General features: G+C 49.2%; 5 protein-coding genes across 5 annotated transcripts; 1 reads left to right on the top strand and 4 right to left on the bottom strand.

Moving 5' to 3' along the window:
• Positions 1-12,314: 12,314 nt before the first annotated feature.
• Positions 12,315-14,186, bottom strand: LOC126519043 (solute carrier family 22 member 7-like). The gene has a single exon (XM_050168654.3). The coding sequence runs from the start codon at positions 14,184-14,186 to the stop codon at positions 12,315-12,317; it is 1,872 nt and encodes a 623-aa protein (XP_050024611.3).
• Positions 14,187-31,973: 17,787 nt separating this feature from the next.
• LOC126519041 (solute carrier family 22 member 7-like) lies at positions 31,974-33,803 on the top strand. The gene has a single exon (XM_050168653.1). It carries the CDS (start codon positions 31,974-31,976, stop codon positions 33,801-33,803), a length of 1,830 nt encoding a protein of 609 aa, XP_050024610.1.
• A 3,994-nt stretch (positions 33,804-37,797) lies between these two features.
• Positions 37,798-39,669, bottom strand: LOC126519040 (solute carrier family 22 member 7-like). The gene has a single exon (XM_050168652.1). The coding sequence runs from the start codon at positions 39,667-39,669 to the stop codon at positions 37,798-37,800; it is 1,872 nt and encodes a 623-aa protein (XP_050024609.1).
• A 12,281-nt stretch (positions 39,670-51,950) lies between these two features.
• LOC126519039 (solute carrier family 22 member 7-like) lies at positions 51,951-53,822 on the bottom strand. The gene has a single exon (XM_050168651.1). The coding sequence runs from the start codon at positions 53,820-53,822 to the stop codon at positions 51,951-51,953; it is 1,872 nt and encodes a 623-aa protein (XP_050024608.1).
• Positions 53,823-66,754: 12,932 nt separating this feature from the next.
• LOC126519038 (solute carrier family 22 member 7-like) lies at positions 66,755-68,626 on the bottom strand. Its single transcript, XM_050168650.1, has one exon. The coding sequence runs from the start codon at positions 68,624-68,626 to the stop codon at positions 66,755-66,757; it is 1,872 nt and encodes a 623-aa protein (XP_050024607.1).
• Positions 68,627-71,631: the final 3,005 nt, after the last annotated feature.

The following is a 71,631-nucleotide window of genomic DNA, read 5'->3' on the forward strand; positions in this document are numbered from 1 at the left end:
TGCCCTGTGTCCCAGTTTCAACTCCAGTCTCTCCTGTGTAACGTTGGCGATGCTACATTTGTTCGTAGACTATTTTTCATAAGAGCAGAAACTGTGGGAAACGGGGTACACATAAAATGTAGTGCGAACTGCATTGCGATCGAATTGAGCCTTGCGGGTTGCATTTGTATATTTAGATTTTTCTAGTTTTTCTTATGCGCCGTAAGTAGCCCTCCTCATTATAAAGCAAAGTAAAAACTGCATTGGAAGATTCCATAGATGTAATTATTATTTACTTGCACGTTGGGAACGTGATCGGCATTGTAGTCCAATCTTATCAGCAGACTATGTTTCTCTCCAATTGCAGCCAAAACTTCCACACAACCGTTTTATCTAAACGACTTTCAAACCTTCAGGAAGACGGATGCAGACGTCAGAAAATTCTGATGTAGACACAGATTTTTAGGTAATTTTCATGATTGCAATAATAACAGGCATCCTTAAGCCCTTGTTGCGTATCATAGTCTGGGTTAGCAGCGAGAAGCACACCCGTTGATCGTGTCCAACTCTAGTCGCCGCAGTGATTTAATGTGGCAACAGTGAAGTTCTAAAAGCTTGGTTTGCCGTGCCCATCCGTTATGTTGTTCCGCCGACAACCGTTGTCGTCAGGCCGCTGCCTCATTCTGAGCTTCACCATCAGCGGAGTGCATAGCAAGCTTTCTTCACAAACAGTTCCACTGGGATTCGAACCCGTGCACTGATACAATGTGTAATTGCGAGCTGGGTAGGCTGACAACTAAGCTACCACCTCCCCACGCCACCTTCGATATACCTGCCTTCCTTGTTCACATTCTCGTTTTAGACGCAGACAAGTAAGAAGTAACGATTTCTGAAGGTGGCGTGAGTGGCTGACTGACACCTGACATTCACATGGTCAGGCTACTCTCATCGGAGCGCATGCAGGCTTGCGGCTGGTCCAAATAGAGAAATACTGTTTCATCTTTTTCTTGTTTTCTCACTTTAAAGCGAGGACAGTCATCCATAACATTAAAGTAACAACAGCCTCAACACCAGCGACCTAAATACTCATTTACACAAATAGTGAAAAAAAAAAAAAAAACGGCATAAGGGTAGTATATTTCGAGGTAACGTCACTGCCAATACGGACCGACACCACACGTATCGGCGAAAAGATACAACACTGGCGATACACGTGGCAGTTTACTGAATGATGGTAACAGAAAATATGGCGGTTCTACACTTCTGGCAACTATTTACACTAAACACAAGACAGCTGCTCCATGACACACAATGAAATTAACGGAAACAGAGCATGGTGCCGCCAATATTACATGATATTTAAATAAGAAGTAGGACTACACCAAACGAAAAGAAGTTGTGATATGCCTTCGGCCAACCGGCTGGAAACAAAGTTATATTAATCTGTATATGCATTTGAAGTAACTAAAATTATTCTACCCTGATGTGGGTAGTGTGAGAGGTTTAAAGTCTTCGAGCATTTCGCATTTCTTGACATGCATTACTATGAAAGAGAAAGGAACATTCGTACGGTTTCCTTTGCCTAATTCCCCTCTCCCTACCGGCATCTGCCGCGGTTGCTGGGTAGATCGATGTCCTGCCGGACACTGCAGAGTTCTTATAAATATGCAGTGCCTGTGCGTCACTCATGTTCCAAGCAAACCATTTATCACGGCATAACATATGTGACTAAAATGTACTCCTAGGTATCTTAAGACACACGACTTTCTCAATGAAATGGAGTGTAGTATTCCATAGTTGCTATGAATTTCTGTAACTTCTTTTATTCGGGCTACGCCACTCTTGGGACACTGGATATGCGTCGCTGCATGGTTGTGTGGCCGCCCAATCCTCCGGAATGTCTATGTGCCACAGTGACATAAGGGGTTTAAAAGCGCAAATGTGCTTAAATAATGTGTCTTAATTCTCTGCGCTTGCACCTATCGTCGCCATTATTCTCTTGACAAACATCACGAATCGCTGCTTCCCCGCTTCACAGTGCTAATTCACCTTCGTTTGTGTTAGCATTTCCGCATAGCCTGTGACCAGTGTAATGCCTATCGGGAAGCAATGCACGAAGTTAAGGATGTGAACAGTGTGGCGCTTAAGCGTAGGCATTTCTTGGGCTTACACGGTGCATACGACAAAATCATGCACAAACGTAGGCACTGCATTAAAAAAAGCCTTTCGTGCGCAGAACAAAGAGGGACGAAGAAAAGGAGCTCCTTTTCTTCGTCCCTGTTTGTATTGCCTAAGAAGTCATTCAAGAACTTTATTGAGGTCCTGAGTGGGTTTAAGCCGTTGGAGATCGCACGCGGGGATCTCCTTGGGCCGAAACTGTAGGCGACGCCCAAGTCGGGACGGGAACGTGGTGACGCTCCGCCAGTTCTGGGGCCCTCTGGACGGCCTTAAGTTGGAGTTTGAGGTCCGGGCTTTTGAGGGCTTCTTCCCATTCGGGCTCACTGGAAAGAGGGCCCTCTGGTCACGCGGTACATTGCCAAAGCATGTGCGAGAGTGAGCAATGGAGTTCTGGGCAGTCTGGGCAATTTGCCCGGATTTCTGAATTCATCATCATCATCAGCCTGGTTATGCCCACTGCAGGGTAAAGGCCTCTGCCATACTTCTCCAGCTACCCCGGTCGTGTACTAATTGTGGCCATGTTGTCCCTGCAAACTTCTTAATCTCATCCGCCCACCTAACTTTCTGCCGCCCCCTGCTACGCTTTCCTTCCCTTGGAATCCATTCCGTTACTCTTAATGACCAGCGGTTATGTTCCCTCCTCATTACGTGTCCTGCCCATGCCCATCTCTTTTTCTTGATTTCAACTGAGATATCATTAACTCGCGTTTGTTCCCTTACCCAATCTGCTCTTTTCTTATCCCTTAACGTTACACCTATCATTCTTCTTTCCATAGTTCGTTGCGTCGTCCTCAATTTAAGTAGAACCCTTTTCGTAAGCCTCCAGGTTTCTGCCCCGTACGTGAGTACCGGTAAGACACAGCTGTTATAAACTTTTCTCTTGAGGGATAATGGCAACCTGCTGTTCATGATCTGAGAATGCCTGCCAAACGCACCCCAGCCCATTCTTATTCTTCTGATTATTGCAGTCTCATGATCCGGATACGCAGTCACTACCTGTCCTAAGTAGATGTATTGCCTTACCACTTCCAGTGCCTCACTGCCTATTGTAAACTGCTGTTCCCTTCCGAGACTGTTAAACATTACTTTAATTTTCTGCAGATTAATTTTTAGACCCACCCTTCGGCTTTGCATCTCCAGGTCAGTGAGTATGCATTGCAGTTGGTCCCCTGAGTTACTAAGCAAGGCAATATCATCAGCGAATCGCAAGTTAGTAAGGTATTCTCCATTAACTCTTATCCCCAATTCTTCCCAATCCAGGTCTCTGAATACCTGTTGTAAACACGCTGTGAGTAGCATCGGAGATATCGTATCTCCCTGCCTGACTCCTTTCTTTATTGGGATTTTGTTGCTTTCTTTATGGAGGAATACGGTGGCTGTGGAGCCGCTATAGATATCTTTCAGTATTATTACATACGGCTTGTCTACACCCTGATTCCGCAATGCCTCCATGACTGCTGAGGTTTCGACTGAATCAAACGCTTTCTCGTAATCAATGAAAGCTATATATAAAGGTTGGTTATATTCCGCACATTTTTCTATCACCTGATTGATAGTGTGAATATGGTCTATTGTTGAGTAGCCTTTACGGAATCCTGCCTGCTCCTTTGGTTGACGGAAGTCTAAGGTGTTCCTGATTCTATTTGCAATTACCTTAGTAAATAATTTGTAGGCAACGGACAGTAAGCTGATCGGTCTATAATTTTTCAAGTCTTTGGCGTCCCCTTTCTTATGGATTAGGATTAAGTTAGCGTTCTTCCAAGATTCCGGTACGTTCGAGGTCATGAGGCATTGTGTATATAGGGCGGCCAATCTTTCTAGGACAGTGTTCCCACCATCCTTCAACAAATCTGCTGTTACCTGATCCTCCCCAGCTGCCTTCCCCCTTTGCATAGCTCCCAAGGCTTTCTTTACTTCTTCCGGTGTTACCTGTGGGATTTCGAATTCCTCTAGACTATTCTCTCTTCCATTATCGTCGTGGGTGCCACTGGTACTGTATAAATCTCTATAGAACTCCTCAGCCACTTGAACTATCTCATCCATATTAGTAATGATATTGCCGGCTTTGTCTCCTAAAGCATACATCTGATTCTTGCCAATTCCTAGTTTCTTCTTCACTGCTTTTAAGTTTCCTCCGTTCCTGAGAGCGTGTTCAATTCTATCCATATTATACTTCCTTATGTCAGCTGTCTTATGCTTGTTGATTAACTTCGAAAGTTCTGCCAGTTCTATTCTAGCTGTAGGGTTAGAGGCTTTCATACATTGGCGTTTCTTGATCAGATCTTTCGTCTCCAGCGATCGCTTACTGCTATCCTGTCTAACGGAGTTACCACCGACTTCTATTGCACACTCCTTAATGATGCCCACAAGATTGTCGTTCATTGCTTCAACACTAAGGTCCTCTTCCTGAGTTACAGCCGAATGCCTGTTCTGTAGCTTGATCTGGAATTCCTCTATTTTCCCTCTTACCGCTAACTCATTCATCGACTTCTTATGTACCAGTTGCTTCCGTTCCCTCCTCAGGTCTAGGCTAATTCGAGTTCTTACCATCCTATGGTCACTGCAGCGCACCTTGCTGAGCACGTCCACATCTTGTATGATGCCAGGGTTAGCGCAGAGTATGAGGTCTATTTCATTTCTAGTTTCGCCGTTCGGGCTTCTTCACGTCCACTTTCGGCTATCTCGCTTGCGGAAGAAGGTATTCATTATCCGCATATTATGTTCCGCAAACTCTACTAATAACTCTCCCCTGCTGTTCCTAGTGCCTATGCCATATTCCCCCACTGCCTTGTCTCCAGCCTGCTTCTCGCCTACCTTGGCATTGAAGTCGCCCATCAGTATACTGTATTTTGTTTTGACTTTACCCATTGCCGATTCCACGTCTTCATAGAAGCTTTCGACTTCCTGGTCATCATGACTGGATGTAGGGGCGTAGACCTGTACAACCTTCATTTTGTACGTCTTATTAAGTTTCACAACAAGACCTGCCACTCTCGTTAATGCCATAGAATTCCTGTATGTTACCAGCTATGTTCTTGTTAATGCTATAGAATTCCTGTTTGTTACCAGCTAGTTCTCGTCTCTCCGCTAAGCCCCGGTAGCAAGGACGTGCCCGCTTTTTACCTCTGTATATGCTTCTTTTGCCCTCCTAACTTCAGTGAGCCCATTTACTGCCCTCTAATTCCTCCAATAGCATTGCTAGACTCGCCTCACTAGATAACGTTCTAGCGTTAAACGTTGCCAGGTTTATTTTCCAATGGCGGCCTGTCCGGAGCCAGGGATTCTTAGCACCCTCTGCAGCGTCGCAGGTCTGACCGCCGCCGTGGTCAGTTGCTTCGCAGCTGCTGGGGACTGAGGGGCCGGGGTTTGATTGTTGTTTTCATATATAGGAGGTTGTGGCCAAGTACTGCACCAGGGTGGCCAGTCCTGCTCTGGTGAGGAAGTGCGTTACCGGTTCTGGTCACCGGGATCAGGCCACACTCCAGGCCTGTTTATGCAATTTTATCAACACGCGGATTTTTTTTTAATCCGGTGGAAAATTGCGCGGCACCGGTATTCGAACCAGGGACCTCTTGCACGCTAGGCGGGTGTTCTACCTCTACGCCGCCGCTGCACCTGCACCATTTCTGAATTGTAGTGGCTTAATAGGCCTCGTGACGGATACGAGTCCGTTTGCAGCATTCGAAACGCGGCCGCCTGTGCGCACTCGAGTTTGGCGTGCGGGAGCGGGTATTTCATTCTGTCTTTTCGATAGTGCGAGGTGATTTCTTGGTAAGTGAGTAGCGGGTCATTAAGCTGAATGTCCAGCCCCTCGGAGGCCGTGGGACCGTCGCGGCGGGCGAGTTCTCGCGCACGGTCGTGGGCCGTTTCATTGAGGTTGGGTTTTTGCGGGTGAATGTCTTTCCCCATGTGAGGGGGGAACCAGGAGAGGCATCGTTTGCACTCTTTTGAGGTTGCTAGTAGTATATGCGCTACCTCTTTCGATACGTTGCCGCTTTTGTAAGCCCGAATTGCAGCACGCGAATCCGTGAGGACATGGGTAAATGTGGGGTCTGCCATGGCGATGGCTACGGCTATCTGTTCTGCTTTAGCGCTGGTGGTCGATTTAACCGATGCCGATGATCGTAACGTTCCGTTGCCGTCCACAACTACTATCGCGAAAGTTGATGTATTGCCGTACTGGGCCGCGTCCACAAGTGCGGTGGCTTCACGATCCGCGTCGGTGGGGTCGAGAATCGCGCGGGCGCGGGCCCGGCGCCTACCCACCTTGTATAGTGGGTGGACGTTTCTGGGAAACGGTGAGACTCTGTAGTTGTCTCTAATTTCACTCGGTAGGGTAACAGCGTGCTCGAGATAGGGAGACATTAGCTTCGCTTAGAATTAGTCTACCGGCTTTGGACGAGGATAGGCGGAGTATTTGCGCCATAGTCTGAGCCTCGACCACTTCGTAGATGTTGTTGTGCATGCCTAGCTGATCAACATTTGCTGTACTTGCTCTTTGCGGAATGCCCAAGACCTGTTTGATGCTCTTGCGCATGAGTGTGTTTAGTTTCGTCTTTTCTGTTTTCGTCCAATTGTGGGCGGAGGCGACGTAATTAATATGGCCCATAAGGAACGCGTGGTATACGCGCAGAAGGTTATCTTCGCAGAGACCCTTCCTGCGCCCTGAGACTCTGTGGATGAGTCTGATCATGTTTTCGGTTTTGGCGGTTAAGGGTTTGATCGTGTGTCCGTGGCATCCGGTGGCTTCGATTAGGAGTCCAAGAATGCGTATGTGGTCGACTAGCGGAATCTGTTGTCCGTCTCTTGTGTGTAGTGCGATCGGCAGTTCGTCTAGAGGAGTTATGTATCTGACTCCTTGGCAAGACTTGCGATATAGTAAGAGTTCCGATTTCTTGGAGGATAGTTTCATTCCTGTGTCTAGTAGGTATACTCCTCCGTTGCATCTAGGGCAGACTATAATGCCTGCTCCATGTCTGCCAGGGAGCCTCCCGGGCTCCAGACGGGGATGTCATCTGCATATAGAGCGCAATTTACGTTCGGGATGTCTCGTAGTTTGTCTGCGAGTCCCTTCATCACTATGTTAAATAGTAATGGAGAGATGACTGGAGCCTTGCGGTGTTCCGACGGAGCCCAGCGTGTAGCAGTCCGACTTAAGTTGTGAGACTCGCAGTCGGGCTTCTCTGTCTTTTAAGAAGAAGCGCACGTACTCCTGAAATCTCTGGCCGAGGCCGAGGCCTGCCACAGACTCCAATATGAAGCGGTGCGAGACGGTGTCGAATGCTTTCGTGAGATCGAGGGCCAGAATGCCTGGAACGTCTCTTGTTTTAACGTCAAATACCTGTCTCTTTAGGAGCAACAGGACATATTTCGTGGAAAGGTGGGGTCGAAACCCTACCATGTTGTGTGGGAGGAGTTCGTGTTCCTCAATGTAGCGTGAACCTCAGTTTTGAATGACGTGCTCGGCTACTTTACCCACGCATGAAGTAAGAGAGATAGGGCGTAAATTGTCGAGATTAAGTGGTTTGCCGGGTTTTGGGATAAGGACCACCGTGGCCGTGCGCCATTGCGTTGGTACCTCTCCTGTTTCCCGCACGTGATTGATGTCTTTAGTGAGTAATGTAATGGCCTGGTCGTCTAAGTTACGTAACATTCGGTTGGTTACCCCGTCGGGTCCTGAGGCCGACCTGCTGTTTAGGTTGTGTAGCGCCTCTCGGACTTCTGCTTCCGTGAAGGCAGCGTCTAGTTCGGGAGTGGTTTCGCACTTTATGCTCGGGTAATCGTTGGGGTGAGCGTCGCCTAGCGGAAGGTAACGTTTGGCGATTTCTTCCAGGAAGGACTCTTCCGTTCCCCCTTTCTCTTTATGTGAGTGTAAAAGTCGGTCTAGCGCGTGGCTTTGATTATCCTTTGTTTGGCTGTCGTCTAACATGCGTTTCAGGAGGTTCCACTTACCTCCGGTCCGCATGCGGCCGTCGACCACCGAACATATTTCGTGCCATTGGAGTCTTGTGAGCTCCGTACAGTATTGTTCGATGTCTCGGTTGAGTATCGCGATGCGTTTGCGCAGGCGTCTGTTGAGACGTTGCTTTCTCCATCGCGCAAGTATCGAGGCCTTGGCCTCGAGTAAGTGTGCGAGGTGAGGGTCAACCCTTGGGGCCTCCAATTCCGTTTGTATGATTTTCGTGGCTCTAGTTACGTCGCCCTTTATCGCAGAGAGGAGCTCTTCGAAGGAATCGTACGTGTTCGTGTTTTCCTTCCGTAACTGGCGGAAGCTTTGCCAGTCTGTGAGGGTGAAAGACCGGGGTGGGGCCGTCGTGTTTGGTATTTCTGTGCGTATGACGAAGTGATCGCTGCCCAGGTTCTCTTGCGTATTCGTCCATGTGTAGTTTGCTACATTTCGGAGTAACGTGAGGTCCGGCGTAGTGTCGCGTCGGGTCGACGTACCCAATCTGGTGGGGAACCTGTGGTCCGTAACCAGGGTGAGGGACAGGTCGTCGATCGCGCGCGAGAGGTTGTTGCCGCTAGGCTTGATTGTGGGGTAACCCCACGACGGGTGGGGGGCGTTGAAGTCCCCTGCGATAATGAGCGGTGAGTTTCGTGCCAATGATGTGGCTTTAGTAAGGATTGCGTGGAAAGATTGTTTGTAGTGCGCAGGGGAGCTGTAGACGTTTAGTACAAAAACGCTTTGTTTTAAGAGTCGGTTAGGTACGAGCTCGATTAGGATCGCCTCGATGCGACTGTTTTTCGGTAGGACGTTATGAACGATATGCGCGAATTTTCTACTAAGTACGAGCTCCCCACAGCCCTCAGTTAGCTCTCAAGGGCCGAGCGAGCTCCCATACGCTGCATGAGACAGAGTAAAGGGAGCAGTAGTCATGGTCATAGTCATAGTGCCTGAGTGGCACAGAGAGCCTGTGGGATGTCCATCTGATAATAATGTGTCAGGTAATGCATACTCGCAGCACATTTTCGGTGTCATCTGAATGGCTATCGAAACGTATACTGGCACAGGATGAGGGATCCAAACAGCGCTGCGAGGACAAGCCCTGTCAGACAGGGAGTGCTGTGTGCTCTGCAAAAGTTGTGCGCGAGCTTTCCACGATCCTCACCTTCTTGAGGAATATATGTGGCGAGCTCTTGAAGGCTGTATGAGGCAGTTCAATCAGATGTACATATACCTGCACATGACCCCTACACAGCACAGGGAAGAACTGGTATTGCATCCTGCTGATAACGTGCAGGTAATGCATGGGTCGTGGTGGGTCAACTCCACTCCCTGACTCGACCCGCTCGCATCGGTTTCACGTGAACGAGGCTAATGAAAGTTTGCGCATATGCACCTTCTGAGACAGTCACGTGCGGTCGGGGAAGGCAAATCGAATAGGCCCACTGACACTATGCATGCCAGAGGAACAGTTTCAGCGCCATCGTGCACGGCCGTTCATTCGGGCCAGTTCTCGCTGTCTCCGGCAAAAGATGGCTGCCGGCTACCTATGCAAGCGCTGAATATTCTGGTCTTTTACTTACAGAATCGCGCAAATTTCACCAGAGGAATAATGGCGCACCTTCTTCTGAGAAAGCTACACATCGTCGGCCATGTTCAGTTGTCCGTTTATCCAGTACGTCGCATCCTGCGTTTTCTAGGCAGACCCCCCCCCCCCCCTCCCCCCTATAGCTCCACGCGACGCGTGAAATTGAGCGTGACCGTGCTGCCTGCACGGTTCAATCGCGCCGCTGACTGCTGTGTCGTAATCGCCAGCTTGCCAGCATTTAACTCTTTTTTTTTTCTTGCGAGCTTTCCCGTCGGGTGTGTTTTCGGTTGGCGAACGCGTTCGGTTTGCACTGTAGCGTTTTGACGTCGCTATGTCTCGTGCTCGCAAGCTCATAGCGGGGGAACGAAATGTACCAACGACTTCGTTGCCGTTTTTTTTTTTCTTCTTTCGGCGTCACTCGTGGAGAAAAGGCAAAGCAAATGCCAGCAGCGGCTTCCAAGTCCTGCGTGCCGGGATCATCATTTCCGAACGGACTACGTTCTTTCGCTTCGGCTAACGAGACTGGGTGTTCAGTAAATAGGTAACAGCGCGCAGTATGTCTGCCTTAAGTTTTGAAGTACCGCAAACGGAGCAGGCGCGTTTATGGCGTGCGTTTACTGACTGCCGTAAATGGAAGAGTTTCGGCCTCGCGGAGATATGTAAGTGTAGACGTATTATACGGTAATACCTGTAGACGTACCTAAAAACGACAGCGCTCGTAATGTCCCCTTGTGACACCGGCACGAACCATAACACGCTAGCAAAATGTTTACTCCTCTACATATGAAAAAGAGCAGGTACAAAACATTTTGCGGGGATTACTTGGCACCAATCGCGTTTATGGAGATCGTACAGGACATTTATCAGCGTTTTTTACAATGTGACATCACACGATCACTCCAATAGCACCGCTATTTACTGCTATGCCTTTCGATACTCCGGTGCGCCTTTAACCTCGAAAGGCTGGCCCGAGAGGAGCTCCAAGCACCCAGTGTTCGGGTCCTCAGATGAACCTTACAACACTACCGCCGCGTCACCGAGAACGATTACCGCTCTGACAGCGCGAAATTCAGGTTGACGAGAGAGGACGTCACTCTGTTGGTGAGGGCGGCGTCTGATGCACTCGTTAGTTAAGTCTGTGCTGCATTCGTGGACAACCTTGGCCTGAGTGCCCCTCGCGCAATTAAGGGCGTCCCAGACCAGCACCATATCCTAAGGGTACACCATCCCCCTTCTCTCCCACCTGCCTATATAGCCTTCACTTTCCCCCCAAAGAGGAACGATAATTTTTCTACAATATGTTTAGAAGTGTCTGAAAAACATCACAAGGTGAACACTGGACTGAGGGTGGCGACGTTAGTGCGACTAGCAGTCTACCTTATGATGGGTGTGTAATTGTTTTATAAGCTATGATGAATATTGATTGATTGATTTTATTCACGATAAATATGTTTCGATAATATATTTTATTCACGCATCTGAATCGCTATATCTTCATCCGTTATGACGGATTATCTTGATTATGACGATGGAAGTAATGCGATAGCGAAAGTTGTGATTAGCAAAAATGCATAGTGTTTGTTGAGTAGATTGACGAGCTGTCTTTAATTGTTCTATATCTATTTCTTCGCATACGTTTTCTGTATAGATACATATCTACACACAGATACATTTTAAGAAGTGACTCGGTCCGCCACCAGCACTGGTGGAAGGCACGGCATCGCCACATGCGACATGGCCATTGAATGAATCGCCTGAATGAATAATCATTACAACTTCGTTGGAATGGCCAATCATTAAGCGGACGCGCTCGACTTTGATGGGATGCTATCTCTTTACTGTAAGGATATAATGCTACACGTTCCTTGTGTCGTCTTGACGCACTAATTCTGGAAGATTGGCCAAGCATGAGCGCATGCCACTATTGTATCCCCAGTGACCCAAGTTGTCTACTAAGCGAGGCAGCAGCCATCAGCAAGTTTTATATTCTGGCATATACCCAGTGGTTCAAGCTAGTAGTGAAGTTTTTGGTTCACAGGTATGTGAAAGAAGTCAGATACGAACAGTATGCTAATCGCACTCAGCAAGGACTGTAGAACAGGGGGGCAGGGGGAGTCTGGAGTATGGAGTACGAAGCAGTCTACACTACGACAGTTGAGGCGTAGGGAAAAAGGCGGTCTATGCTGCAGACACGTGTTAGAAATTGGTAGATCCTGCTCTAAGCGTGCGGCCTCGCACCTTTCCCACTGCGTCTGTAATTCAGTGACAAACTGTAGTGCTGGTCTCACGGATAGAGAGAAAGAAAGAGACGGTTTCTTTAAAAAGACTACATGGCTTTATATTATGGAGAAGTCTACACGGCATCTTTGAGAGCGTGGGCGCATTGGCTATGAATACAAAACAATATATTGCAGGCCATTAAATGAGTAAGATACGTATTAAACATACCGGTCCATCAAAAATACAAAAATAGAGAATATCTGCTAGTTTCTAAAAGCTTAGTTTCAGAGCAAGGCTAGCTTAATACAGTTGATTTGAACCTGATACGAGCGTATTAGAAGCAGCTTCGTAAAGTTCGAGAACTCGACACCACCAAAGGAGTGCGCTCAATCTTCGTGCTGCTTGTCACTTTTCCACGTGGTCGGTGCAAACGCCACGGGATGTCTTAGAACTGCCCGGAATGCTCCTGGCACGTCTTTTCCGGCTCTTCCTGGCGGATGACTTGGAGCTGTCCGCGCTTGTAGTCTTGAGCGCATTATCTTGAGTTTGCCGCACCAGGGTCCGCTTCATGTGGTCCACGGTAATCCTGGTGGAGTCCGAAGCTAGCCTAGTCACGATCTTCGCTTCCTCCACCACCGTTGTGCGTGGCAGGGCACGGATGACACGCAGACAGACGAAGAGGAGCAGTCCTGTCACGGCAAAGAGCACGTCTTCGTGTGCGTTCGGCTTCAGTATGAAAGCCAAGGACGCGCACGTGGCCGCGACGCGTCCACTGGCGAACGCCCAGCAGATTGCGCCTCCCCGCACGGCCGACGGGAACAGCTCGAGCACGTATGTGTGACAGTGGACGAAAATCACAGTTGAGGTGCCCTTGGATAGCGCGAGCAAGACCTTGGTGACGGTACCGAGTCCGGCGGCGGCGGCGATACTCAGCGCGCATTGGATGATGCCCGCCAGCACGAAGCAAGTGGTAAGTACAGTAATAAGGGCGACGCCGGTCACCAGGAAGTGCATGGCGGCATATGACAGCAGCGTGATGACCACCGTGAGGCCCGAGATCCAGAACTCCCCCGAACGTGCCGTCGTGAAAGCGCTGACGTGATAGACGAACGATATGCAGAAGCAGACAAAGAACATGGCCAACGCTCGACGTCGGAGGGAGTGACAGTCGATCAAGTCGTCTTTGTCTGTGCCTTCCTGACCCGTGCGTTTCTCGACCTGTTCCCTGAGTTTTCGCACGAGGCAGGCGGTGGTAGCAAGCGGGAAGTTGTTCGTCTTGGCAGCCTGCATCATGACTGCTTCCGCCGCGTTCAGCTTTCCTTTTGCGACAAGCCAGCGGGGTGACTCTCGTGCTACAGACAAAGCAGGGAGCAGGAAAGCCGTCGGAGCGAGGAAGATGACCTGCTTCAGACGCCAGTCGACGACCACAGATTTGACGATGGCTTTCCAAATCTCGCCTATCGCCGCACTGACAACCGCCAGGAACAGGACCTGTTGTGGCCTGTGCGTGTGTGTCATCACCTCGAATGGGATTAGGAAGCTTAAAATCGTGTATGCGGCGGCGCTGCCCCCGTTAAGGAAACGTGCGACAGCGTAACTCGCGTAACTTGTCGCCACCAGTGTGCACAGCGTGCAGGTCACCGTCGCCACAGCGGAGCCCACGAGTAGGGTTCTCCTGCCGACGTAGTCCACGAACGCTCCGAGCAGGGTAAGCGAAACGACAGAACCGGTATTCTGCAGGGTGACAAGGGCTGCCTGCAGGAAACGTTGGTGGCACACCATGTTCCAATAACTCACCGCACTGGTCTCGGCCGTCCGAACATCGTAGTCCCACTGTTCACAGGGCGCATCGAGTGTGTCGTTGGTGTCGTCGAGCTCACGCTCGCCGAGGAAGCATCTGCTGTACCACCAGCCGGCCTCGGCAGGTCCAGCGCCAATCTTCCTATATTCAATGGGGCTGCTGGGGTCAATGGGGGGCTTGCAGCGTTCGTAGACGCGGCAGCGGCTGAAGCGTCCGTCGGCCTCTGTCGGTATCGCAATATTCTTCCAATCGGCAGCAGAGATGTTGAAGCCGGCTGGCGGCTTGCACCAATGGTCGACGTCACCGGTGAGGAGGGGCACCAAGGCGGTTTGGCTAGCAAGCGAAAAGGTTCCCAGAATAATTAGAAGGAGCGACCTGTTCTGGAAAGGCCCGTGGCCGAAGCCTTCTTCGCAGTCAAACGATTCACTTGTTCGGAGATCAGCGCCGGCCAGTCGTTTCGGGAACAAGAGGTCCATGGCCTGGTTGTAAGGTGTGGCACTTGGGGTTCAGAAGGCTTGAACGAACTATACCTGAAGACTTCAGATGAGAGCTGTCTGTACGGACCGAAGAAAGGAAGGCGTCTTTTTCTTCTTCTTGAGCGCGCGCTTTTGACTATGCCTCGTTGTTGCGTGCCCTTAGAAGGGGTCCTCTTCTTTCGTTACTACTTATTGAACAAAAAGTCGTTAGCGTGCTTTAAACTTTAGTCCCCTGCGTTTTCGAATATATATATATATATATATATATTGATACCTCCAGCTCCCAGGAATATATAAGTAATCTCATTAATGTCAATGTTTTTGTCTTTCCCAGTGCTTTGCAATCATGACAGGGCTAGTCGAAATCCCGTCATTGGTAATCACCATGTAGGAAGGAAAGAGATAGAAGAGAGAGATAGAAGAGAGCATACCGCAATGTGATTGAATCCAAACTTGATGGCCCAACACGTGAGTGAGTGAGTGAGTGAAGAAACCTTATCGCAGGTCCGGCGAGGATGTGAACTCGTCGCGCACCCGGCTAGTCCCACGTCGGGACCGGCAGGTCTAGTCCACCGGCGCGGTCGCGGGCACGCCGGACAGCCAGGATTTGCTTTTCTAGTGCGAATGGAGGCGCTATTGGAAATCTGGCCGCAGGAGTCGACGACAACGATGGCAAAGGTCTTCCCATCGCTGTACTCTGCGGCGTTGACGAAGCTTGCTCTCATCTCTCCTTGCTTGATCTGTTTGAGAATGGCTGCTGCTCTGGCCTTGCGTTTGCCCTTGTTATGGACGGGATGGACGTTTCGGGGCCCAGAGGCCACTGCGAACGTGTCTCGAATGCACCTAGGGATCGAGGTACTGACCATTGCGAATTCCGCAGAGTGGTAACCCAGCTCTTCTAGGAAGTGTTTACCTGCCGCTGTGGTGCTCAGGCGAGTGGGAGCCATTTGTGCATAGAAATTGTGTACGTAAAGTGACATAGCACTAAGGCTTTGATAAGCCTGAGGAGATTGTTTCGCTCATTCCTCGGTGCCGGTTTGCTATTCTGCGAACGAGGCGGAAAGCGTTGTCCGCCTTTGCGATGATGTTGCGGAGAGCCGTTCCGTTCCCGCCGTTGAATTCGACAAACATGCCCAGGGCCCGAATAACGTTGACCCTGAGTATCACCCCCCCCCCCCGTCACAAGTGCGAAAACATGCTGCTTTCGGAGACTGGCTTCCAATCTTTGGGTCTGCCTCCTTTCTCTTTTCTGGAAAGCAGAAGCTCCGACTTGGCGGGGGAGCATCGACGTCCGGTGGGATGGAGATACTCCTCGATCACGTCGATCGACTCCTGCAGGGATTCTTCGACTCCGCGCCCTCGCAGCCGCCGGAGCACCATAGGGCGATGTCGTCGGCGTATATGGTGTGCTTTATGCCCTCTACGCGTGTCAACCTCTCGGAAAGACTGATCATACAGATGTTAAACAGTGTGGTTGAAATGACGGCTCCCTGAGGAGTGTCCCGCCCTCTGAGGGGCACTTCGTCGGAGCAGATGTCCCCAATGCGAAGCTTGGCCTTCCTGCCCGTTAGAAAAGAGCTGATGTATCTATGGAATCTGGAACCGAGACCCAGGTCTGAAATGGTCTTTACGATGAAGCTGTGGAGCACGTTGTCGAAAGCTTTCTCGAGAGCTTTCTTGAGGTCCAGACCGAGCAAAGCCTTCACGTCTCTGGAACGGCCATCCACAATCTGATGCCTTATTAGCTTCATTGCATCCTGCGTCGAGAGTACGGCGCAGAAGCCGATCATGTTCTACGTGTAAACCTCGTTATCTTCGAGGTACCCGTTGACCCTGTTGAGGACGACGCGCTCCATGACCTTGCCGACGCAGAAGGTTAGAGAAATCGGCCTGAGGTTCTCGATGTTCGGAGCCTTGCCGGGCCTGGGAATGAGCACCGTGCAGGCCATCTTCCATTCTGCAGGAACAACGCCAGTATTCCAGGACTCGTTGATTTTGTAAGTCAGAAAGACGATCGACGTGTCCTCGAGGTTTCTCAACATTCTGTTGCTGACTCCGTCTGGACCCGGCATAGACTTGCGGTTGAGCGCGAAGATGGCCTGTCTGACCTAGGCAACGGAGAAGTCTTCGTCGAGCTCGGGGCGTGGAGGACCCCGGTAGTCCGGGAGTTGGGTCGCCGGATCTCCGTCGCGACGGACGGCCAAGTATTTCTGTACGAGTTTTGAGACGAGGTCATCGACCGTGCGAAACCTGGTGGCTTCGTGATGGGCCCTGGCCAACGTTTGCCTCTGATTTGACTTCGAGCCGCTTTCGTCGAGAAGGTGCATGAGCATACCCCAGGATTTGCCGTTGCGCATCTGTCCGTCGATGGATTCGCAAAGCTCGTCCTACTGCTGCTGGCATAGCGCCTTGCAGTGGTCATCGATCACATTGTTGAGCCCCCGCTGGGGCGTCTGCGTCAGCAGGCGTTTGGTGTGTTGCGACACCACGTACCCGAGCACACGAGGGTTGGACCCTCCCGCGTGTAGCCGTGCGCGGCTTAGCCGTGTCCGGGGAAAGGGGGATCCTGGGGGTTGAGCCGATGCCGGGTGTTCCGACCTTTAAGGCCCCCCGGCGGAGGCAACACACCTCTTTGGCCTCTGCTTCACGTAGACGGCACCCCCGGACTGACCCACCCGGGGGAAATCGGCAATCGCCTTTTCCTGTCCTCCTATCTAGTCTTCGTCTTTCTCTCTCGCCTTTTTCATCTTTCCTGTCTTCTCATCACTTCTGCTCACTTCCTAGTTTCCCTACGGCAAGGGTTAACCTTGTGTAGCTAGCCAGCCTTGGTTATGCTGTATTTGGTTATAGCAGCGATGTACGGCTGGCGTTGGCAGGGTTCCTCTTGCAGGAACTCCTGTCACGTCCCCCTGTTGGGCTACATGGTGGGTGGTCGGCATCGCGGCCGAAAACCCTACTGTACTTATGGAAAACGCTTTTCCTAAACTCCCTGATCGCCCTCACAAACGAGGGCGCACCGAAGACCTCTTTCAGTTTTTCGGACGACAAGTCCAGAACTTTCCTGGATACCATGTGATTCACTCGGAAAACCCAGACAAACTAGTGCGCAACATTTCACCGTTCCTTGTTTCGAAGTCTTTAACTGAAGTTTTTGGAACAGGATATAAGCCGTCGAAAACGACAAGTGGTGATCTTCTCTTGGAGCTCCACGATCAGAAGCAGTACGAGAAACTGCCGAAACTTGTGTAATTTTGGGATACCCAAGTAACAGTAACCCTGCACCGTACCATGAACACTACCCGCGGCGTTGTCTCGGACGATGACATGCTAGAGCTCACTGAAGCTGAACTCTTGGAGGGCTTCAGCGAACAGAATGTCATAAATGTTAAGCGAATTAAGATGAGGCGAGATGGTTAAGAGATCAAGACGAAACACCTGATACTCACTTTCGGTTCTGGTGTCCTCCCCGAGTCCATCGAGGCCGGTTATATCAAACTCCGTGTTAGGCCATACGTGCCCAATCCTCTTAGATTCTTTAAGTGCCAAAGGTTCGGCCACAGTTCACAGAACTGTCGAGGCCGGCTGACATGTGCCAAGTGCAGTGACAAAGAACATTCTTCCGAAACGTGCCAGAACACTCCACATTGTGTGAACTGTGAGGGCGAGCATGCCGCATACTCGTCCTGGAAAAGAGAAAAAGAGATTGTGACAATCAAAGTCAAAGAAAAGGTATCTTTCAAAGAGGCACGTAGGCGGGTGTCATACCTGTCTAAGAGCAGCTTTGCCGATGTGGCGCGTAAGGGGGCAGCGTCACGACGGCCTCCGGCGGCTGTCCGACCCACAGGCAGTGAGTCGGCAGTTACGCCATCTGCCCCCGCGGCGGTTGCAGCTAGCGCTGCTCCGTCAACGCAGCAGAGGGGACCATCGACCCCGAAGGTGGGCGCAGCCGAGGCTGCCCCAACATCCCCGGCCCCTTCCAGCGCTGGCAACAGCCGGCGCAGCCAAATCCCGCAGGGTGCCCCATCGACCTCCGGGCTGGTGGGCGCAGGGGTCTTGCCCTCCAAGGTGGGACCTTCCCTGGTAACTTCTCGCTTGCAAGAGCATGTGTCCGGCGCCTCACAAGAGGCAATGGACACTACACATGTCCTCAAGGCGCAACAAACGCCTAAGGAGCGGCGAGGCTCCCTCGAACGCTCCAGAAAGGGCAGAACTCCCGTTACAGGGCCTCGAAAGAGCTCTGTAACCTAAGGCATCACCTCCATTTCCGTAAACACAGCACAAATTTTTCTTTAAATATGGATACACAAATCATCCAATGGAATGTCAGAGGTCTTCTCAGGAATCTCGATGATGTGCAAGAACTCATCCATAAACACAATCCAAAAGTGCTGTGTTTACAGGAAACACACTTAAAACCAAAACACACAAACTTTCTCCGACCGTATGTCAAGTTCCGCAAAGATCGCGATGATGCTGTCGTATCATCAGGCGGTGTTGCCATTTTTATTCATAAAAGTATCTCCTGTCAGCGTTTACAGCTACAAACGCCCCTTGAAGCAGTGGCGGTTCGAGCTGTTCTCCTAAACAAACTCGTCACCATTAGCTCTCTTTACATACCCCCACATTACAAATTAACGAAACATGAATTTCAATCCTATGTAGATCAATCGCCAGAACCTTATGTTGTTCTTGGCGATTTCAATGCGCATAGCACCTTGTGGGGAGACTCTCGCATCGATGCGCGAGGTCGTCTCGTTGAACAGTTCCTTTTTTCTTCTGGAGCGTGCCTTCTAAATAAGAAAGAACCCACATATTATTCTCTTGCAAACAGATCCTTTTCGTCAATAGATCTTAGTATAGTTTCCGCGTCTATACTGCCCGAACTCAAATGGGAAGTTACGAGCAATCCTTACGGGAGCGATCACTTCCCCGTACTGCTAAGAACATCTAAAGAAAATAAATTTCCCCCACAAGCTCCTAGGTGGAAGATAGATACAGCCGACTGGGAGAAATTTCGAAATCTATCTAGCATCTCATGGGCTGATATGTCTTCTCTAGAAATTGATGCCGCTGTGGAGTATTGTACAGCGTTCATAATAGATGCCGCATCTAAATGCATATCTGAAGGAAGTGGTTTGGCATGCAGACGGCGTGTCCCGTGGTGGAACGACGAATGTAGGATTGCTCGTAAGAAACAGAACAAAGCGTGGGGGTTGCTACGCGCTTCCCCCACTGCAGAGAATCTTATCAACTTTAAGAAAGTAAAATCTCGAGGCAGGAGAACCCGCAGGCAGGCCAGAAGAGAAAGTTGGCAGAACTTTTTATCAAGTATTAACTCGTTTACAGATGAGGCGAAAGTCTGGAACCGCGAAAATAGAATTAGAGGGCGACAAACATATTCACTCCCTCTGGTAAACACACAGGGTGATACGCTGCAAGACCATCCAGACTCACTTGGGCAGCACTTTGAGAGCGTGTCAAGTTCAACAAATAATTCAGAATCCTTTCTCAAATACAAACAAATAGAAGAATGTAAGCCACTCATAGGAAAATGTCGAAAGAATGAACCATACAACTGTCCATTTAGTATTGCCGAGTTCAGAGCTGCCTTGAGATCATGCAAGAGCTCCGCACCGGATTCTGACAGAATCATGTATGAAATGATCAAAAACCTACACAATGACACCCAAGTTACACTACTCACAATCTTCAACACTATTTGGGCTGCAGGATACTTTCCAACTGCATGGAAAGAAGCAATTGTGGTCCCTGTTTTGAAGCAGGGGAAAGACCCATCCATGGCGGCAAGCTATCGTCCGATAGCTCTTACAAGCTGCCTGTGTAAGGTTTTTGAAAAAATGGTAAATCGGCGACTCATCCATTTCCTTGTACAAAACAAAATGCTTGATCCCTATGAGTGTGGCTTCCGAGAAGGGCGCTGCACAACCGACCATCTTGTACGTATTGAAGGACATATTCGTGACGCGTTTGTACACAAACAGTTTTTCTTATAGATATTCCTCGATATGGAGAAGGCGTACGATACGACTTGGCGCTACGGAACGTTGAGAGATTTGTCAGAAATGGGCATTCATGGTAATATGCTAAACGTAATAAAAAGCTACTTGTCCAATCGTACCTTCCGGGTGAAAGTCGGCAATGCGCTGTCACGTCCTTTTATACAAGAAACCGGTGTACCCCAGGGTGCCGTGCTCAGTTGCACACTCTTTATTGTTAAGATGACAACACTTCGTGCTTCGTTACCACCGGCCATGTTATATTCCGTCTATGTGGACGACATTCAAATAGGTTTCAAATCCTGTAACCTCGCAGTGTGCGAGAGACAGGTACAGCATAGTTTGAACAAGGTGTCAGGGTGGGCAGAGAAAAATGGATTCAAAATCAATCCTCATAAGAGTTCTTGTCTTTTGTTTACAAGGAAGAGAGGCCTGGTTCCGGATCCCTGCTTAGAAATGTGTGGACAACAGGTACCTGTAAACAAAGAGCACAAATTTCTAGGTGTTATACTCGACAATAGACTCACTTTCGTCCCACACATTAAACATCTTAAAGAAAAGTGTCTAAAAACAATGAACATAATGAAACTTCTATCCCAGACTACGTGGGGTAGTGACAGGAAGTGCCTAATGAATCTCTATAAGAGCCTCATCCGGTCACGATTAGATTATGGTGCCGTGGTTTATAACTCTGCAGCCCCGAGCGCGCTAAAGATGCTAGACCCTGTTCACCATCTGGGTATCCGTTTAGCCACAGGAGCTTTCAGAATGAGTCCCGTACAAAGTTTATATGCAGAATCGAATGAGTGGTCACTTCATATCCAGAGAACATACATCAGCCAAACATATTTTTTGAAAGTCCACTCTAATCCTGAACATCCCTGTTTTAACACCATTAATGATATGGCATATGCTACACTGTTTCGTAATCGTCCTTCCGTAAGACAGCCTTTCTCGCTGCGTGTGAGGGAGCTTAGTCATGAAATGCATGTTCCACTTCTCGAACTTCGCCTAATGCATCCAGCCAAGCTGCTACCTCCTTGGGAGTGGCAGTTGATACAATCGATACATCTTTCATGGAAGTTACAAAAAACGCTCCAGAGATTGCAATCCAAATGCATTTCCGGGAACTCCAGCACAAACACTCCTGCACGGAGTTCTACACAGACGCATCGAAGTCACACGACGGGGTGTCCTACGCAGCCGTCGGGCCATCCTTCTCGAAAACCGATGTACTGCATGCGGAAACTAGTATCTTTACGGCTGAGGCCTACGCACTATTGTCGGCTGTGAAGCATATCAGGAAATCAAAACTCCGGAAAGCAGTCATATATACGGATTCCCTTAGTGTTGTGAAGGCCTTGATGGCATTCTCTAACCACAAAAATCCGGTAATTAACGAACTCTATTCTGCTCTGTGTAAAGCGTATATAGGTAATCAGCATGTCATCATATGCTGGGTGCCAGGTCATAGGGGCATCGAAGGTAACGTTCTGGCGGACCAGATGGCCACGTCAGTTGCGTCATATTCTGCTAATCCCACCGCTGCAGTTCCTGTCACAGACCTGAAGCCCTTCTTACGGAGGAAACTACGGAACCAGTGGCAACGCCTATGGGACGCGGAAACAAATAATAAGCTCCACGTGATAAAGCCACAGTTAGGATTCTGGCCTTCCGTAACAAAATCACGCCGGACAGATGTCCTATTCTGTCGTCTAAGAATAGGACACACATTTGGCACACATAACTTTTTACTCACCGGAAACGAGCCTCCAACCTGTGGTAGATGCGGGGAGAGGCTGACCGTCCTCCACGTCCTTCTGGAGTGTCGGAAAGCCGAATCTGAAAGAAAGAAACATTTTCCCTTAGCATACCGCCAGCACATCCCCCTTCATCCAGTAATGTTACTCGGCCCAGAACCGCTGTTTGACTCCAGCGCAGTCCTGGGCTTCCTGAAAGATGTTGTATTACATGTTATTAGCCCCACACACTCGTAGCGTCTCCTCTGTTTAGAGGATGCCGCTGTGATAGCTGTTTCATATAGCACATGCCTCTAGGCCCTTGTGTTTCAAGGGCTCTGGCGAGGCAGTGGTGCTCCAGGTAATTTCACCATCTAATATAGTTTCTGTATTGCATCACTCTTTCACGATGGATTTTATTACACATAGAACACGTCATTTGTCATCGACATAATCTTATTACAGATAGATTTTACGCACTCTAGAGCGACTATTTTTGAGGCCCCTATACAGCCACTTTACATTAATCCCATAGAACTCATAAATACATTGCGAACTTATCAACACTGCCTTGGCGCTCTTTGGTCACACTTGGCCCTTGCGCCAATAAACACTATATATCATCATCATCACATTGTTGAGCTCCGAGATATTTTTTCGGAGTCTGCGATTGAGCCTTTGACCCTTCCATCGGCGGAGCAGGGCGTTTTTGGCCTCGATCAGGTGGGCAAGTCTGCTGTCCATCCGCTCGACGTCGAGATCGGTTTACACTTTCTTGGTAGCCGCGGAAGCGTCGTCCCGGACGCCTTCGCACCATTCTTCGAGAGTGGCGGGTGCCCTGGCTCTGCCGGGTTCTTCGCGATCTTGCGAAAGTGGTCCCAATCGATGAACGTAAATTCTATGATCCTACTCCGAGACACCTTGAATTTGGTCTCGAGAATGTAGTGGTCGCTGCCGAACTCCATCGCGGTGATCTTCCAGCCCACGTCTTCAACGTTCCTGATGAACGCGAGGTCGGGTGTTGAGTCCCGCGTGACGGAGTTGCGGATGCGCGTAGGAAAATCCTTTGTCAGTGACCAGAGTGAGGTCCATCTCGTTGGCGTCTTGCCACAGGTTGCGCCCCTTGGTAGTGTCGTAGACGTAACCCCAGATGCCGTACGGTGCGTTGAAGTCACCGACGACGACCAAGGGTCGAAGGCCGGCCAAGTCGGTCGCTTTCTTGAGGATGGTCTTGAACTGCTGGCGCGAGTCCCTGGGGTTGCTGTAGATATTGAGGACGAACACGCTGTTTCTGCGCTGATTCCGCTACGGTACGTCGAGCAGGATCTCAGCCATGACATTCAATTCTTCCACTCGCCAGCTTGAGGTCGTGGGTGAGATGAGTCAGCCTTTTATCAATCAACGTGTAAATCCCTCGCCCCCCGGGCCGGCCCGACACGGCCCTGTAGCCCTGGAGCGAGGCGGCGGAGACTAATGTTTCCTAGAGAGCAATCACTTGAGGTTTGACAGCGAAAGACCTCAAAAACTGCTGCAGAGTGGCTTAGAATACCCCCTGCAGTTCCATTGCCAAATGCGAAAACATTTTGGAAGTATCCATTATGGCGGACCGGACGGACTACCAACTAACGGGGCAGTTAGGGCTGCGCAAAGACTGGGAACTCCTGTCGCCGCCTTGGTGGGATACTGAAGTCTAGCTTCCTTTAGTATGGCGGGCCTGGTTAGTGGTTGTACGACGGAGGCGGATGAAGCCATTCGCGCCTTAATGGCGTCGATGCAATCAGCGAGAGCTCTGAGGCCCCTGTTGGGGTCTCCGAGTGGAACCTGAATTTGTGGAACGTTATCGGTGAGACGACTGACGCTAGCGGTGACCTGTTTGAGGCCATCTGCACGCCCAATGAGAGTTTGCTTAATCTCGCTGACTTCTGCGGACAACGCTCCCGATTCACCTGTTTGTTTTACTACTGCTCTGCGTTTAGAGGACGTCGCAGTACCGTCTACCGGAGCTGGGATTGGAGTCTCTGTGACCTTCCTGGCGCACCGTTATCCGACACATTTGAAACGAGTTTCCTGATCTCTGCGATTTTGTTAACTAGCCTCTTGATCGTGCTCCTGGGGTCGTCGTTCTCTTTGCCTAAGCGAATGACTTCCGCGTCCCTAGCTTGCTCTGGGTGCGGGTCGTTACGAGGTGCCTGAGCAGCTTCTATAATGGCACCGGGCTTGGGACGTGCCAGATCGGCCCAAACGAGGGTCGGCTGCTTCCCGCAACGTGTAGAGACGGGCTGAGGTCCAGATGCTGGCTGGGTTATGGAACCCGGGTGGCCCGTGGAACCGGATCTGGATCTGGATCGGTCTCTCGATCTTGACATTGACCTGGCCCTGGAGACGGAGCGGCTCCTGGTGCGACCCCTGGAGCGGCCACGAGTCCTGGATCTCCCCCTGGACCGGGAGCGGCTGCGACCGTATTGGTGTTCCGTCGACGCTTGCCGGGCTTGATTCGCGCCCTCCATGGGCGGGAAATGTTCGGCGTTGTGGGCGCGGGAGCGTTCCCCCCGTCTGCGCCTGACGGGATACGGCGTCGAAAATTGTCGCTTGCGCTCCTTGGCGGCGGTAAGGTGGTCGGTGGTAAGGTGGTACGCTTGCATTTGGGACCACACCTATGCTGAGCGTCGGGGTTTGATTCTCCGCATCCTCTGCAGATGGCGTCGTTGGGCGAAGGGCAGACGTCGGAGCGTTGCCCGAGTTTGCCGCAGCTGTAACACACGTCCATTTGCTTGCGAAATAAAGTGCACTTGACGATAGTGCCGCCGTACGAGACAAAATTTGGCACCTGGTATCCCTCGAACAGGACCACCACGGTGCCGGTGTTCTTGATTCTTTCGGCGCAATAGTACGTGACATTTACTGGCGAGCGGGTCAGTTACACCTTTGGGTATGATACATTACATGCAGTTAGCTCTCACACTACTGGAACGTCATTTTTATCCAGGTACCTTGAAGAAGACGGTTACTTAAGACGATTGGGCTCTAATTCGTGGGATCTGTCTGTTCTCCATATTGTCTGCCATGCTTCCGTTCGACCTTTACAATGTAGCCACAGTGTAGATTTGCATATATAGAAAACCACAAAGCTTGCCCACATACCCAAAGGCAACGTGCACAACTCGCCACGTTTACTTGCAGTCGCGAGTTGAGCGACTGTCAAGAATAAAACTAAGGAATGTTGGCAGTTGGAGGAAGGTGAGAGTCGGCACATGACAAAATTTGTTCCCATCCTTATCGCGCGAAGATCTGTACGAGCCGACGAAAAATGCATCATGGAGTTCACCGTCTCTCATGTGATAGAGTGCATGTCTCTGATTTCAGCACCGATTCACCATGTCACGGAGGACCAGGCATCTCGCTCATATGGGCAGTTTGCCCGTTACTCTACAGTTGAGAGGCACTAGCGTCGGCTACAAGACCTACGGAGCCTCTGCTCAACGCCTGCCGACATTCTCACCTTATTTCGCACACATGGCTTCAGCTGAACTCCTTCCGCAGTCAACTTATTTGTCCCGAAATTCGGCCACCCTATCAACGTTGAGTTTTTATCTTTAACCCGACAAATTCAGTTGTCCAGAGATGTGCAGTGGTTTCAACTTTGCCATTATGCCCGCATTGTTTGTTGGCCTCCGTTCATAATTTTTGAGATTTTAAAGGCGTAAGCATTCATATGCCTCTTTACCTAACGAGGAAACCTGTGCGTCAGTCCGTCGCTCCGTCCATCCGTCACATAAGACGTTCGCTTTCAAAATAGGGCCTGCAGCCGTGAACGAATTGACCTTCGTGCTGCCTCTCGCTTCAACGCGAACGAAGCGGCGAGAACACAAGGCGCACGAAGCTATCAACACTCGGTGTACCGTGTCCCCATCACAGACCGCTTACAAGATATGGCCCACGCGTCGCGCCATATGCGGCCGTCACTGAAGTACGGCTGAAGTACGGTCGATAATGGTCCATGTCGCAGCAGCGCTGTCGTTTATGCTGTTCGGATCAATTTTCACAACATTCATAATGACACCAGGCTTCGTGGAGATGAGCAAGTGCCACAATGCTAACGCACACTTAGAGAACTCCCAGAGGCGGTTCTGCGTAAATTTTTCATAGGCGTTGTAACCATAGCACCCCCCGGACCACGCTACTCAAAAATTCATTTTCCTGAGGCCTTCAGCAGCATTCTGCCTTCTTTCTCTTCACCACCTGACTAAATTAATCATCGAATCTAGCCTATTTTGATGGCCACACTCCCACGTAAGCCCTCAATGATCGGATGGCTATGGGGCAGAAGTAGTTTAAAGTCAAGTTTACCATGGACACGACAGCCATTTTTTCCACTTTGAATTAAACTACTCCATTAAAGAGTGAGATTCCGAACCGTATCATTTTCTCAAAAATCGTCGTGATTTGCTGGCAAAGAGTCGCGCGTCGTCATGCGTCATTGCATCCTTTCGGGATTTCATCATTGCGAGGCTCAAATGGCCGACTGAGCCAGTATGTTTTGTAACTTCAGGAGTAATTTTAACCGGTTTCGAAAACGCTAATGGCCTATCCAGTTTGCCACATACCTACAAGACTCTTTTTTTCCAGCCTATTCATTCAATGCGCCCTCAACAACTATAATGTGTAAGTGCTTCTTTTTTACTACACTGTAGTAAGAGGTGAACTCGTTTTCGGCTTCTGTTTATTTCGTAATGCCATATTCTTGCAATCGTATGCAATGTACACAGGGTACTAGGTCACCCTCAAATGTGATGTGTTGGCTTTTCGCCTGAGCACCGCCTGATTCTGATGCAAATAATCAATATAATTTGAACTCATTTCTTCAGCACTAAACATTGAATAAAAACGCTGTCGTCTTTTTCAACAACATCAACAAGGGCCGTAGTACTCAACCTTCTGACTCCTTCATTCGCAAGCCTGCTTTTTTGCAGTGTGTGATCTTGTACCGTGGAAAGGTCCTCCTGATGGCTCTGATATGAAGTTGTTATCCCCGAGCACCCAACATAAGCCGTCATCACACCACTCCATGATGGTTTGGCGACAGGCGATACCACGGCGTGTAATGCACACATACGACCAAAGCTGATTCTTTTGGCTCGGTACGTGCTATTGTGTGCGTCATTATGTCGCCTCATACGAACTCCGCCAGAGCTTGAAAAAGTCGTGCATCTAAGCTGATTGTGTTCTTCAGTCTGCTGACATACCATAGGAGCGCTTTCATTATGACAGCTTTTAACTCATTCGGCCCTTTCCCTCTGTTCGTTTTCTCAACGTGTGGGTCTGTCTTTGTGGTTACCATATACGACCAATGGTAAGCTACCACTCAAGCCTTCACGGCTACACACGCTGCTGATGTCGCAGGCTTTCTTCAGCACGGCGCGTTGTTAGGAATGGCCGTACGGGGTGACAACGTGCCAGCTTTCAGCCCGCTGCACGTGTTCCAATCCGGCCGGACGGGGCGCAATTCGGAGAACTGCGAATGGCCGGCAGCCACGTGGCGCGCGGTCAGCTCAGGAATGTGATACTCGGCCGCGCTACCCGGGACAAAGCAGAGTTCTACGAAGCCCTCTGACGTCGGCTCTGGCCCTTTTCACGTGTGTATGTGCGGCACGTGTATGTGAGTCATCATCCTCCTCTAGCAGCCCTAGCCCTCCTCCAAAAGGGCGGGTCATCTACGGTGACGTCGAACGGTGACGTCGAACGATGACTGGACGAACGTTTCCGTCCACTGGAACTCAAGGGGGGACCAAGGGCTTATAAGCAGCGATTGCCGGCTGCTAGAGTGTGCTCGTCGTCGGGAGCTGAGTGCTCGTTGTCATGCTACTGTACTAGTGAGCTGTGTGCTCGTAAGCTGTTTGCTGTAGGTGAGTCTTGCGGGCTCCATATGGGAGTCACGCTAGACTGTCGATGTATGTCTTGCCTAAAATGTTAATATGCAAATAAATCCTGTTCACCGAGTTCCTCTCTACGACCTTCAGCTCCTTCAAATGGTGGCAGCGGCGACATAGTCCGACAACTCTTACAGATTATGTTCAATAGGGCGGTGCTCGAGCCACCCTATCGCGCACTTAGCTAGCTGCTATCCCTCCAATGCCATCGCAGAGACTACTCTCTCGTGCTAGACACAACACAAGCAGGCAGCGCTCCTAATGAAGTCTCAGTCACGCGTTGGTCCACATGCTGTTGATGTACATTACCGCTGATCCCTGGAATTGGATCGTGGCGATGTCTTTGGTGACATTCTCGTGTAGCTCCTTGCAATGCGACACCGCTTGTTAGTCATCCATTTTTTTTTGTCGACAGGAACATACAACATTTCCTCGGAATATACTTTTGGCTCTAGATGCGACCTCTGATTATACTTTAGGTGCTCGAGGCGTGGTTTGTCTGACTAATCACGCAAAGGAACTCACTTGTGCCCACTTATGCGCTTTACAGCAAAACCAAAAATCTTTATGCGATAGTCACACTTGGATCGCCCGCGAATCGCCAGAACCGTTTCTGCTTGCCAGTTGCCCTTGTTGCGCCCTGCATCCGTGTTGTGTGCCTGGGACGGTTCCATACGTAAGAGGCCTTATTGAGGTCTTACTTTATGTGGAGCCTTACACAAAACCAATACAGTACACGACTTCCTTGTGGTTTCGTCGCTTAGCACCTCTCAATCGCTGACAACTAAATATATTTCAACAAATAGATAGGAATTCAAATGTCAAGCGCGTAGATGGATGGGCACTCTAACACCCAGTTACGTGTCTGTTATTGCTTTTTCGAACGGTTTTTTACCAATGTAAATCGCTCGAGTGTAACTTAGAGATTGTCTGATGTCTTACTTAGCGTAGTTCTTCCAGAAGCCTCTCGTTCGAGTAGAAACGGTACTTTTGCAGTGTACTGAAGCAAGACAATAGACAGCTCATACGGAGAAAGCTAGTAAGGGTTTTTAAAAATCCTCTTAAATAATATATAATATCATGATTTAAAGCCGTAAAGTTGGCACGCGAGCAAAGGACTGATTTGAGGACGCCGACAAGAACACTATACTAATGACTTATTTATAAGACCCATAACTTTGCTCAAATGACTCCCTCAGTTCCAACATGCATCAAATGCTCAGAAAATACAGTGCCCTGTGTCCCAGTTTCAACTCCAGTCTCTCCTGTGTAACGTTAGCGATGCTACATTTGTTCGTAGACTTTTTTTCATAAGTGCAGAAACTGTGGGAAGCGGGGTACACATAAAATGTAGTGCGAAGTGCATTGCGAATTGAACTTTGCGGGTTGCATTTGTATATTTAGATTTTTCTAGTTTTTCTTATGCGCCGTAAGGAGCCCTCCTCATTATAAAGCAAAGTAAAAACTGCATTGGAAGATTCCATAGATGTAATTATTATTTACTTGCACGTTGAGAACGTGATCGGCATTGTAGTCCAATCTTATCAGCAGACTACGTTTCTCTCCAATTGCAGCCAAAACTTCCACACAACCGTTTGATCTAAATGACTTTCATACCTTCAGGAAGACGGATGCAGACGCCAGAAAATTCTGATGTAGACACAGATTTTTAGGTAATTTTTATGATTGCAATAATAACAGACATCCTTAAGCCCTTGTTGCGTATCATAGTCTGGGTTAGCAGCGAGAAGCACACCCGTTGATCGTGTCCAACACTGGTCGCCGCAGTGATTTGATGTGGCAACAGTAAAGTTCTAAAAGCTTGGTTTGCCGTGCCCATCCGTTATGTTGCTCCGCCGACAACCGTTGTCGTCAGGCCGCTGCCTCATTCTGAGCTTCACCATCAGCGGAGTGCATAGGAAGCTTTCTTCACAAGCAGTTCCACTGGGATTCGAACCCGTGCACTGATACAATGTGCAATTGCGAGCTGGGTAGGCTGACAACTAAGCTACCACCTCCCCACGCCACCTTCGATTTACCTGCCTTCCTGGTTCACATTTTCGTTTTAGACGCAGACAAGTAAGAAATAACGATTTCTGAATGTGGCGCGAGTGGCTGACTGACACCTGACATTCACTTGGTCAGGCTACTCTCATCGGAGCGCATGCAGGCTTGCGGCTGGTCCAAATAGAGAAATACTCTTTCATTTTTTTCTTGTTTTCTCACTTTAAAGCGAGGACAGTCATCCATAACATTAAAGTAACAACAGCCTCATAACCAGCGACCTAAATACTCATTTACACAAATAGTGAAAAAAAAAAAAAAAAAAACGGCATAAGGGTAGTATATTTCGAGGTCGTCTCACTTCCAATACGGACTGACACCACATCTATCGAGGAAAAGACACCGCACTGCCGATACACGTGGCAGTCTACTGAATGATGGTAACAGAAAACATGGCGGTTCTACACTTCTGGCAACTATATACACTAAACACAAGACAACCGCTCCATAACACACAATGAAATGGAAACAGAACATGGTGCGCCAACATTACATGATTTTCAAATAAGAAGTAGGACTACACGAAACGAAAAGAAGTTATGATAAGCATTTGCCCAATCGGCTGAAAACAAAGTTATATCAATCTGTATATGCATTTGAAGTAACTAAAATTATGCTATCCTGATGTGGGTAGTGTGAGAGGATTAAAGTCTTCCAGCATTTCGCATTTCTTAACATGCATTACTATGAAAGAGAAAGGAACATTCGTACGGCTTCCTTTGCTTAATTCCCCACTCCGTTTCCGGCATCTGCCGTGGTTGCTGGGTAGATCGACGTCCCGCCGGACACTGCAGAGTTGTTATAAATATGCAGTGCCTTTAAGGGTGACTCATGTTCCAAGTAAACCATATATCACGACATAACATATGTGATTGAAATGTGCCCGTAGGAATCTCAAAGACACACGTCTTTCTTTATGAAATGGAGTGTGGTATTCCATAGTTGCTATGAATTTCTGTAACTTCTCATATTTGGGCCACGCCACTCTAGGGCCACTGGATATGGGTCGCTGCATGGTTGTGTGGCCGGCCAATCCTCCGGAATGACTATGTGCCACAGTTACATAAGGGGTTTAAAACCGCAAATGTGCTTAAATAATCTGTCGTAATTCTCTGCGCTTGCACCTATCCTCGCCATTATTCTCTTGACAAGCATCACGCATCGCTGCTTCCGCGCTTCACAGTGCGAATTCACCTTAGTTCGTGTTAGCATTTCCGCATAGCCTGTGACCAGTGTAATGCCTATCGGGAAGGAATGCACGAAGTTAAGGATGTGAACAGTGTGGCGCTTAAACGTAGGCATTTCTTGGGCGTACATGGTGCATAAGAGAAAATCATGCACAAATGTAGGCACTGAATTTAAAAAAAAAACCTTTCCTGCGCAAAACAAACAGGGACGAAGAAAAGTTGTTCTGCGCCAGAAGAAGAAACCTTATTAAAGAATAGTCCGGCAGTTCTTGTTGTGGTGGCCTCAGGTTGCGGCTCGAATTCTTTGAACTTGAACATTTAATTGAACTCTTCATTGAACACTTCGTTGAACACTTCATTGAACACTTCACTAAAATTCGCCACGCGCCACAAGGAGACAAGATCAAAAGCTCGCGCTTAAGCAGAAGCAGAAGTCGGCTTCCTACTTCTTTAAGAAAAAATCTAGAATCAAGATTTACACAGCTTGGCTTGAGCTTTTCAATTATAAATATCCTTTCTCTAGGAGCCTCCTCTCTTGGAAAGTGCCACAGGGATATTTGCTCAACCGTGGAGGATATTATAAGTGCTACAAAGAGATTGTCTTGAATTCTTAAACATTTTATTTTTGTTCATTTCCTCCAGTTAGCTTTATCAATTTTAGTTTTTAATAAAGATAGCCTAATTTCACCCAAATCTTGGCCAATCCCCCACAGTGGGTGTGCGCCATCGCATAAGGAATACCATACCATACCATACCCTGCCGGTCCTGTGTCGGTGTCGCCTGGAATTTCGTCTTGTGATGCAGTTCGTACAAGTTTTCTCAATCTGAAGAGCGAAATCTCACAACCACGCCATGGACCTCTTACTACCACCGCGGCTGGCTGGCGTCGATCGGCGAACAAGCGAATCGCTTGACTGTGAAGAAGGCTTCGGTTACGGGCCTTTCCAGAAGAGGATGCTCCTCCTGATTCTTCTGGGAGCATTCTCGGTTAATTGCCAAACCGTCGTGGTGTCCCTCGTCACCAGTGACGTCGACCATTGGTGCAAGCCGCTCGCCAGGTTCAACATCTCTGCAGCCGATTGGAAGAATATTGCCACACCGACAGAGGCTGATGGACGCTTCAGCCGCTGCCGCGCCTACGAACGCTGCAAGCCACCCGCTGGACCTGCCGTGGCCGGCTGGTGGTACAACAGATACTTCCTCAGCGAGCGTGAACTCCAAGACACCAACGACACACGCGACGCGCCCTGTGAAGAGTGGGAGTACGACATTCGGACGGCCGAGACCAGCGCGGTGAGCTTCTGGAACATGGTGTGCCACCGACGTTTGCTGCCGGCCGCCATTTTGACCCTGCAGAATACCGGTGCTGTCATTTCGCTTATCCTGATCGGAGCTTTCGTGGACTACGTCGGGAGGAGAGCCATGCTCGTGGGCTCCGCAGTCGTTATGGCGACCGGCACGGTATGCACCTTCGTTTCGACAGGCTACGCGCAGTACGCTGTGGCGCGCTTCCTTACAGTGGAGAGTGTCGCCGTGCATACCGTTTTCACCGCTCTGATACCATTCGAGGTGATGACGCACGCGCACAGGCCGCAACAACTCCTCCTACTGGCGGTCATGGGCCTTACGTTGAGCGATGTTTGGATGGTAATCGTCAAATCCTTGGTCGTCGACTGGCGTCTGAAGCAAATCATCTGCCTCGCCCCGACGGCTCTGCTGCTCCCAGTTTTGTTTACCGCACGAGAGTCGCCCCGTTGGCTCGTGGCGAAAGGAAGACTAGAAGCGGCAGAAGCAGTCATGATGCAGGGGGCCAAGACCAACAACGTGCCGATTGCGGTCACGGCCTGTCTCGTGGTGAAGCTCAGAAAACAGATCAAGAACCAAGTGGGTCGTGAAAGCGCAGACAGAGAAGGCCTGCTGGACTGTCACTCCCTCCGACGTCGAGCCTTGGCCATGTTCGTTGTCTGCTTCTGCATATCGTTTGTCTTTTTCATGGACGCTTTCTCAACGGCCCAATACAACGAATCTTGGATACCGAGCCTCACGGTAGTCTTCACACTGGCGACGTACATGGCGATGCACTTCCTGATTACCGACGTCGCCCTCGTCAGGGTACTTACCGCTTGCTTTCTGCTGACGGGCGTCATACAATGCGCAATCAGTATCGCCGCTGGCAGTGATTTCAGTATTATCGCCAAGACCTTGCTCGTGCTGTCCAAGGGCATCACGAACGTACTGATCGTCCGCTGTTTTACGTACGTCCTGGAGCTCTTCCCATCGGCAGTATGGGCCGGTTTTGCCTGCTGGGCGCTCGCCAGTCGACGTGTTTCAGACATGTTCGCGGCAGTGATTCTTGTCCTGAAGCCGGCCGGACGCGAAGACGTGGTGTTCGCCTTCGCGGGACTGTTCCCCTTTGCCTCCCTGCTCATCATCCGCGCCCTTCCACGGGCGACGGTGGTCGAGGAAGCCAGAATCGTGGCTAGGCGCCCTTCGGAGTCCAGCAGAATGTCTATGGACCACATGAAGCGCACGCTCGAGCAGCGGTGCCTACGCAAGAAGTCCAAGACCTCGAGCCTAGAGAGTTCCAGGTCCAGCAGGAAGAGTCATAAGAGCGGGATCATCAACAATCCTGGCAGTTCTTCGATGCCGCGCCGATCTCGTAACAAGCGGGTGCCGGAATGAGGCAGCTGAAGCATAGTGTACGTTGACTGCACGGTGTCGTGCCCGCGACTTTTGATAGTTTCATCTTATGTGCTTATTAGCTTGAACTTACCTTTATAAATGTTCCGTTATACTGGGCCGACAAAACAAGAAGATAAAAAACTTGCAGATATTCCTACATTTTGTCTCAGCACATTTTGGTACGCATTGTACTAGTTTTATGGTCTGGCCAAATCCAGCTTGGATCCAGACCAGATTTGGTATGGATCGCCTGAGCTTGTGCGAGCTTCCGCCACGGTGCCCTCTTTGTCGAGTACTCCACCTAACCGGACACTACCAGTACATACATACATACATACATACATACATACATACATACATACACACATACATACATACATACATACATACATACATACAAACAAACATACATACATACATATATACATACACACACATACATGCATACATACATACATATATACATACACACACACACATACATGCATACATACATACATACATACATACATACATACATACATACATACATACATACATACATAGCAACTCCCGTCTCATGTTCTTACGACAGAAAAGACGTGAAAACACGTGCAAATGCCACCACAGAGGAATGAGTGTTTGCTGACATTCTTTCCTGTCATGTCGTTTCTTGACGTTCTTTCTCGCCGGTTCCACCGCAGGAAATATGAACCAACTAGCCCATCAACAAGTAGTGATAGAGTTCATATTCCTCCTCCTTTTGGTTTTAAAGCGATAGCCTTACATCTGGTATGTTTCAAGGTCGCGTTGTGTTTGGTTTTCTTTGGTTTGGAGCCTGTAGATATAGCACAACCCACTACGGGGGATTGGCCATGAATCGGGCGGCAGTGGGTTCAAAAAGAATAAATGAGATGCTGAAAATCGCAGTGCTCGTGCCACTGCTCCCGCATTCGTCGTCGTCTTCGACATCGCTTTTTCCATATCACTGTCACATCGATGCCGCTATTCATGTCAAAAAAGGCACACATAATAAAGAGTTATTAGGGCGCTCCAACCCACGACTTTTGGCGTTAGTTAGCGCGATGTTGTGTGGTGAGCGTCTAAGAGCTCCTCCAACGTGTTTTGCATGCCTAAGGCCTCTAGCCTTGCGGTGGACACGTGTTCCGCAAGGCCCAGGGCTGCCTTTGTGGTTCTTCTGAACATTGTGTTCAATTTAGCCAAGTCTGTGGCTGCGAGTTTGACATATGGTGTCGATTACATGGTTGTGCTGATTATGTATGCCTGCACAAAACGAAGCAGCTCGCCCTCGAACACGCCGTGGTGCCGCTTAGCCACACGGCGAATGAGCTGCAGTATGTAGTTTGTCGCCCTCTGGAGTTTCTTTAACATGAGCTCACAGAACAGCGTGTTCTGAAAGTCTAGCCCCAATATCTTGGTTCTGGGGCGCTCCAGGATGGTAAGTCCTGTGATCTTAAGTTCAAAGAAGTGCCTCCCCCGTGGCATACCCACGGGACAGCTAATTCTGCCGGGCTTGATCACGAGGTATTCGGATTTTTCTGGTGAGCACGTCAGGCCCCTTGACCCTGCATAAGCTTCTACGACGTCGATGCCGCGTTGCATGATCTCTTGAAGAGTTTGTGGATCATCCGCCGCCGGCCTCAACGTCACGTCGTCAGCGTAGAGGCTGTGGTGAAGCCCGGGGATAGAGCAAAGTAGGTCCGGGAGCCCACGCATCGCTGCGTTAAAGAAAAAAGTGGAGATGACTGGAACCTGCGGCGTGCCTCGGCTCTTCAGGTTTATAATGCCAGTTTCATGTTCGCCGACATTGATCTGGCACTTGCGGTCGGCGAGGAAGTTTCGGACGTATTGGTATGCTGTTTCCGACCCCCAGTTGGGTCATGCCCTCCAGCAACGCTGCATGGGCGACATTTCCGAAGGCCTTCTTCAGGTCGAGGCCCCGGAGGCACCGGAATTGCCGCGCGTCTGCCGGACTTTCGGGTTTCATCACCTGCCCTTTTAACTGATGGAGTACATCTTGAGTGGAAAGGTGTGGCTTCAAACAGAATATGGAGGGGGGGGGGAACTCATCCCCGTCCTCTACGTGTTCATTGAGACGGTGCAGGACCACGTGCTCCATCATTCTGCCGACGCATGATGTAAGTGAAATCCGCCTGAGGTTTTCCACATTGACAGTAGAGAAGCCTGGGAGGCCTTGCTCCAGAGAGGGGCTGAAGACCAGCGTCGACCAATCCACCTGGCCGTTGAGGCCGTGAAGACTCACCGTCCTCAACGCGCGGAGACTGCTGCGTTCTCCCACCCCCCTACCTGCGTGTAGGTTAGGAGGCGGGCACCCCAGCTCGATGGAATAATAATGTTTTCAATCAATCAATCAATCAATCAATCAATCAATCAATCAATCAATCAATCAATCAATCAATCAATCAATCAATCAATCAATCAATCAATCAATCAATCAATCAATCAAGCAATCAATAACTAAGTAAATCAATCCGCATTGAGTGGTTTGCCTGGTTTTCGCATAGAGACGAACATGGACGTCTTCCACTCTTCCTGAATGGCGCCCGTCTTCCAGCATTTGTTCATGAACTCGGTTAGCTGCTTCATTGCGGCCTCGGCCAGGTTATGCAGGATCTTGTTGGTGACGCGGTCCGGACCCGGCGCCAAGTTAGTCCGCAGTCCATAAGTCTAGAAGTGTCTGAGAAACAACACAAGTGGAACCCTGGACAGAGGGTGGCGACGTTAGTGCGACTATAGCAATCTATCTTACGATTGCTGTGTAATTGAAATGTTTTATAAGCTATGGTGAATATTGATTGACTGATTTTATTCACAATAAATATGTTTCCATAATATATTTTATTCACGCATCTCAATCGCTATAGCTTCATTCGTTATGACGATTATTGAGATTATGATGACGGAAGTAATGCTATAGGAAAAGTTGTGTTAAGCAAAATTGCGTAGTGTTTGTCGAGTTTATTGAAGAGCTGTCTTTAATTGCTCTATATACATTTCTTCGCATACATTTTCTTTATAGACACATATCTACACAGAGGTACATTTTAAGATGAAGTGTCTTGTTGGTTCTCCACCACCAGCACTGGTCGAAGGCACGGCATCGCCATGAGCAACATAGCCATTGAATGAATTGCCCTAATGAATTGTGGAATGGCCAATCATTAAGCGGACGCGCTCGAATTCGATGGCATGCTTTCGATTTACTATAAGGGTATAATGCTACACGTTCCTTGTGTCGTCTTGACGCACTAATTCTGCGAGATTGGCCAAGAATGAGCGCATGCCACTATCGTATAACCAGTGACCCAGGTTGTCTACTAAGCGAGGCCGCAGCCATCAGCAAGCTTATTCTGGCACATACCCAGTGGGTCAAGCTAGTAGTTAACTTGGGTCACAGGTATGTGAAAGAGGTTAGATACGAGCAGCATACTAATCGCGCTCATCAAGGACTGTAGAAGAGGGGGGCAGGGGCAGTCTGGAGTACGGAGTACGAAGCAGTCTACACTACGACATGTGAGGCGTAGGTAAAAAGGTGGTTTATGCTGCAGACACGTGTTAGAAATTGGTAAATCCTGCTCTAAACCTCCAGTCTCGCAGCTTTCCCACTGCGCCTCTAATTCAGTGACAAACTGTAGTGGTGGTCTCACGGAGAGAAAGAAAGAAACGGTCTCTTTAAAAAGAACACATGGTATTATATTATGAAGAAGTATAGACTGCATCTTTCAGAGCTTGGACACATTGGCTATCATTAAAAAACTTTATATTGCATGCATTTAAACGAATAAGATACGTATTAAACATACCGATACATGAAAAATACGAAAATAGAGAATAACTGCTACTTTCTGAAAACAGATTCAAGGCTACTTTTATACAGCTGCTCTAAAACTGATACGAGCATATTAGAGGTAGCTTCGTAATGTTGGAGAAGACGCCACCACCAATGGGGTGCGCACAATCCTCTTGCTGCTTGTCACTTCTGCACGTGGTCGATGCAAAAGTTACCGGATCTCTTAGTACTGCGAGGAATGCTGCTGGCAGGGCTTTTTCGTCTCTTCCTGCCGGATGTCTTGGAGCTCTCCGAGCTTGAACTCTTGAGTGCCTTTTCTTGAGTCTGCCGAACTAGGGTCCGCTTCATGTGGTCCACAGCCATTCTGGTGGATTCCGAAGCTACCCTGGTCACGATTTTCGCTTCCTCCACCACCGTGTTGCGTGGCAGGGCACGGATGACACGCAGACAGGCGAACATGAGCAGTCCGGTCACGGCAAAGAGTATGTCTTCGTGTCCGGTCGGCTTCAGCGCGAAAGTCAAGGACGCGCACATGGCCCCGACGCGTGAACTGGCGAGCGCCCAACAGATTGCGCCTCCCCGCACGGCCGACGGAAACAACTCGAGCACGTATGTGTAACAGTGGACGGAAATCACACTTGACGCGCCCTGGGATAGCACGAGCAAGGCCTTGGTGATAGTGCCGAGTCTGGCGCCGGCGGCGATACTCAGTGCGCATTGGATAATGCCCGTCAGCAGGAAGCAACTCGTAAAGACCGTAATAAGGGCGACGCCGGTCATCAAGAAGTGCATGACAGCGTACGTCAACAGCGTGACGACCACCGTGAGGCCCGGGATCCAGAATTCCCCCAAACGTGCCGTCGAGAAAGCACTGACGTGAAAGACGAAGGATATGCAGAAGCAGACAAAGAACATGGCCAATGCTCGACGTCGGAGGGAATGGCAGTCGATCAAGTCGTCTTTGTCTGCGCCTTCCTGACCCGTGCGTTTCTCGACCTGTTCCCTGAGTTTTCGCACGAGACAGGCGGCGGCCGCAAGCGGGAAGTTGTTCGTCTTGGCAGCCTGCATCATGACTGCTTCTGCCGCGTCCAGCCTTCCTTTGGCGACAAGCCAGCGGGGAGACTCTCGTGCTGCAGACAAAGCTGGGAGCAGAAAAGCCGTCGGAGCGAGGAGGATGACCTGCTTCAGACGCCAGTCGACGACCATAGATGTGACGATGTCTTGCCAAACCTTGCCTATCGCCGCACTGACAACCGCCAGGAACAGGACTTGCTGCGGCCTGTGCGTGTGTGTCATGACCTCGAATGGAATCAGGAATGCAAAAATCACGTATGCGGCGGCGCTGCCCCCGGTAAAGAAACGTGCCACAGCGTAACTCACGTAACTTGTCGCCACCATGGTCCACACCGTGCAGGTCACCACCGCCACGGCGGAGCCCACGAGCATAGCTCTCCTGCCGACGTAGTCCACGAAGGCTCCGAGCAGAATAAGCGAAATTGCAGAACCGGTATTGTGGAGGGTGACAAGGGCTGCCGGCAGGAAACGTCGGTGGCAAACCATATTCCAATAACTCATCGCACTGGTCTCGGCCGTCCGAACGTCGTAGTCCCACTCTTCACAGGGCGCATCGAGTGTGTCGTTGGTGTCGTCGAGCTCACGCTGGCCTAGGAAGCATCTGCTGTACCACCAGCCGGCCTCGGCAGGTCCAGCGCCAATCTTCCTATCTTCAATGGGACTGCTGGGGTCAGCGGGGGGCTTGCAGCGTTCGAAAACGCGGCAGCGGCTGAAGCGCCCGTCGGCCTCTATCGGTATCGCAGTATTCTTCCAATCGGCTTCAGAGATGTTGAAGCCGGCTGGCGGCTTGCACCAATGGTCGACGTCAGCGGTGAGGAGGGGCACCAAGGTGGTTTGGCTGGTAAGCGAAAAGACTCCTAGAAAAATCAGAATGAGCGTCCTCTTCTGGAAAGGCCCGTGGCCGAAGCCTTCTTCGCAGTCAAACGATTCGCTTGTTCGTAGATCAACGCCGGCCAGCCGCTGTGGTAGAAAGAGGTCCATGGCCTGGTTGTAAGCGGCGGCACGTGGGGTTTAGAAGGCTTGAACGAACTATATGTGAAGACTTGAGACGAGAGCTATCTCTACGGACCGACAGAAAGCAAGGCGTTCGTTTTCTTCTTCTTGAGCGCGCGCTTTTGGTTGTGTCCGTTGTCGCGTTCCCTTAGACGGGGTCCTCTTTTTTCATTACTGCTTACAGAAAGAAAAGTCGTTAATGAGCTTTAAACTTTCTTCTCTTGCGTTGTCACAGAGAAAAAAATATCTATTGATAGCTCCAGCTTCCAGGAATAAATAATGAATCTCATGAATGTCTATTTTTTTGTCTTTCACATGGCTTCGCAATCATGAGAGGGCTAGTCGAAAGCCCGTTGTCGGTTATCACCATGTAGGTAGGAAAGAGATAGAAGGGAGTATACCGCAACCCGATTTAATCCAAACTTGAAGGCCCAACACGTGATCGCACGTGAAAGTGCTGGTTGCTTTTAGTGTTACTGCTCTGGCGGCACGCAGAGCCACGGCAGGGCAGCGGAACAAGCAAGCACCGAATAAAAATTACTGGCATAGCTACTGGGAACCAAACGTCTCAGGAAATCTTGATTCTTGCTCCGTGATCTCAGCGCTAAGGTCGCGTGTTCGCTTGCCAAGGCTGGCTGCGAGACGTAATGCTCCTTCCTATAGTTTTCCTTCCTCCGTGGTGATGACTGTGTGTCACCAGAATGAGAAAGGTAGATGCAGAGACATGTTAGCCATACCTTCCACAGGAGCAAGAAATATGGGTATATAGGTATCAGGGGTAAGAAATATGTGAAAATACAAAAAAAAAAGGAAATAATGAGCATTATAAGACTGTCACAGTTCTTACGACATCTATGATGCTCCATTGGACACACAGAAGGGATGTTACCCCTTATGACAATATTTTCTGAGTACATTTGTTGGAGAGCCGAGCCACCAGACGTAAAGCCGTTTAAGCCTTATTAGTCAGCGCGTGCAAAGATATTTATTGAAGCCGTAATGAAGGCCTGTTCGGGGAAATTTTTGAAGAAATTCTTTGTCCGTTTGGTTGGAGACAGTTCAATTGGACGAAGGTCACCCTTGCTGCCGCTATCTGCATGTGATCACATACACCTTTTTTGGCCATCAGAATTTAGTTCGCATGGGTGCCACCACGTGGCGTATTGACCTTAAACTTTGCAAACTTCCCCGCGATGACGTAGTGATGACGTCAAGGAAACAAAAATGAAAGAATTTGAAGCTATTCCTGCGGCCTGAACTTCGCCCCAATGCTTGTCTCACAGGCGTTATCTCTGTTCCTGATAAAGAGTCACTTCGAGCCTGATGGCTCGAAGTGACTTACGCTTAGAGCATTTAGTCGCGACTCGCGGAAACAGAGTGATGACTATTTCCGAGCTTTTCAGAGGCTTGCCGAAAGACAGCCACGGTTCTATTCCTTTTAGACTAGGAAATCAGCTTGCAAGGATAATCGTCGGCAGCGCTCCGCGACACCTTTTCTTCAGTCGGAACGTATTCCGTATTTGTTGGTAAAACTTACAATCCGAATGTCGCACAAAGGCTATGAGACGCCGTTACGAACGGCTCTTGATTTTGACCTATCGATTTCGTTAAGGTGCCCCAACTTATTTCGTAGTAAATTTTTCTATCCGAACTCATGCGCTACTGCGGCAGCTGCCAACCGAGTAAGGATGTGCTTAATTTTTTAGCTAGACACGTGAACAGGTCGGTTTTCCGGCTTGACGCATAAGGCACGAGAAAAGAATGGTGCAAACTGTGTCGCCATCCGTTAGCACGCTATGACCGAAGCTGCTCACAATAGTACGTGACATTTACTGGCCAGCGGGTCAGTTACACCTTTGGGTATGATACATTACATGCAGTTAGGTCTCAGACTACTGGAACCTCATTGTTATCCAGGTATGTTAAAAAAGACGGCTATTTAAGACGATTGGGCTGTAATTCGTGGGATCTGTCTGTTCTCCACATTGTCTGCCATGCTTCCGTTCGACCATTACAATGTAGCCGCAATGTAGACTAGCATATATCAAAAACCACAAAGCTTGCCCACATACCCAAAGGCAACGTGCACAACTCGTCACATTTACTTGCACTCGCGAGTTGAGCGACTGTCAAGAATAAAACTATGGAATGTTGGCAGTTGGAGGAAGGTGAGATTCGGCACAGGAAACAATTTGTTCGCATCCTTATCGCGCGAAGATCAGTATCAGCCGACGAAGGATGGATCATGGAGTTCAGTGTCTCTCATGTGTTAGAGTGCATGTTCATAACTTCAGCACCGTCTCGATATGTAACGGAGGACCAGGCATCTCGCTCCTATGTGCAGTTTGCCCGTTACTCTACAGCTGTCGGGCACTAGCGTGTGCTACAAGACCTACGGTGCCTCTGTTCAACGCCTGCCGATATTCTCACCTTATTTCGCACATATGGCTCCAGGTGAACCCCTTCCACAGTCAACTTATTTGTCCCGAAATTCGGCCACCCTGTCAACGTTGAGTTTTTATCTTTAACCCGACAAATTTAGTTGTCCTGAGATATCCAGCGGCTAACACTTTGCCATGACGCCCGCATTTTTGTTGGCCTCCGTTTAAAATTTTTGAGATATTAAATGCGCAAGCATTTATATGCCTCTTTACCTAACGAGGAAACCCGTGCGTCAGTCCGTCGCTCCGTCCGTCCGTCCGTCACGTAAGATGTTCGCTTTCCGGATAGGGCCCGCAGCAGCGAACGAATTGACTTTCGTGCTGCCTCTCACTTCAGCGCGTACTAAGCGGCGAGAACACAGCGCGAACGAAGGTATCAACACTCGGTGTACCGTGTCCCCATCACATGCCGCTTACAATATAGGGCCCACGCGGCCGCGCCACCTGCAGCCGACACTAAAGTACGGCTAAACACGGTTGATGATGGTCCCTGTCGCCGCAGCGCTGTGGTTTATACTGTTCGGATCAATTCTCACAACATTGATAATGACACCAGACTTCGTGGAGATGAGCAAGTGGCACAATGCTCACGCACACTCAGACAACTCCCAGGGGGGTTTCTGCGTAAATATTTTATAAGCGTTGTAACCATAGCACGCCCCCGGAACACGCTACTAAAAAATTCAGTTTCCTGAGACCTTCTGCAGCTTTCTGCCTTCTTTCTCTTCATCACCTCACTGAATTAACCATCGAGTCTAGCCTTTTTTCACGGCCACACTCCCACGTAAGTCCTCAATGATCCGACGGCTATGGGTCTGAAGCCGTTTAAAGTCAAGTTTATCCTGGATACTGCATCCATTTCTTCCACATCGAATTAAACTACTCCATTAAGGAGCGCGATACCGAAGAGTATCATTTTTTAAATATGTCGTTATGTGCTGGCAAACAACCCAGGCAGCGCACCAGCAATGGTCCAACCATGGCGCAATGCTGGCAAAAATTGGTACCAATGTTGAACCAATGTTGGCATATTGGCAAAGTGCAACCCAATCCAATGCTGGCCCAGCGTTAAAGCCAAGATTGGACCAATGTTATGCCAATGCAGCAGCCATTGTGCTGCCAGCGTAGGACCTGCGTTAAAGCCAAGATTGGACCAATGTTATGCCAAAGCAGCAGCCATCGTAGGACCAGCGTTAAAGCCAAGATTGGACCAATGTTATGCCAATGCAGCAGCCATCGTGCTGCCAGCGTAGGGCCAGTGTTGAGCCATATCGTTGCCAGTATTAATGCCAGCTTTGAGCCAATGTCCTTTGCATGACGAATATTTTAGATACGCTGGCTTTAGAGCACGCAGACCTTCTTACTGCAAACCTTTTGCTAGCGGCATTCTTTGTAGCAATTGTCCCCATACCGTCTTCCTCAATAGTAGCTAGGAAAGCTCGACAAAAAGATGTCAAGAAACAGAAGTCATATATGCTTGCAAATAATAATAAAAGAATACTGAAAGTGACGTTTATGACAGTTTATTTGCGAATAAATTTTCACAAACAGGCATTTGCCGTGGACGTAGATGGGTGACGCTCGGTTATCTTCAAACAGTTTATTTACAGGCACTGCCCTCAGGATAGGAATTGGGCAAGGTACCGAGGACGGTGGGCTGGTCAGGGGTTTCAGGGCAGGGAGCTGACGTCGGTAGGCAGGTTGGTCAGTGCTTGGATGACGGCGGTCTGATCAGGCCCCCGAGGACCACGATAACGCGGTGGTTTCGGTGAAATTGCTACCATATCCCATAGCGACTTCACTATTACTTGGAGGAAATGCTTGCACTGTAAAACAAAAAGAAACATTATCAGAGATGTTGGTACGACAAATGTATGTGGCAGCGTTTTCATTTGAAAAATCGGCAAACTGCAACAATATTATAAGACTGAGCAGCGAGTTCGAAGGGTTGAATCAAGGAACTTTCTTGCAAGAGATTCCTCAGGTAGCACTTCTTAATATTTTGGCATGTATGGCATACCTTGTAGAAGGTGCAACGTAATATTTAGAATAGACATTAAATGTGCAGGATCCGTCCGCCGTGTTTACAGCCCACACCTAGTCAGCGTAGCACTTTATATTTAAAAAATTGCAAAGAAAGAAATACTGCCGTCTGGAAATGATGCTTGACCTAGAACAGTGAGAAGAAGCGTGGTTCCTCGGTATCACTAGTAGGATCAGGCCGTGCGCGTGGCTTGATAAAATCATAGTCCTGGAATTTGGGTGGAATTCACAGAGATTTACACGTGTTATACCCCGGGCACTATTCAAAGGCTGCGAATAAAAAGAGCTATGTAATTACAGGCACTCTACATTAGTTAAGCCGGTTTCAGTAATATATATACCGCGTGATATTTCTTGGGTGATATTGCTCCTTATAAAACTTATAACATGCGCAAAACAAATGCACTCACCATTGTAAGATCCATGCTCCATGCGATGTGTATCCGAGTTCATCCCACATCGAAGACGGTGGCCACGAGCGCCGACTTTTTTTCTAATTGTTGTTTCGCCTATATTAATTCTAACACTCACAAAAATTCGTGGCCACATTGCTGCGTATTTCAAGGTGTAGGCTTCTCAGTAGGAATGACGACCGCAAGCGAGCATTTTTCACGATAGGAGTGCGCTGGCAAGAACGGACAAGACGGCAAGCACTCAGGCGATGTGCACGCAGTCGGCGTGCTAGCGATGCATAGAAGGAAAGAGTGAAAGGAAAGGGTGAATGAATGAAATGGCGTAAACGCCACTTTCCCCCGCTGGACCAGCCCGACCGCGTTTTGGGGTGGCAGCGACACAGGGAGAGAAGGAGGACAATAGTGACCCCGCCGCTTTCCCCCATGCTTCCGAGAGCACCCAATTCGACACAGCAGCTTATGGCTGTCTGAACGCTTGACTGATAGCATTGACCAGGCTCACGTGGGTGCGTGGGGGAGAGGCAAGTGAGGGCTGAAAGTCAGAAAGCTGGGCCTAGGGTCCCTAGAAATACTAGTATTTCTAGGGACCCTACTAGGCCGAAAAAAAGATCCGGAATGCGCCATGCCAACTAACGGCAAAGACAAGAGGTTATTGACACGCAAAAGCCAAAACGTGCAATTAATTTTTTTTTCTGTCAGGGGCATTCATACAAGGAGCATACTACACATGCACGAACAAACAAATATATTGGAATATGAGCATGACGATTATGTCGCCGCAAGATGCCATGCATGCTAAAAAAACAAAACAAAAGTTTCACTAATACATATGCGCTCCATCTCGATGCAATATAAAACGGTTCCATCAGCTCTGTGGCACTCTAATTCTCGATTCTCCTCAGAATCCTGATCCACCAAAGCCGCGGAACGTACATGCAAAATATACAATCCGCAGGGAAATTCGCAATACCGTTGCTTCTTATGGAAAGCTCATGTTCTTATGCATGATCAATAAAGCAGCGGCTAATTCTATGCGACTTCCCCTGCTTGCTACGTGGTACACTGGCTTTTCTCTTTAGGGGAGGCATTTCGGTGAAGGAGAAGTGCAAAAATGGTGGTGTACCATGCATGGAGTTGACAAGGGAGAAGCTATTTTTGGTTCCTGCGCAGTGTGCCTGTGATCAGTGCGTTAGTTTTCAAAACACGTTGTTCAATCTCAGCAAGTCGTAGAGCACTAAAAGCCGACAAGGCGAAAATTGGCTTATCACGGGCCAATGTCCTCCAAAAAAAAGCCAACTAGTAACCCATATTGGCAAATCCGTACGAAAGTCGGTCCAATAATTCCCGCCTTGTTGAATGGCAGTGCCAATATTGTTTACTGATTGTGTAATGTGGACCAACATTGGATCTCTATCAGAATGGCACAGCCAATATTGTTTACTGACTGTAATGTGGGCCAACGTTGGATCTCTATCAGAATGGCACAGCCAATATTCGCGCCACGCTGTTAACCTTAGGCCATCATTGGGCCAGGAATCAGAATGGCACTGCCAATATTGGAACCACGCTGTTAATCTTAGGCCGTCATTGGGCCAAGCAGTGCCAATATGTTTCCAACGTTGGCCCTACCTGACGTGCCGCCTGGGAATCGCGCGTAGTCTTGCGTCATTGCATCCTTACGGGATTTCATCACTGCGAGACTCTGGTGGCCGACTGATCAGTCTGCTTTGTGCCTTCAGGAGTAATTTTAACCGGTTTCCAAAACGCTAAAGGTCTATGCAGTTTGCCGCATACCTACAATACTGTTTTTTCCATGCTATTCATTCTTTGCGCCCTGAACAACTTTACTGCGAAGGTGCTTCTTTTTTACTACACTGTACTAAGAGGTGAACTCGTTTTCGACTTCTGTTTATTTCGTAATGCCATATTCTTGCAATCCTATGTAATATACACTGGGTACTAGGGCACCCTCAAATGTAATGTTATCGCTTTTCGCCATAGCACGCCCTCATTCTGATGCAAATGATCAATATAACTTGAACTCATTTCCTCAGCACTAAACAAAGAATAAAAACGCTGTCGTCTTTTTCAACATCAACAAGGGCCGTAGTACTCAAACTTCTGACGCCTTCATTCACAAGCCTGCTTTTTTGCAGTCTGTGGTCTTGTACCGTAGAAACGTCCTCCTGATGCCTCTGATATGAAGTTGTTATCCGCGAGCACCCAAGATAAACCGTCATCACACAACTCCATGATGGTTTGGCGACAGGCGACCACGGTATGTCACGCATGCATACGACCAAACTGATTCTTATGGCTTGGTACATGCTGTTCTGGCGGCCGACACCCCAGCGAACCTAAAGTCTGCGTCTATGTGCGCGGTAAGCCGGCCGCGGTAGGCCGCCGGTAACGGTGTCTTAAGTTGTTGGCCGACGTACTTGTCTATCATCTCGGCCAGGAACGCCCCCGGGTCCTGAGCATATCTGTGGATTAACTTGGCCATGTTTCTTCTGCCGTTGGTCCTGCTGGTGTCCGTGTAGGTGGGGTAGGAGGTGCCACGTCCGGGCTGCACCGAGGCGTCTCCTCATGCGATCACAGATTCGCTAACATTGCTGCCGGGTGAACTCGGTCGCGCGATCAGGTATCGCTGTGTCGAGTGGAGTGATCCTTTCCTTGAGGGCTTGGTTACTTTCCCCTGCTGTTGCCAACGCCGGAGCATGGTCGATCTTGCCTGCCGCATGTGGAGCAGCCTGCTGTCGACGTTGGAGGTTTCCAGGGCATCTTCCTATTCTATAGTGCCAACGTCAGCGTACGCAACTGCGGCAAGGCCTTCAATTCCTCCATGGTGTGTGAGCCGCACTGCAGTAAACCTCACAATGCCGAGACTTCAGAGAAAGCCTAACTTGCCGTCATCCGCCCTAAAGCAACTAAGGTTACTCCCCTTGTAAGAGAAATGCAGCGACTGCACACACGTCTATACCGACAGCTTAACTACGTCAACCAGTTGCAGTGGCGCTGTAAACTATACAAACAAGGTGAACAATGGAACAGTTGACTACGTCTACAGCTACAAAGCTCGTGGCTCTCCGCAGTGCACTTCATGTGATAAATAGATAGAGTTATGGTAAATTGACAGTCTTCTGCGATTCAAACCCTGCATCACATTGTTTGGAGTCGTTTCTCCGACATGGAACTCATGACCCACTGAGGTGCGAAATTGTGGAACTTATCCATCACTTGAGGAAAAAAGACCACGATAGACAAGGAGACACAACGTCTCCAATGCTATTGACTGCGTGCTTGGAATAAGTATTCAAACTGTTAAACTGGGAAGGTTTAGGAGTATGGATCGACGGCGAATACCTCAGGAACCTTCGGTTTGCCGAAGACATTATTTTATACGGCAGCACTGCGGACGAGTTGCAACAAATGATTGAGGACCTTAACAGGGAAAGTGTAAGAGTGGGGCTGAAGATTAATATGCAGAAGAACAAAGATAATGATGAATAACCGGGCAAGGGAACAAGAGTTAAAGATCGCAAGTCAGGCTATAGAGTCTGTGAAGGGGTACGTTTACGTTGGTAAACTGATCACGGGGAACCCTGACCATGTGAAGGAAATTCAGAGAAGGATTAAAATGGGTTGCATCGCATACGGCAGACACTGTGAGCTCCTGACTGGGAGCTTACCGTTGTCATTGAAAAGGAACGTATATAATCAGTGAATTTTACCGGTGCTGACATATGGGGCAGAGACTTGGAGACTGACAAAGAAGCTTGAGAACAAGTTAAGGACCGCTCAATGAGCGATGGCACGAAGAATGCTAGACCTAACATTAAGAGACAGAAAGAGAGCGGTTTGGATCAGAGAGCAAACGGGTATAGACGACATTCTAAAACATTAAGAGAGAAAGAAATGGCGCTGGGCAGGTCTTGTAATGCGCAGAGTAGATAACCGTTGGACCATTAGGGTGACAGAATCGATACCAAGAAAAGGGAAGCGCACTAGAGGACGGCAGAAAACTAGGTGGTGCGACGAAATGAAGAAATTTGCGGGTGCAATTTGGAATCGTTTGGTGGAGGACAGGGGTAATTGGAGATCGCAGGGAGAGGCCTTCGTCCTCGCAGTAGACCTAAATAGGATGATGAAAATGATGAGCTCTTTTAAACGAACACCAGGCTATTTCGTTATCATTGGTATTGACGACGCAGATAACGGAGCTCCGGCGTCAAACCCATTCCTATCTCAAGCACAGATCCTGTTGGACACCTTCGCATTCTAGCACGCACACTCTCGTTAGCTGTGTATGATACCGCACATACAAGGTGCACCATACTGCACAGATTAAACCATTCGCTGCAAATCGGACCTACAGCTGGACTGCACCGACGCGAAGCATCTCTTGTGTGTCGGTTGCGCCCGGGAGTGGCCTTCACAAAAGCTTATTCAGCACTAATTGGAATGACTGACAGTCCTACATAAACGAGAAGGAAGGGGGTTAACCGAGGGGCCCGATTTTTATTAGTCATGTCATGAAATGCCAACAAGCACTGACACCAAGGACAACATAGGGGAAATTCTTATTAAATGAAATAAAGAAACGATGACATAATAGAAATGAAAGTGGACGAAAAAAGATCTTGCTGGAGGTGGCGAACGATCCCTCAACCTTCGCATTTCGCGTGCGATGCTCCACCAGTTTAGCTACCTGCTGCACCGTTTCTCGTCCACTTTGTTCGGTACTTATATTTCGTTGTCGAACCCTGGGAGTAAGTCCCTTGATAATTTGAAAGTACCGCCAAGCTTTGATCTCTGCCGCCGCCACGCGTCCCCCCCGCGGCAGCCAGTTTGCCCCTCTTTTTCTGCACGACGATTGGTCTCCCTGCCGTTGCCCTTGGAAACGCGCGGATCTTGCGTTTTGCTTGTGTGTTTCTTTTTAGTTCGCTCCATTTTTCTCCTTAGCTCGGATGGCTCGGCGCCTCAGCTCGGCGTAGCGAGCGTTGTACGTTGTTTCCTGCTCTCTGTGCTAGCGCTATGTCGCGCTGTTGCGTATATAACTGCAGCAAGAAGCCTGAAGATGGTTATGCCGTTTGGGTGTGTTTTCGGTCGGCGAACGCGTTCGGTCTGCAATGTAGCGTTTTACGGCGCTGTGTTTCGCGCTCGCAAACTCACAGCAGGAAAACGAAATATACCAGCGATTTGGTTGCTGTTTCTTTCCCCTTGTTTGGGCGTCACTCGTGGAGAAAAGGCAAAAAAAAAAAAAATTTCAGCAGCAGCTTCCAAGTCTTGCGTGCTGGGATGACCATATACGAACGGGCTACGTGCTTTCGCTTGGGTCAACGAAACTGGGCTGTTTAGTAAATAGGCAACAGCGCGCAGTATGTCCACCGTAACATTGAAGCGCCGCAAAGGCAGCATGCGCGTTCTTGGCGAGCGTTTACTGATGCCGTAAATGGAAGAGTGTCGGCCTGGTGGAGATGTGTCATCACAGACGCATTATACTATAGTACGGGTAAACGTATCTAAAAATGACTGCGCTGGTGACACCGGAACGAGCCGTACCATGCAAGCAAAATGTTGACTTCTCTTTATATGAAAAAGAACATGTACAAAACCTTTTGTGGTGATTACTTCGCCCCAATCGCGTTTACGGAAAGCTTAAAGGACATTTATTAGCGTTTTTTACAACTTGACGTTTCACGTGGCTCCAGCAGCAACGCTACTTACTCCTACGCCTTCCGATACTCGGTTTGCAATTAACCTCGACCGGCCGGCCCGAGAGGACTTGCAAGCACCCAGCGTTCCGATCCTCAGAAGAAGCTGACAGCACTATCGCCGCTTCGCCGAGAACAATTACGGCTCGGACAGTGCGAAATTCAGGCTCACGTGCCGAGTGTTAGAGAAGCCGTCACTCTCTTGTTGAGGGCGGCGACTGATGCACTGGTTGGATCCGTCTCTGCTGCATTCATGGACAACCTTGGCCTGAGTGGCCCTCGCGTAATTAAAGGCGTCCCAGATCAGCACCATATCCTAAGGGTACGCCATCCCCCTTCCCACCCACGTGCCTCTAACCTTCGATTACCACCTACAGAGGAAGCGTCATCCTGAAACAACACAAGTGGAACCCTGGACAGAGGGTGACGACGTTTGTGCGACTATAGCAATCTATATTACGATTGGTGTGTAATTGATGTAATGTTTTATTAGGTATGATGAATATTGATTGACTGATTTTATTGGCAATAAATATGCTTCCATAATATATTTTATTCACGCATCTCAATCGCTATAGCTTCATTCGATATGACGATTATTGTGATTACGATGATGGAAGTAATGCTATAGGGAAAGTTGTGTTAAGAAAAATTGCGTAGTGTTTGTTGAGTTGATTGACGAGCTGGTCTTTAATTGCTCTATATACGTTTCTTCGCAGAGGTACATTTTAAGATGAAGTGTCTTGCTGGTTCTCCACCACCAGCACTGGTCGAAGGCACGGCATCGCCATTAGTGAAATAGCCATTGAATGTATTGCCTTAATGAATGGTGGAATAGCCAATCATTAAGCGGACGCGCTCGACTTCGATTGAAAGCTTTCGATTTACTATAAGGGTATTATGCTACACGTTCCTTGTGTCGTCTTGACGCACTAATTCTGGGAGATTGGCCAAGAATGAGCGCATGCCACTATCGTATACCCAGTGACCCAGGTTGTCTACTAAGCGAGGCCGCAGCCATCAGCAAGTTTATTCTGGCACATAGCCACTGGGTCAAGCTAGTAGTTAACTTGGGTCACAGGTATGTGAAAGAGGTTAGATACGAACAGCATACTAATCGCGCTCAGGAAGGACTCCAGAACAAGGGGGCAGGGGGAGTATGGAGTGCGGAGTACGACGCAGTCTACACTTCATGTGAGGCGTAGTGAAAAAGGCTGTTTATGCTGCGGACATGCGTTAGAAATTGGTAGAACCTGCTCGAAACGGGCTGCCTCCCACATTTTCCACTGCGCCTGTAATTCAGTGAGAAACTGTAGTGGTGGTCTCACGGAGAGAAAGAAAGAAACGGTCTCTTTAAAAAGAACACATGGTATTATAATATGGAGAAGTATGGACGGCGCCTTTCAGAGCTTGGACACATTGGCTATCATTACAAAACTTTATATTGCATGCATTTAAACGAATAAGATACGTATTAAACATGCCGAGACACGAGAAATACGAAAATAGAGAACATAACTGCTACTTTCTGAAAACATAGATTCAAAGCTAATTTAATACAGCTGCTTTAAACCTGATACGAGCATATTAGAGGTAGCTTCGTAAAGTTCGAGAAGACGACACCACCAATGGGGTGCGCACAATCTTCTTGCTGCTTGTCACTTCTGCTCGTGGTAAGTGCCAAATTTACGGGATGTCTTAGGACTGCCAGGAATGCTGCTGGCACCGCTTTTTCGGCTCTTCCTGCTGCATGTCTTGGGGCTCACCGAGCTTGAACTCTTGAGCGCCTTTCCTTGAGTCTGCCGAACTAGGGTCCGCTTCATGTGGTCGACAGCCATTCTGGTGGAGTCCGAAGCTAGCCTGGTCACGATTTTCGCTTCCTCCACCACTGTAGTGCGTGGCAGGGCACGGATGACACGCAGACAGGCGAACATGAACAGTCCGGTCACGGCAAAGAGCACGTCTTTGTGTCCGGTCGGCTTCAGCGCGAAAGTCAAGGACGCGCACATGGCCCCGACGCGTGAACTGGCGACCGCGCAACAGATTGCGCCTCCCCGCACGGCCGACGGGAACAACTCGAGCACGTATGTGTGACAGTGGATGGTAATCACATTTGACGCGCCCTGGGATAGAACGAGCAAGACCTTGGTGATAGTGCCGAGTCTGGCGCCGGCAGCGATACTCAGCGCGCATTGGATAATGCCCGTCAGCATGAAGCAACTGGTAAGGACCGTAATAAGGGTGACGCCGGTCATCAAGAAGTGCATGACCGCGTACGTCAACAGCGTGACGACCACCGTGAATCCCGGGATCCAGAACTCCCCCAAACGCGCCGTCGAGAAAGCACTGACGTGAAAGACGAAGGAGATGCAGAAGCGGACAGAGAACATGGCCAACGCTCGATGTCGGAGAGAGTGGCAGTCGATCAAGTCGTCTTTGTCTGCGCCTTCCTGACCCGTGCGTTTCTCGACCTGTTCCCGGAGTTTTCGCACGAGACAGGCGGTGGCCGCAAGCGGGAAGTTGTTCGTCTTGGCAGCCTGCATCATGACTGCTTCTGCCGCGTCGAGCCTTCCTTTCGCGACAAGCCAGCGGGGAGACTCTCGTGCGGCAGACAAAGCAGGGAGCAGAAAAGCCGTCGGAGCGAGGAAGATGACCTGCTTCAGACGCCAGTCGACGGCCATAGATGTGACGATCGTTTGCCAAACCTTGCCTATCGCCGCACTGACAACCGCCAGGAACAGGACCTGGTGCGGCCTGTGCGTGTGCGTCATGACCTCGAATGGAATCAGGAATGCAAAAACCGCGTATGCGGCGACGCTGCCCCCGGTAAAGAAACGTGCCACAGCGTAACTCACGTAACTTGTAGCCACCATGGTCCACACCGTGCAGGTCAACACCGCCACGGCGGAGGCCACGAGCATAGCTCTCCTGCCGACGTAGTCCACGAAGGATCCGAGCAGAATAAGCGAAATTGCAGAACCGGTATTCTGCAGGATGACAAGGGCTGCCGGCAGCAAACGTCGGTGGCACACCATGTTCCAATAACTCACCGCACTGGTCTCGGCCATCCGAACGTCGTAGTCCCACTCTTCACAGGGCGCATCGAGTGTGTCGTTGGTGTCGTCGAGCTCACACTGGCCTAGGAAGCATCTGGTGTACCACCAGCCGGCCTCGGCAGGTCCAGCGCCAATCTTCCTATCTTCAATGGGACTGCTGGGGTCAGCGGGGGGCTTGCAGCGTTCGAAAACGCGGCAGCGGCTGAAGCGTCCGTCGGCCTCTGTCGGTATCGCAATATTCTTCCAATCGGCTGCAGAGATGTTGAAGCCGGCTGGCGGCTTGCACCAATGGTCGACGTCACCGGTGAGGAGGGGCACCAAGGTGGTTTGGCTAGTAATCGAAAAGACTCCCAGAAAAATCAGAAGGAGCGTCCTCTTCTGGAAAGGCCCGTGGCCGAAGCCTTCTTCGCTGTCAAAGGATTCGCTTGTTCGTAGATCAACGCCGGCCAGCCGCTGTGGTAGAAAGAGGTCCATGGCCTGGTTGTAAGTGGCGGGACGTGGGGTTTACAAGGCTTGAACGAACTATATCTGAAGACTTCAGACGAGAGGTATGTATACGGACCGACAGAAAGGAAGGCGTCTATTTTCTTCTTCTTGAGCGCGCGCTTTTGGTTGTGTCCGTTGTCGCGTGCCCTTTTACGGGGTCGTCTTTTTTTATTACTATTTACTGAACAAAAAGTCGTTAATGTGCTTTAAACTTTCTTCTCTTGCGTTGTCACAGATAAAAAAATATATATTGATAGCTCCAGCTTCCAGGAATAAATAATGAATCTCATCAATGTCTATGTTTTTGTCTTTCACATGGCTTCGCAATCATGACAGGGCTAGTCGAAAGCCCGTTGTCGGTGATCACCATGTAGGTAGGAAAGAGATAGAAGGGAGTATACCGCAACCCGATTTAATCCAAACTTAAAGGCCCAACACGTGATCGCACGTCAAAGTGCCTGGTTGCTTTTAGTGTTACTGCTCTGGCTGCACGCAGACCCACGGCAGGGCAGCGGAACAAGCAAGCACCGAATAAAAGCCACTGGCATAGCTACTGGGAACCAAACGTCTCAGGAAATCTTGATTGTTGCTCCGTGATCTCAACGCAAAGGTCGCGTGTTCGCTTGCCAAGGCTGGCTGCGAGACGTAATGCTCCCTCCTATAGTTTTCCTTCCTCCATGGTGATGATTATGTGTCCCCAGAATGAGAAAGGTAGATGCAGAGACATGTTAGCCATACCTTGCACAGGAGTAAGAAATATGGGTATATAGGTATCAGGGGTAAGAAATATGTGAAAATACAAAAAGGAGGAAATAATGAGCATTATAAGACTGTCACAGTTCTTACGATCATCTATGGTGCTCCATTGGACACACAGAAGGGATGTTACCCCTTATGACAATATTTTCTGAGTACATTTGTTGGAAAGCCGAGCCACGAGAAGAAAAGTCGTTTAAACCTTATTAGTCAGCGCGTGCAAAGATATTTATTGAAGCCGTAATGAAGGCCTGTTCGGGGAAATGTTTGAAGAAATTCTTTGTCCGTTTGGTTGGAGACAGTTGAATCGGACGAAGTTCACCCTTGCTGCCGCTGTCTGCATGTGATCACATGCACCTTTTTTGGCCATCAGAATTTAGTTCGCATGGATGCCACCACGTGGCGTATTGACCTTAAACTTTGCAAACTTCCCCGCGATGAAGTAGTGATGACGTCAACTAAACAAAAATTAAAGAATTTGAAGCTATACCTGCGGCCTCAACTTCGCCCGAATGCTTGTCCCACAGGCGTTATCTCTGTTCCTGATAAAGGGTACTCGCCTGCTGGCTCGAAATGACTTACGCTTAGAGCATTTAGTCGCGACCCGCGCAAACAGAGTGATGACTATTTCCGAGCTTTTCAGAGGCTTGCCGAAAGACAGCCACGGTTCTATTCCTTTTAGACTAGGAAATCAGCATGCAAGGCTAATTGTCGGCAGCGCTCCGCGGCACCTTTTCTTCAGTGGGAATATGTTCCGTATTTGTTACTAAGACTTACCATCCGAATGTCGCACATAGGCTTTGAGAGACGCCGTTATGAACGGCTCTTGATTATGACCTATCGGTTTCATTACGGTGTCCCAAATTATTTGCTAGTAAATTTTTCCATCCGAACTCATGCGCTACTGCGGCAGCTGCCAACCGAGAAAGGATGTGCTTAATTTTTGGGCTAGAGACATGAAAAAGTCGGTTTTCCGGCTTGACGCATAAGGCACGACAAAAGAATGGTGCAAACTGTGTCGTCATCCGTTGGCACGCTTTGGCCGAAGCTGGTCACAATAGTACGTGACACTTACTGGCCAGCGGGTCAGTTACACCTTTGGGTATGATACATTACATGCAGTTAGTTCTCACACTACTGGAACGTCATTGTTATCCATGTGCCTTGACGAAGACGGCTACTTAAGACGATTGGGCTGTTTTTCATGGGATGTGTCTGTTCTCCACATTGCCTGCCATGCTTCCGTTCGACCTTTACAATGTAGCCGCGATGTAGACTAGCAGATATCGAAAACCGCTAAGCTTGGCCACATATCCAATGGCAACGTGCACAACTCGTCACATTAACTTGCACTCGCGAGTTGAGCGACTGTCAAGAATAAAAGAAGGAATGTTGGCAGTTGGAGGAAGGTGAGATTCGGCACAGGAAACTATTTGTTCGCATCCTTATCGCGCGAAGATCAGTATCAGCCGACGAAGAATGGATCATGGAGTTCAGTGTCTCTCATGTGATAGAGTGCATGTCCCTAATTTCAGCACCGACTCACAATGTAACTGAGGGCCAGACATCTCGCTCATATGGGCAGTTTGCCAGTTACTCTACAGCTGTCAGGCACTAGTCTGTGCTACAAGACCTGCGGTGCCTCTGTTCAACGCGTGCCGATATTCTCTCCTTATTTCGCACATATGGCTTCAGGTGAACCCCTTCCACAGTCAACTTATTTGTCCCGAAATTCGGCCACCCTGTCAACGTTGAGTTTTTATCTTTAACGAGACAAATTTAGTTGTCCTGAGATATCCAGCGGTTACAACACTGCCATGACGCCCGCAATTTTGTTGGCCTCCGTTCATAATTATTGAGATTTTAAACGCGTAAGGATTTATATGCCACTTTACCTAACGAGGAAACCCGTCCGTCAGTGTGTCGCTCCGTCCGTCCGCCACGTAAGATGTTCACTTTCAAGATAGGGCCCGCAGCAGCGAACGAATTGACCTTCGTGCTGCCTCTCGCTTCAACGCGAACTAAGCGGCGAGAACGCAGCGCGAACGAAGCTATCAACACTCGGTGTGCCGTGTCCCCATCACAGGCCGCTTACAATATTGCGCCCACGCGGCCGCGCCATATGCAGCCGACACTGAAGTACGGCTGAACACGGTTGATAATGGTCCCTGACGCTGCAGCGCGGTCGTTTATACTGTTCGGATCAATTCTCACAACATTGATAATGACACCAGACTTCGTGGAGATGAGCAAGTGGCACAATGCTCACGCACACTCAGACAACTCCCAGGGGGGTTTCTGCGTAAATATTTTATAAGCGTTGTAACCATAGCACGCCCCCGGACCACGCTACTAAAAAATTCATTTTCCTGAGGGCTTCTGCAGCTTTCTGCCTTCTTTCTCTTCAACACCTCACTGAATTAACCGTCGAGTCTAGCATTTTTTGATGGCCACACTCCCACGTAAGTCCTCAATGATCCCACGGCTATGGGACTGAAGCCGTTTAAAGTCAAGTTTATCGTGGATACTGCATCCATTTCTTCCACATCGAATTAAACTACTCCATTAAGGAGCGCGATACCGAAGCGTATGATTTTTAAATATGTCGTTATTTGCTGGCAAACAATCGCGCGTAGTCATGCGTCATTACATCCTTGCGGGATCCAGTTTGCCGCATACCTACAATACTGTTTTTCCATGCTATTCATTCTTTGCGCTCTCAACAACTTTACTGCGAAGGTGCTTCTTTTTTACTACTGTACTAAGAGGTGAAATCGTTTTCGACTTCTGTTTATTTCGTAATGCCATATTCTTGCAATCGTATGTAATATACACAGGGTACTAGGGCACCCTCAAATGTAATGTTTTCGCTTTTCGCCATAGCACGCCCTCATTCTTATGCAAATGATCAATATAACTTGAACTCATTTCCTCAGCACTAAACAAAGAATAAAAACGCTGTCGTCTTTTTCAGCATCAACAAGGGCCGTAGTACTCAACCTTCTGACGCCTTCATTCACAAGCCTGCTTTTTTGCAGTCTGTGATCTTGTACCGTAGAAACGTCCTCCTGATGCCTCTGATGTGAAGTTGTTATCCGCGAGCACCGAAGATAAACCGTCATCACACAACTCCATGGTGCTTTGGCGACAGGCGACCACGGTATGTCACGCATGCATACGACCAAGCTGATTCTTATGGCTTGGTACATGCTGTTCTGGCGGCCGACACCCCAGCGAACCTAAAGTCTGCGTCTATGTGCGCGGTAAGCCGGCCGCGGTAGGCAGCCGTTAACGGTGTCTTTAGTTACTGGCCGACGTACTTGTCTATCATCTTGGCCAGGAACGCCCCCGGGTCCTGAGCATGCCTGAGGATTAAATTGGCCATGTTTCTTCTGCCGTTGGTCCTGCTGGTGTCCGTGTATAGGAGGTAGGGTAGAAGGTGCCATGTCCGGGCTGCGCCGAGGCGTGCACCGGGTGAACTCGGTCCCGTGATCAGAGATCGCTGTGTCGAGTCGAGTGATCCTTTCCTTGAGGGCTTGGTTATTTCCCCTGCTGTTGCCAACGCCGGAGCATGGTCGATCTTGCCTGCCGCATGTGGAGCAGCCTGCTGTCGACGTTGGAGGTTTCCAGGGCATCTTCGGGGTCAAAATGTTCGGTATGCTCTTCCACAACACCCAGGAGTTGGCTCGTCCAGGATGAGATATTGGCAATGTATCCCTCACTGGCTCGCGTTCTTCCGGCGACGCTTGCCGCGTGCACAGATTTCCGTGTGAAGGATGCAGTGGTCGCTTCCCAGAGTTTCGCCGGTGTTCGTCCAGGCGTAGTCTTTCGATTGGACGACGAACGTCAGGACCCGGGGTGGATTAAATTTGCCGAGGTCTACCTGACCTCGGCTGCCGATTCTGGTGAGGGCGGTGATATCGTTGTTTAGCGTGAGGCCCAATTCTTGCTCGGCATCTGCTAGATATCTACCCAAGCGGGTGTCGCCCTGGTATACCCACAAGGTATGACCGGCATTAAAGACCCCAGCGACGAGCAGGGGCAGTCGCGGCTGACTTTTAGGGCCGAGCGAAAAAGCGCATCGAGCTTGGGGTCTTCATGCGGAGCGATGTATACGTTGAGGTCGAATAGGCTCGGATCTGTCGTGCGCGTCGGGATGATTTCCACGAAAATGTGGGCGATGCCCGAGGGAGAAGTTTCGATGTGGTGGATTGCTGCCACCTGTTCTCAGTGAATGAGCTTAGTGACGTTCTTGGAGTTGTTTCGGCAGTGGAAAACCTGGTAAAAGGTGAGGCCGGCTTCCATGTTGACTTCTTGTAGCGCTATGATATCAGGTTGGTAGGATTCTTGCTGTGCCACGTTATTAACATGCTGGCGAAAGTTGGCGTTCTTCTTTTTCAATCCGTGGCAGTTCTACTGCCAAACACGATAGGTGTTATTGCTTGTTAGAGCCATGTCGATTGTGGGGGAGTGTGTGGACGGCCAGGTCCAGGCGGGAAGGGCGGAGGACAGCCGCTGCGCTGACTGGTGCCGCCTGTGGGACGAGCGCGGGGTTAGGGAAAGTCTTCTCCGGCTGGACGGGCGCTAATTTAGGGATGCATTGTGCGATTTGTGCGACCTGAGCACCTAGCGTGCTGTGGTTTTGTTCGAGTGCCGTCATGCGATTCTGTAACTGCTGGAAGCGTTCAAAAATTGCAGGGAGGACGGCGTCCATAGCCGCCATGACCGCGCGTCCAACGTGTTGCTCTACGCATTTCATTAGGTCTGCGCCCTCAATTGGGGCTGGAGTGGGAGTCCCGTGAATGAGGCTGGCTTTTCGTTTATACGGTGGACCCTGGTCGTCATAACTGGACGTAACGATGTGGGAGGGGTGTCAGTCGATGTCGCTTGAAGTGTTGAACGTGAGGATGCAATCGGTTCCTTGCAGGACCAAGGGAACCGGGCCAAAAACACGAGATAGCTAAGCCCGTTCTGCATGCGTGCGCACAGAAGCGCCTTCCATAATAGAGAGTGTGCGTGGGCTTTCATGTAACTTTCAGGTCATTTTCGTTGTCCCGTGTCTTGTTGCCAGTTACTTTACGGACGCTCGAGGAGCGTTGGCGCCGTCGCCGTTGGCGTTGTGTGCAGTCACGGTATCGAGGCGCGGCAAGGTTAGAAGGCATCCAGATAACGCGCAGTGCCGTCTGGCTGACCAAAAGAAGCAATCGCCGAAACCGAGTCCACGCAACCGTCACGCTGCGGTTAAGCGGCTCCGCCGAAACCAGGACAGCGTTCTCTGGCTTCCGCTGCTGGCATGAGCGCTGTGGGCATATACCTCCATGCTGTGAGTGGAACGCGCAGTACGAAAGGTCGAGTTAAACTAATCTAACCATCTCTCTGGCGCCATCGAGAACCAGTGATTTCCTCCTCCTGTCTTGTATCGTGCCCCGTTGAGATAACTCATGCAAGGCCGTTGGCACTGCTGCTCATCGCGCCAGCTTTGTTGGAACGCCTTCGGGTCCGGGCTGTACCATTGTCCTGGCTATATACCTTGCTGTCGCTTTCGATGCTGCGCCTTAGGGCGAAACTGCCGAATTTGTTTGGGCCATTTACAATTGTGCTCATTTCTTGCTCTGTGTGAATGATCTCTTCCTACCTTCACTCTGCGTATAACGTAACGTGAACTGTAGCGCAAACGGGAAACCAGTGAGCCTTGTTTGGTTTGGTTTGGTGGCTATGGGTGTGGCTCAACCACTACGGGTGATCGGCCTTGAATCGTGCGGCAGCAGGAAAAAGGGGAAGACAACTTGAATGGCACTTTGTAATTTAAGGATGATAGAATAAATCAATACTAATCGTTATTATCAATATTAAGGTTACGGTTATTTACATCAATTTCAAATTTGATGTTAATTTTTTGTTTTCATGCTGAAAAAAAAACACATTTGTTGTTGTTGTTGTTGTTGTTGTTGTCATCTTGAGTTTTCGTGGCGCATTCCCACATTGAGGATTAGCCATGAATCAAGTGGGCAAGAGAAACTGACAAGAAGAGGGGAACTGACCATTTGCACAGTGAAACCACTGTTCGCGTCGCCTGTGTGTCCAGACGCACGTTCAACCTCACAGTGAGCAGACCTCTTCAAGTGGCGTCGCTCGCATCTAAACCATCACTACTGAGTGATAATGATTGAGATATAATTCTAATAATAATAATAATAATAATAATAATAATAATAATAACAATAATAATAATAATAATAATAATAATAATAATAATAATAATAATAATAATAATAATAATAATAATAATGTGTCTACATGTACCAAACAGGACATGACACTCCAAGCCACTCTTTCGTGTTGGTCTGTGCCCGGCAGAAGATAGAAGATAGAAGAAGAAGCATGCTAATAATACTGTGTTACATCACATGATTATGCTGGAAATGGAAAATAATAAATCAATCATTGAAGAAAGTACAACGTACAACTCAAATAATATAGTTACAAACAGTAAATATTAATAACAATTGCTCAGAAATACTGTGTCAGAAATGAATGTATAAATGATGCTCCGCACAGAGTTTAACCGTATCGAGATATAAAAACTTAAACGACCCAAGCAGGTAACGCTTCGAGGGTGTAGAAAATGCAGGATTATGTATTTCAACTTCCGCACCAGAACATGGCGGACAAAGAAAGAACTAGACCAGATGTGCCTGCAAATGGCAATGTGGTTACAACATTTAATACGACGAGTAAGAAAGCATTTGCGATCCAGGGAAGGCAGGGGCTTCTAGAGGAGCTTAGCTGAAGGTAACATGGAAATACTTGAAAGTTGTGGCGCCGAGGTTAATCTGCCTCTTGCCACTATCATCATTGTAGTCGTCATCATCACCAGCCTTTTTACGTACACTGCCGTTGAAAGGCATCTCCTGCAGATCTCCAGATACTCCGGACCTGCGCCTACGAAACCCTTGCAGTGTTTAGAAGTGTCCTAATTTCAACGATCGACCTAATTCTCTGCACGGTTTAGCCCGACAAGCCTGCGTTTTTGTGCGGTGAAGTGAGTAGAGCGCTGCACGGGCCCGGGCCGACCTCCGGGCCCTCCCAAGCGTGTTTTAGCGAGCCCGTGCAGTGCTCTAATCGCGAGAAGGAACTGACCTACAAAGCCAGACGCCGTGGTTTCGTAATCCGCTTTCACGAATCCCGGACGGAGTGCTTCGTGGGGCGGCCTTGGATCGGTGTCTGTTTCTTGCAAACCGGTATAAAATAGCAAGTATGGTCCCCAAAATAGCAGGGTTGCGCCGCTCTTCGATGATGATTCACTTCTAAGTGGTGCAGCGACAAATAGTCGCCTAGGCTGCTTGAGCAAATCGAATGATCTGTCAATATTTATCAGTCTTGTATTTTCCATAAGCGTTCTTTTCTTTCTCTTCCTTAAAACATACTCTAAACGTCTCCTCTTTATCTCGACTGACCGGTTAATGGTTGCATCCGCCTTAAATAACAGCTCTTCCGCAATATGGACGTTTCCTACGGGTCTCGCTGGGTTCGAATTCGCTTAGGTTGTGCTAAGTTGTTTCCGGATTTTCTCTGCAAGGATCTAGCACATGCCTCATCCTGATGTTAACATATGTTCCGGTATGTTTTTTTCCTTAGGAAACCAGCTCGGGCCTCAAATAGCGAGGTACTATTCTCAGCATTACCCTGCACATAGTGCTTTCTAATTTCATCCTTGCCATTCTTTTCATTCTCCGTGGTGTTTTCTGTTTCCATTCTTTGTCTCCGATTCACCGCCTTTCTTTCTCTCACTTTCTTTTTCTGGAATCCTATTTTTCCATTTACACTTTACATTAACCTGTCCCAGATTGCCAACTTTATTGACCGCTTCCTCCATTCAATGAGCCCGATTTTGAGGTACACATATTTTTTACACTCTAGCCGCCGATTTATGTTCACCAGTGTTCCCGCGTTTCCTGAAAACAAATCTTGCTCTGCGCTTTTCTCACTCTAAAGGAGACCCAACCCATGTCTCCCTGCATTGCCTACTTTGTTGTTTTGGCTAACGTCTACATACCGCTACTCGCCGATCGCCATCGCGTAGTCCAAGAATGACGTTAAATGTTCTGCCATGCCACGGAGAAGCTAACTTTACGGACGCAATGCCGACTTTTTTTTTTCGGTGCCACTATCATCGCAATGCGGCGCTAGTGAGAAGCGAGCTTGCGTTTCATCCATTGGCTGCGTAATCGGAGGATATCGGTGGTGTCCTCTCGTATTACGTGGTGGTGTGCAATGAGCCACGTCATAATGGCACAACTTTGTGCTAGCAGAGTTCTCCGTTCTAGTATGACCAGTCGTAGGGCGCCCGAATATGCAAATCGCCTGGAAACCGACAAAACCTTTTTGTACAAGTTAAAATTGTTCGAGATGTTGCTGCAGCTTGAATTATTGTCGGCTCGCAGATTTGCTTCCACTGAAGCGGCGCTTTGGCTTGCGCGAGAGGGAATTGTAAAATTCGTTTGATATAAAACGCGCGTGCCTAAAGTTGAAATACTTTTCAGTGTATATATCTCTACCGCATTGATCGGACAGCGCAGTTGCCATGAACGACGGTTAACGATCACTGACGCTTTGCCAATGGTCGCTAGCGTGCCCACAGGGCGCAACAGAATAATTTCCCTTCTCGACGATTGTTCTATATAGTGCCACTGTCTTCGCGCAACGTGCCTCTCTTACGTCAGCGTACGCAACTGCGGCAAGGCCTTCAATTCCTCCATGGTGTGTGAGCCGCACTGCAGTAAACCTCACAATGCCGAGACTTCAGAGAAAGCCTTTACTTGCCGTCATCCGCCTTCAAGCAACTAAGGTTACTCCTCTTGTACGAGAAATGCAGCGACTGCACACACGTCTATACCGACAGCTTAACTACATCAACCAGTTGCAGCGGCGGTGTAAACTATACAAACAAGGTGAACAACAAAACAGTTGAAGACTTCTCGTATCACTACGTCTACAGCTACAGAGCTCGCGGCTCTCCGCAGTGCACTTCATGTGATTAATAGATAGAGTTATGGTAAATTGACAGTCTTCTGCGATTCAAGGCCCGCATTACAATGTTTGGAGTCGTTTCTCCGACATGGAACTCATGACCCACTCAGGTGCGAAATTGTGGAACTTATCCATCACTTGAGAGAAAAAGACCATGATAGACAAGGAGACACAATGTCTCCAATGCTATTGACTGCGTGCTTGGAATAAGTATTCAAACTGTTAAACTGGGAATGTTTAGGAGTATGGATCGACGGCGAATACCTCAGCAACCTTCGGTTTGCCGAAGACATTGTTTTATACGGCAGCACTGCGGACGAGTTGCAACAAATGATTGAGGACCTTAACAGGGAAAGTGTAAGAGTGGGGCTGAAGATTAATATGCAGAAGAACAAAGATAATGATAAATAACCGGGCAAGCGAACAAGAGTTCAAGATCGCAAGTCAGGCTATAGAGTCTGTGAAGGAGTACGTTTACGTTGGTAAACTGATCACGGGCAACCCTGACCATGTGAAGGAAATTCAGAGAAGGATTAAAATGGGTTGCATCGCATACGGCAGACATCGTGAGCTACTGACTGGGAGCTTACCGTTGTCATTGAAAAGGAACGTATACAATCAGTGAATTTTACCGGTGCTGACATATGGGGCAGAGACTTGGAGGCTGACAAAGAAGCTTGAGAACAAGTTAAGGACCGCTCAATGAGCGATGGCACGAAGAATGCTAGGCCTAACATTAAGAGACAGAAAGAGAGCGGTTTGGATCAGAGAGCAAACGGGTATAGACGACATTCTAAAACATTAAGAGAGAAAGTAATGGCGCTGGGCAGGTCTTGTAATGCGCAGAGTAGACAACCGTTGGACCATTAGGGTGACAGAATCGATACCAAGAGAAGGGAAGCGCGGTAGAGGACGGCAGAAGGCTAGGTGGTGCGACGAAATGAGGAAATTTGCGGGTGCTATTTGGAATCGTTTGGCGGAGGACAGGGGTAATTGGAGATCGCAGGGAGAGGCCTTCGTCCTCGCAGTGGACATAAAATAGGATGATGAAAATGATGATGAGCTCTTTTAAACGAACACCAGGCTATTTCGTTATCATTGGGATTGACGACGCAGATAACGGAGCTCCGGTGTCAAACCCATTCCTATCTCAAACACAGATCGTGTTGGACACCTTCGCATTCTAGCACGCACACTATCGTTAGCTGTGTATGATACCGCACATACAAGGTGCACCATACTGCACAGATTAAACCATTCGCTGCAAATCGGACCTACAGCTGGACTGCACCGACGCGAAGCATCTCTTGTGTGTCGGTTGCGCCCGGGAGTGGCCTTCACAAAAGCTTATTCAGCACCAGTTGGAATGACTGACAGTCCTACATAAACGAGAAGAAAGGGGGTTAACCGAGGGGCCCGATTTTTATGAGTCATGTCATGAAACGCCAACAAGCACTGACGCCAAGGACAACATAGGGGAAATTCTTAATAAATGAAATAAAGAAACGATAACATAATGGAAGTGAAAGTGGATGAAAAAAGAACTTGCCGCAGGTGGGGAACGATCCCACAACCTTCGCATATCGCGTGTGATGCTCCACCAGTTGAGCTACCGCTGCACCGTTTCTCGTCCATTTTCTTCGGTACTTATATTTCGTTGTAGAACCCTGGGAGGAAAGTCCCTTGATAATTTGAAAGTACCGCCAAGCTTTGAACTCTGCCGCCGCCACGCGTCCCCCCCGCGGCAGCCGGTTTGCCCCTGTTTTTCTGCCCGACGATTGGTCTCCCTGCCGTCGCCTTGGAAACGTGTGGCTCTTGCGTTTTGGTTGTGTTTTTCTTTTTAGTTCGCTCCATTTTTCTGCTTAGCTCGGATGGCTCGGTGCCTCAGTTGGGCGTAGCGAGCGTTGTACGTTGTTTCCTGCTCTCTGTGCTAGCGCTATGTCGCGCTGTTGCGTATATAACTGCAGCAAGAAGCCTGAAGATGGTTATGCCGTTTGGGGGTGTTTTCGGTCGGCGAACGCGTTCGGTCTGCACTGTAGCGTTTTACGGCGCTGTGTTTCGTGCTCGCAAACTCATAGCGGGAAAACGAAATGTACCAGCGATGTGTTGCTGTTTCTTTCCCCTTTTTTGGACGTCACTCGTGGAGAAAAGGCAAAAAAAATGTCAGCAGCAGCTCTGTGTACATATGTACACAGAGGTACATGTTAAGATGAAGTGTCTTGTTGGTTCTCCACGACCAGCACTGGTCGAAGGCACGGCATCGCCATGAGCGAAATAGCCATTGAATGTATTGCCTTAATGAATGGTGGAATAGCCAATCATTAAGCGGACGCGCTCGACTTCGATTGAAAGCTTTCGATTTACTATAAGGGTATTATGCTAAACGTTCCTTGTGTCGTCTTGACGCACTAATTCTGGGAGATTGGCCAAGAATGAGCGCATGCCACTATCGTATACCCAGTGACCCAGGTTGTCTACTAAGCGAGGCCGCAGCCATCAGCAAGTTTATTCTGGCACATAGCCACTGGGTCAAGCTAGTAGTTAACTTGGGTCACAGGTATGTGAAAGAGGTTAGATACGAACAGCATACTAATCGCGCTCAGGAAGGACTCCAGAACAAGGGGGCAGGGGGAGTATGGAGTGCGGAGTACGACGCAGTCTACACTTCATGTGAGGCGTAGTGAAAAAGGCTGTTTATGCTGCGGACATGCGTTAGAAATTGGTAGAACCTGCTCGAAACGGGCTGCCTCCCACATTTTCCACTGCGCCTGTAATTCAGTGAGAAACTGTAGTGGTGGTCTCACGGAGAGAAAGAAAGAAACGGTCTCTTTAAAAAGAACACATGGTATTATAATATGGAGAAGTATGGACGGCGCCTTTCAGAGCTTGGACACATTGGCTATCATTACAAAACTTTATATTGCATGCATTTAAACGAATAAGATACGTATTAAACATGCCGAGACATGAAAAATACGAAAATAGAGAACATAACTGCCACTTTCTGAAAACATAGATTCAAGGCTACTTTAATACAGCTGCTTTAAACCTGATACGAGCATATTAGAGGTAGCTTCGTAAAGTTCGAGAAGACGACACCACCAATGGGGTGCGCACAATCTTCTTGCTGCTTGTCACTTCTGCTCGTGGTCAGTGCAAAATTTGCGGGATGTCTTAGGACTGCCAGGAATGCTGCTGGCACCGCTTTTTCGGCTCTTCCTGCTGGATGTCTTGGGGCTCACCGAGCTTGAACTCTTGAGCGCCTTTCCTTGAGTCTGCCGAACTAGGGTCCGCTTCATGTGGTCGACAGCCATTCTGGTGGAGTCCGAAGCTAGCCTGGTCACAATTTTCGCTTCCTCCACCACCGTAGTGCGTGGCAGGGCACGGATGACACGCAGACAGGCGAACATGAACAGTCCGGTCACGGCAAAGAGCATGTCTTCGTGTCCGGTCGGCTTCAGCGCGAAAGTCAAGGACGCGCACATGGCCCCGACGCGTGAACTGGCGACCGCCCAACAGATTGCGCCTCCCCGCACGGCCGACGGGAACAACTCGAGCACGTATGTGTGACAGTGGATGGTAATCACATTTGACGCGCCCTGGGATAGAACGAGCAAGACCTTGGTGATAGTGCCGAGTCTGGCGCCGGCGGCGATACTCAGCGCGCATTGGATAATGCCCGTCAGCAGGAAGCAACTGGTAAAGACCGTAATAAGGGCGACGCCGGTCATCAAGAAGTGCATGACCGCGTACGTCAACAGCGTGACGACCACCGTGAGGCCCGGGATCCAGAATTCCCCCAAACGCGCCGTCGAGAAAGCACTGACGTGAAAGACGAAGGAGATGCAGAAGCGGACAGAGAACATGGCCAACGCTCGATGTCGGAGAGAGTGGCAGTCGATCAAGTCGTCTTTGTCTGCGCCTTCCTGACCCGTGCGTTTCTCGACCTGTTCCCTGAGTTTGCGCACAAGACAGGCGGTGGCCGCAAGCGGGAAGTTGTTCTTCTTGGCAGCCTGCATCATGACTGCTTCTGCCGCGTCGAGCCTTCCTTTCGCGACAAGCCAGCGGGGAGACTCTCGTGCGGCAGACAAAGCAGGGAGCAGAAAAGCCGTCGGAGCGAGGAGGATGACCTGCTTCAGACGCCAGTCGACGACCATAGATGTGACGATGGCTTGCCAAACCTTGCCTATCGCCGCACTGACAACCGCCAGGAACAGGGCCTGGTGCGGCCTGTGCGTGTGCGTCATGACCTCGAATGGAATCAGGAATGCAAAAACCGCGTATGCGGCGACGCTGCCCCCGGTAAAGAAACGTGCCACAGCGTAACTCACGTAACTTGTCGCCACCATGGTCCAGACCGTGCAGGTCACCACCGCCACGGCGGAGCCCACGAGCATGGCTCTCCTGCCGACGTAGTCCACGAAGGATCCGAGCAGAATAAGCGAAATTGCAGAACCGGTATTCTGCAGGATGACAAGGGCTGCCGGCAGCAAACGTCGGTGGCACATCATGTTCCAATAACTCACCGCAGTGGTCTCGGCCGTGCGAACGTCGTAGTCCCACTCTTCACAGGGCGCATCGAGTGTGTCGTTGGTGTCGTCGAGCTCACGCTCGCCGAGGAAGCATCTGCTGTACCACCAGCCGGCCTCGGCAGGACCAGCGCCAATCTTCCTATCTTCAATGGGACTGCTGGGGTCAGCGGGGGGCTTGCAGCGTTCGTAGACGCGGCAGCGGCTGAAGCGTCCGTCGGCCTCTGTCGGTATCGCAATATTCTTCCAATCGGCTGCAGAGATGTTGAAGCCGGCTGGCGGCTTGCACCAATGGTCGACGTCACCGGTGAGGAGGGGTACCAAGGTGGTTTGGCTAGTAATCGAAAAGACTCCCAGAAGAATCAGAAGGAGCGTCCTCTTCTGGAACGGCCCGTGGCCGAAGCCTTCTTCGCTGTCAAAGGATTCGCTTGTTCGTAGATGAACGCCGGCCAGCCGCTGTGGTAGAAAGAGGTCCATGGCCTGGTTGTAAGCGGCGGCACGTGGGGTTTACAAGGCTTGAACGAACTATATCTGAAGACTTGAGACGAGAGCTATCTCTACGGACCGACAGTAAGGAAGGCGTCTTTTTTCTTCTTGAGCGCGCGCTTTTGGTTGTGTCCGTTGTCGCGTGCCCTTTTACGGGGTCGTCTTTTTTTATTACTATTTACTGAACAAAAAGTCGTTAATGTGCTTTAAACTTTGTTGTCCTGCGTTGTCACAGAGAAAAAAATATATATTGATAGCTCCAACTTCCAGGAATAAATAATGAATCTCATCAATGTCTATGTTTTTGTCTTTCACATGGCTTCGCAATCATGACAGGGGTAGTCGAAACCCTGTTGTCGGTGATCACCATGTAGGTAGGAAAGAGATAGAAGGGAGTATACCGCAACCCGATTTAATCCAAACTTGAAGGCTTAACACGTGATCACACGTCAAAGTGCTTGGTTGCTTTTAGTGTTACTGCTCTGGCTGCACGCAGACCCACGGCAGGGCAGCGGAACAAGCAAGCACCGAATAAAAACCACTGGCATAGCTACTGGGAACCAAACGTCTCAGGAAATCTTGATTCTTTCTCCGTGATCTCAACGCAGAGGTCGCGTGTTCGCTTGCCAAGGCTGGCTGTGAGACGTAATGCTCCCTACAATAGTTTTCCTTCCTCCATGGTGATGATTATGTGTCCCCCGAATGAGAAAGGTAGATGCAGAGACTTGTTAGCCATACCTTGCACAGGAGGAAGAAATATGGGTATATAGGTATCAGGGGTAAGAAATATGTGAAAATACAAAGAGAAGGAAATAATGAGCATTATAAGACTGTCACAGTTCTTACGATCATCTATGATGCTCCATTGGACACACAGAACGGATGTTGCCCCTTATGACAATATTTTCTGAGTACATTTGTTGGAAAGCCGAGCCACGAGAAGAAAAGCCGTTTAAACCTTATTAGTCAGCGCTTGCAAAGATATTTATTGAAGCCGTAATGAAGGCCTGTTCGGGGAAATGTTTCAAGAAATTCTTTGTCCGTTTGGTTGGAGACAGTTGAATCGGACGAAGTTCACCCTTGCTGCCGCTGTCTGCATGTGATCACATGCACCTTTTTTGGCCATCAGAATTTAGTTCCCATGGATGCCACCACGTGGCGTATTGACCTTAAACTTTGCAAACTTCCCCGCGATGAAGTAGTGATGACGTCAACTAAACAAAAATTAAAGAATTTGAAGCTATACCTGCGGCCTCAACTTCGCCCGAATGCTTGTCCCACAGGCGTTATCTCTGTTCCTGATAAAGGGTAGTCGCCTGCTGGCTCGAAATGACTTACGCTTAGAGCATTTAGTCGCGACCCGCGCAAACAGAGTGATGACTATTTCCGAGCTTTTCAGAGGCTTGCCGAAAGACAGCCACGGTTCTATTCCTTTTAGACTAGGAAATCAGCATGCAAGGCTAATTGTCGGCAGCGCTCCGCGGCACCTTTTCTTCAGTGGGAATATGTTCCGTATTTGTTACTAAGACTTACCATCCGAATGTCGCACATAGGCTTTGAGAGACGCCGTTATGAACGGCTCTTGATTATGACCTATCGGTTTCATTACGGTGTCCCAAATTATTTGCTAGTAAATTTTTCCATCCGAACTCATGCGCTACTGCGGCAGCTGCCAACCGAGAAAGGATGTGCTTAATTTTTGGGCTAGAGACATGAAAAAGTCGGTTTTCCGGCTTGACGCATAAGGCACGACAAAAGAATGGTGCAAACTGTGTCGTCATCCGTTGGCACGCTTTGGCCGAAGCTGGTCACAATAGTACGTGACACTTACTGGCCAGCGGGTCAGTTACACCTTTGGGTATGATACATTACATGCAGTTAGTTCTCACACTACTGGAACGTCATTGTTATCCATGTACCTTGACGAAGACGGCTACTTAAGACGATTGGGCTGTTTTTCATGGGATGTGTCTGTTCTCCACATTGTCTGCCATGCTTCCGTTCGACCTTTACAATGGAGCCGCAATGTAGACTAGCAGATATCGAAAACCACAAAGCTTGCCCACATACCCAAAGGCAACGTGCACAACTCGTCACATTTACTTGCACTCGCGAGTTGAGCGACTGTCAAGAATAAAACTATGCAATGTTTGCAGTTGGAGGAAGGTGAGATTCGGCAGAGGAAACAATTTTTTCGCATCCTTATCGCGCGAAGATCAGTATCAGCCGACGAAGAATGGATCATGGAGTTCAGTGTCTCTCATGTGATAGAGTGCATGTCTCTGATTTCAGCACCGACTCACAATGTAACTGAGGGCCAGACATCTCGCTCATATGGGCAGTTTGCCAGTTACTCTACAGCTGTCAGGCACTAGCCTGTGCTACAAGACCTGCGGTGCCTCTGTTCAACGCGTGCCGATATTCTCACCTTATTTCGCACATATGGCTCCAGGTGAACTCCTTCCACACTCAACCTATTTGTCCCAAAATTCGGCCACCCTGGCAACGTTGAGTTTTTATCTTTAACCAGACAAATTTAGTTGTCCTGACATATCCAGCGGTTACAACATTGCCATGACGCCCGCAATTTTGTTGGCCTCCGTTCATAATTATTGAGATTTTAAACGCGTAAGGATTTATATGCCACTTTCCCTAACGAGGAAACCCGTCCGTCAGTGTATCGCTCCGTCCGTCCGTCACGTACGACGTTCACTTTCAAGATAGGGCCCGCAGCAGCGAACGAATTGACCTTCGTGCAGCCTCTCGCTTCAACGCGAACTAAGCGGCGAGAGCGCAGCGCGAACGAAGCTATCAACACTCGGTGTGCCGTGTCCCCATCACAGGCCGCTTACAATATAGCGCCCACGCGGCCGCGCCATATGCAGCCGACACTGAAGTACGGCTGAACACGGTTGATAATGGTCCCTGACGCTGCAGCGCTGTCGTTTAAGCTGCTAGGATCAATTCTCACAACATTGATAATGACACCAGACTTC

This window comes from Dermacentor andersoni, chromosome 10 (assembly GCF_023375885.2).
Source record: "Dermacentor andersoni chromosome 10, qqDerAnde1_hic_scaffold, whole genome shotgun sequence".
Classification (NCBI taxonomy): domain Eukaryota; kingdom Metazoa; phylum Arthropoda; class Arachnida; order Ixodida; family Ixodidae; genus Dermacentor; species Dermacentor andersoni.

Coding starts and splice junctions, on each gene's coding strand:
- LOC126519043 (XM_050168654.3), bottom strand. CDS start 14,186: ATGGACCTCTTGTTCCCGAAACGACTGGCCGGCGCTGATCTCCGAACA.
- LOC126519041 (XM_050168653.1), top strand. CDS start 31,974: ATGGACCTCTTACTACCACCGCGGCTGGCTGGCGTCGATCGGCGAACA.
- LOC126519040 (XM_050168652.1), bottom strand. CDS start 39,669: ATGGACCTCTTTCTACCACAGCGGCTGGCCGGCGTTGATCTACGAACA.
- LOC126519039 (XM_050168651.1), bottom strand. CDS start 53,822: ATGGACCTCTTTCTACCACAGCGGCTGGCCGGCGTTGATCTACGAACA.
- LOC126519038 (XM_050168650.1), bottom strand. CDS start 68,626: ATGGACCTCTTTCTACCACAGCGGCTGGCCGGCGTTCATCTACGAACA.